The sequence below is a fragment of the Pezoporus occidentalis genome, unplaced genomic scaffold (genome assembly GCF_034315485.1).
Source record: "Pezoporus occidentalis ecotype Australia unplaced genomic scaffold, CSIRO_AGI_Poc_V1 ctg445, whole genome shotgun sequence".
In the NCBI taxonomy this organism is placed as follows: Eukaryota; Metazoa; Chordata; class Aves; order Psittaciformes; family Psittacidae; genus Pezoporus; species Pezoporus occidentalis.
The window spans coordinates 23,775-89,467 of record NW_026915775.1 but is presented as its reverse complement, the minus strand read 5'-3'; the positions used below and the strand labels follow the sequence as shown (position 1 = coordinate 89,467).

The 65,693-nt window shown below is 59.7% G+C and overlaps 5 protein-coding genes across 8 annotated transcripts in view; 4 read left to right on the top strand and 1 right to left on the bottom strand.

Moving 5' to 3' along the window:
• Positions 1-5,164: 5,164 nt before the first annotated feature.
• E2F2 (E2F transcription factor 2) lies at positions 5,165-12,262 on the top strand. 2 transcript variants are annotated; one of them, XM_062635027.1, is made up of 6 exons: positions 5,165-5,648; positions 9,939-10,026; positions 10,250-10,469; positions 10,586-10,744; positions 10,916-11,030; positions 11,746-12,262. In XM_062635027.1, exons 1-6 carry the CDS (start codon positions 5,349-5,351, stop codon positions 12,229-12,231), a joined length of 1,368 nt encoding a protein of 455 aa, XP_062491011.1. In that variant the 5' UTR covers positions 5,165-5,348; the 3' UTR covers positions 12,232-12,262. The 2 variants fall into 2 exon arrangements, with proteins under 2 accessions (XP_062491011.1, XP_062491010.1); XM_062635026.1 differs by lacking the exon at positions 10,586-10,744 and having other exon boundaries at positions 10,901-11,030.
• A 2,554-nt stretch (positions 12,263-14,816) lies between these two features.
• On the top strand, positions 14,817-32,336 carry ASAP3 (ArfGAP with SH3 domain, ankyrin repeat and PH domain 3). Of its 2 annotated transcripts, none has more exons than XM_062635024.1 (26): positions 14,817-14,942; positions 17,908-17,980; positions 18,321-18,466; positions 19,625-19,699; positions 19,950-19,999; positions 20,217-20,343; positions 22,003-22,088; positions 22,745-22,820; positions 23,105-23,191; positions 23,418-23,527; positions 24,028-24,097; positions 24,302-24,389; positions 24,906-24,954; positions 25,044-25,231; positions 25,332-25,465; positions 25,936-26,030; positions 26,311-26,491; positions 27,657-27,742; positions 27,821-27,936; positions 28,014-28,081; positions 28,218-28,325; positions 28,437-28,659; positions 28,740-28,950; positions 30,563-30,692; positions 30,915-31,037; positions 31,502-32,336. In XM_062635024.1, exons 1-26 carry the CDS (start codon positions 14,817-14,819, stop codon positions 31,574-31,576), a joined length of 2,901 nt encoding a protein of 966 aa, XP_062491008.1. In that variant the 3' UTR covers positions 31,577-32,336. The 2 variants fall into 2 exon arrangements, with proteins under 2 accessions (XP_062491008.1, XP_062491007.1); XM_062635023.1 differs by having other exon boundaries at positions 30,560-30,692.
• An 834-nt stretch (positions 32,337-33,170) lies between these two features.
• TCEA3 (transcription elongation factor A3) lies at positions 33,171-39,250 on the top strand. The gene is made up of 14 exons (XM_062635022.1): positions 33,171-33,433; positions 34,620-34,682; positions 34,824-34,929; positions 35,135-35,276; positions 35,410-35,478; positions 35,599-35,667; positions 35,777-35,872; positions 36,063-36,140; positions 36,225-36,376; positions 36,730-36,791; positions 37,381-37,530; positions 38,045-38,191; positions 38,480-38,551; positions 38,669-39,250. Exons 1-14 carry the CDS (start codon positions 33,365-33,367, stop codon positions 38,675-38,677), a joined length of 1,284 nt encoding a protein of 427 aa, XP_062491006.1. The 5' UTR covers positions 33,171-33,364; the 3' UTR covers positions 38,678-39,250.
• Positions 39,251-50,138: 10,888 nt separating this feature from the next.
• OPRD1 (opioid receptor delta 1) lies at positions 50,139-57,622 on the top strand. The gene is made up of 3 exons (XM_062635021.1): positions 50,139-50,479; positions 55,114-55,463; positions 56,099-57,622. The coding sequence occupies exons 1-3, from the start codon at positions 50,280-50,282 to the stop codon at positions 56,629-56,631; spliced, it is 1,083 nt and encodes a 360-aa protein (XP_062491005.1). The 5' UTR covers positions 50,139-50,279; the 3' UTR covers positions 56,632-57,622.
• A 4,829-nt stretch (positions 57,623-62,451) lies between these two features.
• RCC1 (regulator of chromosome condensation 1) overlaps positions 62,452-65,693 on the bottom strand; it is a 3,834-nt gene continuing 592 nt past the window's right edge. For both annotated transcript variants that reach the window (XM_062635019.1, XM_062635020.1), the window contains exons 3-10: positions 65,524-65,693; positions 65,100-65,279; positions 64,917-65,013; positions 64,524-64,646; positions 64,150-64,305; positions 63,699-63,818; positions 63,135-63,287; positions 62,452-62,923 (exon numbers count right to left, since the gene is read on the bottom strand). The exon at positions 65,524-65,693 is cut by the window's right edge and continues 18 nt beyond it. In XM_062635019.1, the coding sequence (XP_062491003.1) occupies positions 62,748-62,923; positions 63,135-63,287; positions 63,699-63,818; positions 64,150-64,305; positions 64,524-64,646; positions 64,917-65,013; positions 65,100-65,279; positions 65,524-65,693 (1,175 nt within the window). In that variant the 3' untranslated portion in view covers positions 62,452-62,747. The remainder of the gene's footprint in view (positions 62,924-63,134; positions 63,288-63,698; positions 63,819-64,149; positions 64,306-64,523; positions 64,647-64,916; positions 65,014-65,099; positions 65,280-65,523) is intronic.

Here is a 65,693-nt window from a genome sequence, read left to right as displayed (position 1 = left end):
ACCTGGGTGGCATCCAGAGCCCTTCCCCTCGGTGTCTAAGGGGGAGCAGCACCCCAGGGAAGGGGTGTTGGGAACAGGAATGCCTTTCCCTCCCCTCGGATTCCTGCTGTGTTTTCCCTTTGGCTCTGGAGCAGATGTGACCAGTGGCCGGCTGGGCTGCAGCACAGCTGGGCCGGATCCTGCTCCGCAGGGAAGGTGCTGGGGTTAAGTTACATTCCCCACACCTGTAGCACCATCTTTATCCTTTCTGCTGAGCTCTGGGTTTGCTGCTCTGGGTCCTCACCCCATGGCATCGGGATGTGCTGGGGCTGCAGGATGGGAGGAGGAAGGAGGCAGGAGGGGTGCTGGGGCAGGGGGTGTTGCAACCCTTCCTCCATGGGCACTGGCTTCAGCCTCCATCCCCATGACAGCCAGCAGCCGCCAAGCACCCTTTGTGGGCATTCCCACGGGGAAAAGCAGTGTGGGGGGCATCTGGAAAGCACCAATGGGACCTTAACCCCCTGAGAACATCCCTGCCTCCCCAAGGGCAGGTTATCCCTTGGCACCCATGGATGGGGTGGGATGGGCTATTCCTGGTGCAGCAGGAGCTGGAAACCACCACTTCTGGGAACTGAGCTCTGTTGCCTAATGGCTGACCCCAAGGTTTTGCCATCTCCATCGGCTTTTAGCTTGCGAGGAGAAGCCGGGGATGGGGGTGAGGGTCTCCCATGCTGACCCCTGTGTCATGGTCCTCAGTGCTGATGGACCAAAGGGATTTAATTGGGATGGGTGGGGAAAGCCCCCCCCGGAATGAGACAGGGGATGGGGTTGGGTCTCAGTAGCTGTAAAATGGGGCTCCCTGCAGTGTGAGCACCCCGAGTCTGGATGGGTCCCCTGATGAGCCCCGTTTGAGGCTGGGGTTACTGGGCGAAGTCGGACAAGCCCCTGGGGCTGCAGAGATGGGGGTCCTGTCCCCATGGGGGTTGTCTCCCAGGAAGCCTCCCGGGTGGATGGATCCCTGCGCCTTGCCGGCAACAGCCGCCAGACCATTCCCAAGCCCTGGGGAGGGCGCAAACCTTGCTTGGCCCCCTGGATAGCTGTGGGGTGGGAGGGGTGCTCAAGCCTTGCCTGGACCCCCAGCCTGCTCCCTGTGACAACACTGATGCTTTCCTTGGGAACCCTTAATTTAAACGAAATAGATCCCAAAAGACATAAAAAGGGGAAAAAAAACCAAACCCCACAACTAAAAGGGGGTGCTGCTGCCCTGCCGGGGCGGGGGGGTTCACTTCGTGGGGCAGATGTAGTGCAAGAAACACCCCCACTTCCCCCCCTATCCGAGCGGTGCTCATCCCAGCTCCATCGCACGGGTGCCAAAGGGAGGATGAGGAGCGCAGTAACTGACCCGGGGGGGGGTGAAGGCCGGTCGTGCCCCAGCCGCGGTGCCGGTGGCCGGGCCGGGCCGGCTTCAATCGCCTCTTGGCAAGAGGCTGAGTCTGATGCAATCGGCCGCGGTTCCCCACCTGTATTTGCCATTGTGTGCCCGGAGCTGTTTGCAGGTGTTTGCTGGCGCCGCGCTGTCTGAGCCGCACTTCCCTCCTCCTCCTCCTCCTCCTCCTGCTCCTGCTCCTGCTCCTGCTCCCGCTGCCTGCCCCGGCCAAGCCCGGCCCCCCCCGATCCCAGCTCCCGGCTCCCCGCCAGCCGCGGCGGATGCGGCGCTCGCACACGCGTGGGACCGGGCGCGCTTGTGTGTGCGGGGTGCGCGGCCACGCGTGACCGTGCTCCTACACGCGTGTTTAGCGTGTGCGTGCATGCTCTGGCAGGCACATGTGCACCCGCAACAAGGCGGCAGCGGCACGTGTGCTCCTGCAGAGCATGGCAACATGCGCATGGGCTGCAGCACATGTGTGCCTTGCAGCAGGAGCACATGCACATAGACATGCATGCATGTGCATGTACACGCACATGCATCCACACGCGCCTGCATGCACACACATGCACGCCCCAGCCCAGCCAACATGGACATGCATGCATGTGCATGCACACATACGTTTATGCACACACACACATGCTTATACACACGTGCACACCCCAACCCAGCCAACAGGGACACGCATCCACATGTATGCACACACATGTGTACACATGCACACACGTACACATGCTTAAACACACACATGTACACCCCAACCCAGCCAACAGGGACACGATTCCACATGTATGCACACACACGTGTACACATGCACACACACATACACACGCTTAAACACATGTGTACACCCCGACCCAGCCAACAGGGACATGCATGCACACACATGTGTACACATGCACACACACGTACACATGCTTACACACACATGCACACTCTGACCCAGCCAACAGGGACATGCATCCCCATGCATGCACACACACGTACACATGCTTACACACATGTGCACACTCTGACCCAGCCAACAGGGACACGCATCCACACGCACACACACGTGTACACATGCACACACACGTACACATGGTTACACACACATGCACACCCCGACCCAGCCAACAGGGGCACACATCCACGTGCATGCACACACAGGTGTACACATGCACACACACATACACATGCACACACACATGTACACATGCTTACACACACATGCACACCCCAACCCAGCCAACAGGGACACGCATCCACATGCATGCACACACGCGTGTACACATGTACACACACGTACACATGCTTACACACACATGCACACCCCGACCCAGCCAACAGGGGCACACATCCACGTGCATGCACACACACGTGTACACATGGACGCACATGGACGCACATGCACACACCAATCCAGCCAACACGAACACGCATCCGCATCCACACTCCGCTCCCCCGTCCTTGTGTCCCCCCATCCCTCTGTCCCTCCTCCATCTCCCTGCCCCCCCCCGTGCCCCTCCATCCCCGCACCCCTGCATCCCCCTCCCCTCCATCCCCCCCATGGACCGCCCTGCGCCGGGCCCGCAGTGCCTGGGCCGGGGCGGGGGGGCGGAGGGGAGCAGGACCCGCAGCCGCGGCTCGCTGCTGCCGCCTGCAGGGCAGAGGAGGAAGAGCCCGGCTCAGGCCGAGCCTCCTCGACGCCGCAAGGCTGCTTCCAGCGCCGCCTAAAATCCCACCTCAGTCTCCCCTCGGGCAGGTTAAAGCCATTCCCCTTGGCCTGTCCCTACAGACCCTTGCCCAAAGCCCCTCTCCAGGTTTCTTGTAGGGGATGGTCCTTTCCCAGCACACTGGTCCATCCCAGCTCAGTGCAGGCTTGGGGATGCTGGAGGAGGGTTTTGAGCACCCAGCACCGATGTTGAGGAGCTTGGCCAGGCCCTGCTCATGCTGTGTACCCCAGTGCTGGGAGTCCGGGGACGCTGAGCATCCTTTGCAGTGTGGGGAAGGCGCCAGCATCCCCTTCTCTGTCTCCATGAAGATCTTGGTGCCAAAACGCATCAATGGGTGAAGTGGAGGAGACTGGAAGTGAAGGTTTTCCAGCAGTTTGAAGCTGGTCATAGCAGAGATCTGCACTTTGAAGGCCAGGATTTCCATCTGCAGCAGGGCTGGACTCTGGGTTTGGCTTCTTTGATGGCAAGGATTGGTCCTTACGTGCAAGCAGTGGATGAGGGGACGCAGCCAACATGGCTGTTAATCCTTTGAGAGAGAGAGAGAGGAGACTGAGATGAGCTCTTAGGCAGAAGCTCTTCCCTGTGAGGGTGCTGAGGCGCTGGCACAGGGTGCCCAGAGAAGCTGTGGCTGCCCCATCCCTGGCAGTGCTCAAGGCCAGGTTGGACACAGGGGCTTGGAGCAAGCTGCTCCAGTGGAAGGGGTCCCTGCCCGTGGCAGGGGTTGGAGCTGGAGGAGCTTTAAGGTCCCTTCCAACCCAAAGCATTGGCACTGATTTAAGCACCCTGCTGGGTACGGCCTTGTCTTTGTCCGCTGCAATGGAGGCAGCAACAGCCTTCTCCCTGTAGGGGGAAGGATGAAGGTCTGGGTGCGTTGGGTTGCCAAGTCCATGTGCTCCTGGCACAGGGATGCGGAGTCCAGCCGCGCGCTGGCTTCACTGCTGCCAGGCTCTTTGTTCCTCCTCAGAGCCCTTGCACGGTGGGAAGCCTGGGTCAGAGGCTCCTGGTGTCCTCCCCCAAGCTGGGGGGGAACGTGGGGGTCTGGTGCCCATCCTCATCCACAACAGAGGCCACGGTGTCCGTCTGTGTTTGCACGGAAGTCCATCTCTGCACCCCAACATCCCCAATCCCAGACCTGGACACGAAGCTGCCTTCTCCAGAGAGGAGAACATTGAAGGGGAAAGAACGGATGGAGGGCAGCCAGGTGATGGGGAGGAATGAGGGACTCCTCAGCAGGAATCAACTGCGGCTCATCCATCAGGGGCTCTGGTGGCCTTCTATTGGTCCCAGTAAGTCTTGGAATTGCCCTCTCCCAGGGATTCACCATTGCCTTGGGTCTTTCTGCCACTGCTGCACCCCAAAACACTCTGTGGACTCAACTGGGGGCCCTTCGCCCCCTTTTCCTCCCTCCCCTTTGCCACTAAGATGCACTCCAAGGGCACGGTGGCTGCGGTGGGCTGGTGGGTTGGAGTCCCCCCTCTGAGGTCCCTGCACCCCCAAACAGGGGGATTGCTGTCAGACGGCTTCACGCTGGCGCACCCCGAAATCGTTCACCTCCTAGATAGATGCATCCCCCCCTGCCTCATTGGGAATGGGGTGGGGGAGATGGGAATGTGTGTGTGGGAGCCCCCTTAGCTTGGGGTGGGGGCTTTAATAGGTAATTAATAATAAATGAATCCCAGTCCCGATCCCAAACCCAGTGACCCCCATTCCAGGCGCCCCCCCCTAGGAGCAGGTGGTCCCCAATAAGCCACGCCCCCCTATTTTGCATACAGCCCCCCCCCTTCCCCCGAAGCGCGGCCCCTTTAAGGCCCCTCCCGGCGCCGCTGCCTACGGCGGGGAAGGGGGGGGAGAGGGAGGCGTGGCGTCACTGCCGCCAGCCAATCAGCGCGCGGCGTTTTCCGCGGGAAATCCGAATTTCGCGGGACGCCGTTTGGCGCTTAAAAAAAAACCAGCCCGAAAAACCGGAAAAAATAGAAAAAAATAAAAAAACCGCCCCCAAACCGGAGCGATCGGAGGGAAGGGGGGGGGGGGGGGCAGCGCCCGAGGCGGGGCCCAGCGCAGGGGGAGGTTCTGGGGCTAAACCCGCTTTTTCCCGCCCGGTTTTGGGCGCTTCTCTGCGGGGTTCTTCCCTCCCCAGAATGAGGTGGTGACCCCCCCCCCAGCCCCCCCGCCGGGGGTGCTCCTGCCCCCTCCTTCCCCCGGGCGGAGGCTGCTCGGGAGGACTTTGAATGCTGCGGCTCCCCAGGGGAGTGTCCCCCGCCGCGGGGAGGGGGGGCCCCATCCTCCTGCCCCCCCCTCCTCCTCCTCCTCCTCCTCAGCACCGGCACCACCCGAAGGAGGTCATGTCTGTGATGGGCTCCTCCGGGCGGGGGGGGCCCAGCCTGCGCACCCCCCCGCTACCCGCCGGCTGCCTCACCCAGCTCTACGCTCATGCCAGCGGCCCCGCTCCTCGGGGGGGGGCTCTTTGTGCCACCCCCCAGAGCCCCCAGCTCAGGACCCTGCGCTCGGCTTCGGCGGGACGGCTGCAGGTAAGGAGTCTGCACCCCATCCCCTCCTCGGGCACGGCTTGGGGGGGCTCCGTGCAGGGCTGGGGGACCGCAGCGCACACAGTGCCATCCCCTTCCTGACCCTGAAGCTTCCATTCGGGTCTGCGCCCCTTGGAGGTGTCGCTTTGGGGATGGGAGGTTTGGAATCGGAAGGGGCAGTGAAATGGTTCATAGGCTTCTCCACTTCCCTTTGCCTCTGTGTGCCTGCGGAGCTGGCTCCCGGCTTCCGCTTTTCACCCTTTGGAGGCCTTTTTCCTCCTCTTTCTGGCTTGGCAAACCTCTTCCCACCTTAGCGAGGGAGGCACCGTTCCTGCTCTATGGGGCTGTGACCCCCAGGGTGGAACACGGGGTTTGGGGCTGGGACCCAGAGACATGGTGGGGACAAGGGGTGGTTCAGCGCCACCGCCCAAGCTCGGTTCCTGCTGCGGTTACAGCAGGGCTTGCAATGCCTTTGTTTTTTTGGGGGGAGGGAGAAGGGGTTTGAAGCAATCCTCATCCTCCACGGGGCACCCCAAGGCTTTGAAGCAGGGGGATGTGGGTTGGCATGGGCAAGGGGCCTGCCTGTGTCCCTGTCACCCAGCCCACTGCCTCCAAACAGGGAAACTGAGGCACAAGTGGGGCACTGGGGCAGTGTCCGGTATTGGGGTGCACGGGTGGCTCTGCCCTTCCCATCCCGTCCCATCCCATCCCTCCTCCTGAAGGGTCCCCGCTGGCAGCTGGCATTTAATTCCCACCCACCGCGTCCAGCCCGGGCGCGCATCCAGCCCTCACTGTGAGCCTCTGTTCTCCCAGGTCCTGGGGGGGAGCCCAGACCCCGCTCCCTCCGGCTGAGGGGGTTTTAAGGCTTCATTGATGGACTGATTCCCCCTTTTCCCTGGGCCATGGCCACGGCTGTAGACAGGGGGTGGCTTTGCTCCCCACTTTGTGCCATGGCTGGGGCTGGTTGGGCTCCTGTAAGTCCTGTCCCGGGGGGGCTCTGGAGCCACCTGCCTCCTCTCCACCCTCTTTGTCCATGCGTCCTCTTTGCCCAGCATCTCACATCTGAGCCATGTGGGATGCTGCATCCTGCGCTGTTGGTTAAGGAGACACCTGCCCCTTCCCCGAAAAGCACCCTAAAACCTCAGGGTCCCGTTTCCATGCATCCCTGTGGAGCTGGTTTTGGGCTAAGGGCCTCTTTCGCATCACCATCATAATCACCATCACATAGCCAGGAGATGCTCAGAGTGTTCTGCCCACAACTGTGCCCTGAATGGGGATCTGTGGGGCTCATGTGACACCTGGAGGGCATCCCCCCCACTGCCTTACAAGTGGTGGCCCCATCCCATTCCCTGATGCTGTTGTCCCATTCCCAGCCCCACACCCCATTTATGACACAACCTTTGTGTGCAGATCCCAGGCAAGCATTATAATAAGCGTTTCCTCCCCATTCCCGAGCAGGGTAATTGCTGCCGCTCCCATCTCCCTGCTGGATTTGTGCTGGATAACTGAGCTGGGCCGGCTGGAGGGAGCCCATCACCCTGTGTCTGGCCATGGGGAACAGGGCTGGCTTGTTCCTCATCTCATGTATATTTCCCCTCTGATTTGAGGGTCCTGGAGCGGGTCAGTGTGTTCACCCCCATGAACAATGAGTGTCCTGCAGAGATTTTAGCATGTGCCAACCCCATCCTCACTATTTTCCATGGCCATATGGGGTCCCTGTAGGGGTTGTGGGGTCTTTATAGGGGTTGCAGGGTCTTGGAGGGCTCAACGCTGTGAAGGACCCAGCAATGTCCCTGCCTCCTCCATGCTGGAATAAAGATGTTCAGAGTCCACTGTGGTTTCGGTTTGAGCTGACAGCGCTGAGCAAAGAGCGCCCTGTGGGTGCTGGGCTGCAGTTCTGCTGCGGTGACCCATGGTGATCCCATGCCCTCCGTGATTCCATCAAGGGTGCTCCTGCCTGGGCAGGAGTGGGGGGCCTGGGGGTGCAGGGTTGGGATGGGTGTGAAGGTGGTGGCTGTTGGGTTGCCCTCAGAGGGGCTTTGACAGCCTCCAGCTCTTCTCTGCCAGGGAATGTCTCCAACCATCCGTGCTGGGATGGGGATGGAGATACCGGATGTGTCTTGGAGCGGAGAGTGGTACCCGTGGTGGGGGTACTGCCTTCCTCCCTGGCTCTGCACCAGAGCTCATCCTCCCTCCCCTGCCCACCATGGGGCTGAAACCCCTCAAATCTGGGGGTTCTGCATCCTCCTATCCCTGCTGGCTCTCATCCATCCCAAAGGCTGCACTGGGGGGATCTGATTCAGGGGCCCCTTGTCATGAGCAGCATCCCTGGCACGGTGGCGTGATCCCAGGGTGCCCATCCCTGGGTGCTGCTGTGTTCCCCCCCAGGGGGTGGCACTGGGGGGGGCTGGCACAAAGGCAGGGCCTGTGCAAGCCTGGAGAAGGCAGCGGGTGCTGTTGGCAGCAGGAGCCCCCAGGAGGGACAGGGCTGCTCTGATGCTGGGGCTGGGTATAGCCCCCGGCACTGAGGGCTGTTGGCAGGCAGAGCTGGCGGGGGGCCCATCTTCACCCCCTCCACCCCATTGCCTTCATCCTCCCCCCCCCCCCGTGTCTGAGCCCCTTTTCTCACCCCCAGCATCTTATTGGGGGTTCCCCCCACCTTGGGAAGCAGCACAAGGAGGGGGGTCCCCCCCATGCCCTGGAGTGGGGGGGTCTTGGTCCTTCCCCCCCATCTGCTCTGGATCATCCTGAGCCCTGGCAGGGTGCTGGGAGCCCCTCGCTGTGCCCCACTCAGCTGTCGTGTGCCTAATCCTGCCCGGGGGGGGGGTCTGGCAGCTGGGACACAGGAGAGACCCCCTTGTCCATTGTCCTTTGCTGTGCGTCCTGTCCCCCCCCCACTGAGCTCACCAGGCTCCCCCTGCCCCAATGCATGTGGGGTCCTCTTCCCCCCCCCTTCCTGTGCAGTAGGGATGGGAAACCACCTTTGGTGGCTGCGGTCCTGGGGGGGGTTGTAGGTGGCTGGGGGACACCAGGATTTGCTGTGGTTGTTTCCGTGCCTCAGTTTCCCCACTGGCAATGGGAACGTGGGTGTGTGGAGAAGGAAGGGTTCGGGTGCCAGGAGAAAGGGGGGGGATGCAGGATGCTGCTCCCCCCATCCCAAATCGCTCTGGCAGATGCACGGGGTCTGGTCGGGGGCAGGTGGTTCCCATGCACTCAGTGTTAACCATTGGGGTGCCGGCAGCCAGGGGGAGGGCACAGGGCTGGCGATGGAGGCGAATTCCCTGGGGAAAACCGGCTCCGGGAGAGGGAGGGAGGGACCAGATTCCCACAGGAGCTTGAGCCCAGCCTGGCTCCCTGGAGGGGGCGGAAAACAGCCCCCGGCGCCTCTGCCCCCCCCCGAGGTGCCCAACCCTTCCCCACGCATTGGGGTGCGCTCCCGAGGGAGCCGCAGTCGGAGCCAGCGCCGGGACCATGCGGGATGTGCTTGGGGGGACCCTGTGGGACAGCCCGGCCTGGGAGCAGGTACTGGGGGGGGGGGGGGCTATGGGATGGGGCTATGGGAGCTGCTTGGTGTTCTGTGTGTGTGCCCCAAACCCCCCTGCTCGTATTTAGGGGTCTGGTGTGGGGGGAATTTCCATGTGATTTGGTGACACCCCCCCCTTTTCCCTGGGTCTCTCTGTCCCAGGTGATGCTTTGGGGGTGCCTTGGGGGTGATTTCCAGTTGCTGCTTAGCCCTGGCAAAGGGACAGTGTGTGTGTGAGATACCCCCCCCCCTTGCCATGCCCCACTTCCCCTCCAGCTGAGTGCACATGTGTGGGGCACCCCATAGCAGCTGGGTGCCCTCAGCTGCCTCCAACCACGGCCAGAAATAAGGGAACAAAGGGGGGGGGGGGTGTGATGAAACCCCGCACCCCATCTGCCAGGGTGGGAGGGCAAGGATCCAGCCTTGGAGCTACCACGTTCCCAGGGCTTGTCCCTAAGGAGCTGTGCCAGGAACTGGGAGCAGGGGGAAATCCCCAGTGGCTGCCATGGGGGGAGCCGGGACCCCCCCATCTCCTCCCTCCCTGCTGGGTGCTGTGGGAACCCTTCCCACAATGGGTTTTGCAGCCGGATGAGCCCCTTGCAAGAAACCTCCCTTGGACTCCACCACCTCCGGAGGTCCCTTCCAGCCCAGTCGATTCCCTTCCGTGCTTTCATCCCAGGCTGCGGCACCCAGGGCTCACCCATGCCCCCGGGGGTGGCCGGGGGGGTGCCTGGCTCCATCCCAGTGTGGGCTTTTCTCTCCTGCTCCAGGCCAAGAGGAAGCTAGACCTGGAGGGCCCTGGATTCCGCACGCCCAAAGGGAAGGGCAGGACCTTGGCACAGGTCCCCAGCCCCAGGAGTAAGTGGTGCTGGGGGAGATGGGGCAGGGGGGAGCCTGGAGGGGGACAGAGCTGCTGCCGCATCCCCTTTAGCACCAGCCAAGGGGCTCTTTGGGCCTCTCCAGCTCACTGCCCCTGCACAGTGCTCCCCTGGGGGGGGCTGTGGCTGGGTTATTTCTCTCCCAGGGTTGGGTTGTGCCCCGCTCCCTGTCCCAAATGGGATTTCCCCTCCTTTCCCTGCAGCTCCCAAGTCTCCCGGGGAGAAAACGCGCTACGACACCTCCCTGGGGCTGCTCACCAAGAAGTTCATCCGCCTCCTGCACGAGTCCCCCGACGGCGTCGTGGACCTCAACCGAGCGGCCGAGGTGCTGGGGGTGCAGAAGCGCCGCATCTACGACATCACCAACGTGCTGGAGGGCATCCAGCTCATCCGCAAGAAGTCGAAGAACCACATCCAGTGGATGTAGGCGATGCCGTGGAGGCGGGCGCGGGATGGGATGGGATGGGATGGGATGGGATAAAGGGCGCAGGGGAGGTGGTTTGGGATGCGCCGCCACTCGGTGCTGTCTCTGTCTGCAGGGGGACGGGGATCTTCGAGGACACGGCGGTGATGCTGAAGCAGCAGGCGCTGCGGGGGGAGCTGGCCGAGCTGGCCAGGATGGAAAGGAGCCTGGACCAGGTCCTGCAGGACTGCAACCTGCAGCTCCGGGAGCTGACTGACAACGAAGCCAACCAGAGATATCCTTGCTGGATAGGGGCACAGGGCAGGGGGGACAGCAGGAGGAGCTCCTTGTCCCCCGGGTGGCTTTCCCTGGGCTGGTGGGGGGGTGTTTGGAGGATGCTGCTGGGAGAGGGGATGAGCCATCCTGCTTGCAGCCGGTCCTTTTCCTATAGCCCATCCCTGTCCACGCTGGCCTATGTCACCTACCAGGACCTCCGTGCCATCAGCAGCTTCCAGGAGCAGACGGTGATTGCCGTGAAGGCTCCTCCGGAGACGCAACTGGAGGTGCCGGACTTCAGTGAGGTGTGTGTGGGGCTGGGAGCTGTTCCCCCCGTTGCAGCAGGGTCAGGGCCAGGCTGTGGGTGCATCTGCACCATAGAACCAAAGAACCATGGAATGGTTCAGGTTGGAAGGGGTCTTAAAGCTCATCCAGTGCCATGGGTAGGGACGCCTTCCACTAGAGCAGGTTGCTCCAAGCTCCATCCAACCTGGCCTTGAACACTGCCAGGGATGGGGCATTTACAGCTTCCTTAGGCAACCCATTCCAGTGACTCAGCACCCTCACAGTAAGGAACTTCTTATCTCCAACCTGAAGTGCCCCTGTTTCAGTCTGAACCCATCACCCCTTGTCCTATCACTCTAGACCCTGATGAAGAGCCCCTTTCCAGCATCCTTGTAGCCCCTTCAGACACTGGAAGCTGCTCTGAGGTCTCCACGCAGCTTCTCTTCTTCAGGCTGAACAGCCCCAGTGTTCTCAGCCTGGCTCCTATGGGAGCTGCTCCAGCCCCTGAGCATCCTCGTGGCCTCCTCTGGACTTGCTCCAACAGCTCCATGTATCTGGGGCATCCCAAGGGTGCAGCCCAGCATGGGCCTGGGTGGTTTTGGGGTGTCTCCATGGGGCTGTGTGACCCTGGGCTGGTCATTCAGGGGTTGCAGCGCTCTGCCTGGACCCCCTGCATAGGTTGGGGCAGTGGGGTGGGATATGGGTGCCCTTCTGAGCCTTGCTCTGCCCCTCCAGGGTAACTTCCAGCTCCACCTGAAGAGCACCACCAGCCCCATTGAGGTGTACCTCTGCCCAGAGGAGATCCAGGAGGAGAGCCCCACCAAGGACCGCAGCATCCCCTCCACTGCCGCCTCCCCATGGCACCACAGCAACCCCCTTTCCCTGCCAAACAGCCCTGGGCCAGCCCCACCACCCCCCACCTCCATTCCTCCGAGCTGGGGGGGGGCAGGAACCCCCTCCTCACCCCCATCTCTGCCTCTCTGTGTGCCGGGGGGGCCCAGCTCGCTGCTGGAGGTGGAAGCTGGGCTCCTGGGCTCACCCCATCACCTCCTGCAGCAGACTGAGGACCAGCTGCCCTGCGCCTCCTCCACCTTGGACTCGGGACCCTTTGTCACCTTCTCGCCCCCCCTGGGGCAGGACGATTACCTCTGGGGGCTGGAGGGCGAGGGCGTCAGTGACCTCTTCGAGGCGTATGACCTGGGGGAGCTGCTGAAGCACTGAGCATGGGGGACATCCCTGCTGCCTCGCTCGTGCACTGAGCGCGCAGGGTCTCTGCGGGGCGGCTGGGCAGCGTGGGGTGGGTTGGGGCCATGAGGGTGGTGATGGGGCGCTCACGGTGGCCACCCTGGGTGGGTTCGCCCCGTGTTGGTCACCTCAGGGCTGTGGTTGTCACCTCCAGGGATGTGGGAAGGACGCAGTCAGGTCCCATGGGGTGCTGGTGTTGATGCTCCCCACTATAAGCTCCCACCGCTGTGGGTGCATGGGGTGGGTTAGGGTGGTAGAGAAACCCCTGTCCAGAATGAGCTGCCTGGGGGGGGGTGGTGGGGTGTTCATGGTCTGGGGCCACTCCCCACTTAGCCTGGTTCTTTGGAATCATCATGGCTCATTCTGAGCTGTTTCCCACTCCATGGCTGGAAAACCCCTACTAAACCCCATGGAGAGGGGCTTGGGAAGCAGCGCGGGATGAGCCCCTGGACGTGGAGCAGGATATGACTTGGAGTTGTGCTGTTGTAAGATAGATGTACTTATTGCACTGTATTTATATGCCCCCCCCTTGGCACGGCACTGGTGGGGTTGGTTTGCAAGTGAGTGTACTGAAGTTTTCCTTCCTTTGGGTTGGTTCTGCTGTGGGTTGGCTCTCGGGTGCTGTGGGTGAGTGTGTTTTTGGCATGGGAAAATCTGTGGCATTTGATGTTTTCTGCCCGGGAGGGGATGAAATGAAATAAAAGAGACCTTTGGAGTTAGAAGGGGCTGTTTTAAGCAGCAAAATGCTGGAGGAGGGAGGTGTTGGGCTGGTTTTGCTCCTGGTTTTGGTGTAAAAAAAGCCTGTTTGGGGGGCTTTTTAACTGGCCAGCCTGCTCTGGAGGAGCTGGTGGAGATGAGGTTGAGGTGAAGCTGTGGCTGGAGTGAGGGAAACGCGTCTGACCTGCTGTGGGTCAGTGATTTCCAGCCCAAATCTGGTTGGGATGAGCCTTTGCCTGAGCTTGAGCCCCTTGAACCAGGAGCGTGGGAAAGGCCCCAGGGTTTGGGATGGGATGGGATGGGCTTGTACACCGGGTTTGAGGGCTGGTTGGGTGGCTGCGTTGCAACCCAATCTCGGTGTGGCTGTGCCTATGGAGGGTCCTTCCCCATGGGGCTGCACTGGGTTGCCAGCTCCTGCCCAGTCACGTTGTGACCGGGTGATGCCGGTGGTACCCAGCACTGGCTGGGGATGCAGTGTTGGTCAGGGTACCCAGTGATGTCCGAGGTACCTGGTGACGGCCAGTGGTACCCAGTGATGATCAGGGTATCCAGTGGTGCCTGACAGTACCCAGTGACATCTGGTGATAGCCGGTGGTACTTGGGGTCATCAGGTGGGGCAGAGGAAGACAAGGAGGAGGAGGGAGAAGAGGCGCAGGAGAGCCCCGAGCCAGGTAAGCCGGGTGATGGGCACAAAACGCTCTATCCACGGCACACATCTCCGTGTCCCTGCGCGGGGGGGGGGGGATGTCCCATGGCCATGTCGCTCCCCCCCCGCAGTCCCCAGGCTGGCCAGGAGGTGGCAGGGCCACCCCAGCAAAGGGGGTGTCCCCGGCCCCGCGGCACCCCCGTGTCCCCCAGGGGAGGCTCTGGGGGTCCCTGTCTTTTGGGGGGGCGTCTTACCCATGGGACCAAACCTGACCCCCGTAGCGCAGGTGTGGCCTGACCAGTGCTGGCTCTATAGGACAGTGACATCTCTGTCTGCTGGTGATGGCCTCGGTGAAGTCCTCAGCATCCTGTTGCCTTTCTTTGCCGCAGTTCCTACTCAGCTTGCGCCCACCAGGACCCGCAGGTCCCCCTGCACAGAGCTGGTGCCAGCCTGTGCTGTGCTCTTGGCTTGCATTTTCCGGCGTGCAAGACCTGACACTTGTGCTTGTTGAACTCACAGACTCACAGAATGGTTTGGGTTGGAAGGGACCTTAAAGCTCCTCCAGCCCCAACCCCTGCCACGGGCAGGGACCCCTTCCTCTAGAGCAGCTTGCTCCAAGCCCCTGTGTCCAACCTGGCCTTGAACACTGCCAGGGATGGGGCAGCCACAGCTTCTCTGGGCACCCTGTGCCAGCGCCTCAGCACCCTCACAGGGAAGCGCTTCTGCCTAAGAGCTCAGCTCAGTCTCCCCTCGGGCAGGTTAAAGCCATTTCCTTTGGCCTGTCCCTGCATCCCTTGTCCCAAGCCCCTCTCCAGGTTTCCTGCAGCCCCTTCAGGCACTGGAGCTGCTCTGAGGTCTCCCCTTCAGGAGCCTTCTCTTCTCCAGGCTGAACCCCTCAGCCCATCCCCCCCCTCCCCCCTCTCCATCCCTCCCCCCCAGCCCTCCCCCCCCAGCCCTCCCCCCCCCTCCCCGAAGTTTTGCGGGATGCGATCCCCGCCGGGTCCCTTCCCCTTTAACGGCCGGGCGGGGCTCCCGCATGACGCGGGGTGGGGGGGGCGGGCGCAGCTCCCGGGGCCGGGCACGGGGCGCTGAGCGGGGCCTCGCCGGCACCCCCGGGGCGCTCCGCACGGAGCCCCCCCAGCCCCGCTCCGTCCCGTCCCGTCCCGTCCCGCACCGCCCCGCACCGCCCCGCACCGCAATGCCCGAGCAGCTCAGCGTGGCCGAGTTCCTGGCGGTGACCGGCGAGGACCTGAGCTCCCCGGCCGCGGCCGCCTTCGCCCCCAAGATGCACAAGTGCCGGGGGGCGGTGGGGGCTCTGGAAGAGGTGAGTGGGGTTATGGGGGGGTCCCCACCTCAGCACAGCCCCGCAGCACCGGTCCCGCACCCGCGGGGCTCCTTCATTCCTTGGGCTTGGGTTTATCAGGGTCCCTTCAGCCCGAGACCCCCCCTGTTCGACTGGTGGGAACCCTGAAGGGGGTGTTTTGGGCACCCTGAAGTCGGTGTTTAGGGCACCCTAAAGTGTGTGACTTGGGTACCCTAAAATGGGTGTTTGGGGCACACTAATGTGTGTGTTTTGGGTACCCTAAAGTGTGTGTTTTGGGCACCCTAAAGTCGGTGTTTTGGGCACACTAATGTGTGTGTTTTGGGTACCCTAAAATGAGTGTTTTGGGCACGCTAAAATCGGTGTTTTGGCCACCCTAAAGTAAGTGTTTGGGACCCTCGGGCTGGTTGCATCCCCCCAGCAGCCCCAGCGGGTGCTTTTCTGAGTCCAAAGGCTGCAGAAACGGGTAAAACTCTTCTTTCAACCTCCTGTAAAGGGTTAATTTCCAGCTCTGGGTCCCCCTCTGCACCCCCAGAGCATCCCCTGCCCAGTTCAGGGCATCCCCTCCTGGGGCCAGGGCTTCTCCCTGGGGCTGGGCAGAGCATCAGCCCCATGGCTCTCATCCACTCTGGAGGTCCTGGAGCCAGCCCTGATGCGCTGCTGTGTCCATGGGGTCCCCCCCCCATGCTATTAAAGCCATTTTCAATCCCCCCTGCCCCATAACGCCCGGCTGCATTTGCAGGCAGGGAGGAGGTGGTGGGGTTGCCTTCGTCCCCCTTCTCCTGCCTGGAATAAAGGCAGTTTCCAGCTGGTCCCGTGGCTTTTGCCAACTCCTCTTAGCGCAGGAATGGCTTTGAAGGGGAGCCAGGGCTGGTGGGGAGTGTGGGGCCCCAGGTGCCGGGATCCCCGGGGGCAGCGGGATGGGCGTCCCAAGGCCTGGAAGACTGGGGATGCACCATGGAGCATCCTGGTCCCTGCCAGCATGTGTTGGATCTTCCTCTCAGCCAGGAATGGGGAAGGCAGCTCTAGCCAGGAGGAAGCAGCAGGGATTTCACTTGGTTGCTCCAGAGGTGAAGGGGGTATAGGGATGGGGGCAGGAGCAGAGGCGTCCCCCTGGAATGGCAGGGATCTCTGTGGGGTTTGCTCAGCAGAGCCCCCCTCCCACTGGAGGTTGTGGGAACTCTTGTGGGGGCCAAAGCTCTGCCAGGCCTTTGGTGTCCTGATGCTCCAGCAGGAGGGGAAGTGGGAAATCCAAGCAAAGGAATCCCGGCCCCATGCCATCATCTGCTGCGTCCTGCTCCCAGCCCCATAGAGCTGTCAGCCTGGTCCCTGGCACCCACAGTGCCTCCTTCACCAGGCAGCACCAGCCGGCAGCGAGGGGGGGAGGAAGGCAAAAGAATGGCCCCATTGAGCATCCCAGTGGGGCTGTGTTGCAAGTGTGGATCCGTCCCTTCCTCCATCCCCGCTGGGAATCCCTCATGCTTCCATCCTGCCATGCTGATGTCCTCAGCTTCTCCAGAGCAGGAGCCCTCATCCCTGGCTGGGTCTGGGGGTGACGGGTGCTGTGGGAGGGTTGTCCTGGTCCTGCTGAAGCCCGTATCCTCAGCATCCATCTCAGCACATCAGGGATGCCAGCGATGCCCAGAGCAGTGCAGTGATTTCCTCTGTATTTCCCACCCCAGTGCCGGGCTCTGCCTGCCCTGTCCCCACTGCTTGACTCATGGACCCCTTCCTGAAAGCCACTATGTCCTTCCCCAGAGCGTCCTTAATCCCTGCTCTGCACCGGCCCCATTCAGCCTCCTGCTACACTGTCCTGGACACTCGGAGCAGCTTCTTCCCCCCACTTGCACAGTGATGCATCCAGAACTGCCTCAGTTTCCCCTTCCTGAGGCTACGCCAGGTTTCCAAACCTAGCCCTGGCTTCCCTCCCAAGTCACGGGATGCTCCAGAGAGCCTGGTCTGCCTGGATTTGGGAGGCGTTGGGGCACTCCAGTATCCTCCCCATTGCAGATGCATCGCGTTGTAGATGATCCTGCCTCAGCTCCAGTCCCCTCCCAGCCGGCTCATCCCGGCCAAAGCTCCTCTTGCAGCATCCCATCCAACCAGGAGGGCCTTGGAGAGCGGCTCCAGGGCCAGGCTGACCCCGCTGTCAGGAAATCGGCCTTGACATCAGCCACAAAGCCTTCAGCCTTGAGAGCAGGAGCAAGAGAAATCTCTTTATTGCAGCTCCTCCGTGGTTTCATCCCTGCCCTTCTTCATGTTCACGCCCTCTAAATATTTCCAGCCTGTTATCATGCCTCTGGTACCTGCAGCCAAGACGCCCTTAACCCTTTCCTATGGCTGAGGCTGGCGTTCCTTAACCCTTGCTGGATGCTCTGCAGGCAGCAATAGAGGCTGGGCTGGCATTGGGCTGGCATTGGGGTTCAGTTTGCCCTGGTGGGGGCAAAGAGGGCTCGGGAGGGATGGAGTGAGGAAGAGGGGGTGTGGAAGCCCCCCAGGTTGTGGGGTTTATGTGCTTTAGGTCCCTGTTGGGCACCAGTAGGTCCTGGTTTTGGCTCTCCCATGGACCTCTGTGGGGAGCTAGCCACCTCCCAGGGCTCTCACTGGCCATAGGGACACAGAGCCACAGGCTGGTTTAGTCATGCTGTGTGATGCTTCATCCCTTCCTTGGTTGGAACAGCCCTTGCGAGAGCCAGGGAGGCATTTCCCATGGGCACTGGGATCCAAAGGGGTGCTGGGCGTGCTGGCCAAGCCTCTCACCCCTTACATCTTGCTCCAGCCCACCTCTCTGGGGGCAGCCAGAGCCATGGGCATCCCGGGTGTTCCTGGAATGCCTCCGGCTCCTCTTGCAGCACCAGGAGCTTGGCTGCTGCCCCACACATCTGCATGGCAGAGCAGCAGCGGTGGGGCTGAGCGCTGGCTGTGCTTGGCAGGGCTCCTGAGCTCCACTTGTTTTCCTTCTCCGCAGAGCCTGGATGGGGACCAAGCCGTGCTCCAGAGGATCAGGAAATATGTGAAAGCCATTCATGTCTCCGGGCTCAGTGAGTTGTGCTTCAAGAGGGGATGGGCATCACTGGACCACCAGACTCTGTGATGGGTCTCATCCTGCATCCAACACTGTATCATGGGGTGATGCAGGAGGGAGGCCATAGGTGGGATGTGGGTGCTTGTAGCCTCTCAGTGTCATAAGGTGCCAAAAACTGTCTCAAAAAGATGTAAAAAGGGGAAATGGAGGCCTCAAAGGGAGGTTGTTTAGGGCAGAGCACTGCTGTCCTGCTGTGGAGGGATGGGGAGATGGATGCTGGTGGGACATGGTTCCGTGACGCTCCCCATGTGATGCCTCAGGGTCACCGTGTCCCTCTCTGGTGTCTCCCCATGCAGCCCACGTGGAGAATGAGGAGCAGTACAGCGAGGCCCTGGAGAGCTTTGGGAACAACCACCTCTCCCAGAACAACCACGAGCTCTCCACCGGCTTCCTCAACCTGGCCGTGTTCACCCGCGAGGTCACCGCGCTCTTCAAGAACCTGGTGAGCTCCCCCCGCCCTCCGGCTGCGCTCTGCATCCAGCCGTCGCCAGCACATCCAGGTGGATCTGGGAGCGTGGCCCCAGTGCTCCCAGTTCAGCTGCCCTCGAGCCAGCAATCCCCATCCCGGCCCCGGGAACACGCTCCTCCTGCTTCCAACCCATCCAATGCGCCTCTTGCTGCATTGACAGCTCATTCCCAGCTCCGCTGGGATTCGCCGGCTGCTTGGAGTTGCTCTTTTCTCTCCTTTCCCCCCCTTTTCTTCCTGGTTTTTCCCCCCTCACATCAATTGCATCTCTTGATCTCGCTTGCCAAGAAGTAAATCAAAGCCAGGCTGAGCTTGCAGAGCCGAGCTGGCAGCGCATTCCCCACCTCAGGAATGGCTCTGCTGGAGAAGTTGGTTCCGGGTCTATGCAAAGCCCTGGGGGGTGTTTCCGTGGCCTGGTCCCCTCTCTGGTCCCTTTTATGTCTGCTTTCCAATGGGTGCTTTTGGCTCTGCAGAAGGAGTTTTATCTCTGCTGCCCTTCTCCTTCAGATCCTTGCATCTTCCCCTGTTACCCATTCGGGGCCTCCCCGCTCCTCCCCTTCCCCATCCCAGGCTATCCCAGCCTGGCTGGATCCCCGCGCTCCATAGGGATCTGTGGGATCCATCCTGATGGAGGAGCCAGACCAGTTCCCGGCCCCCCACCGCTGCTGCTGTGCTCCCCCCCGGAGCAGGGTTATGTCTGTGGATCCAAGAGCTGGGTTTCCCCCCTGGAGCTGTCGGAAGTGGCTGCATTGCTGTCCCCAAACCCCAGGAAAGGGGGGATGCTTCCTTGGCATCGGGGGGGCCATGGAGGGGCCGGTGGCATCACCGGGTGCCGCGCTGTGAGGAAGGGGACGGGGACGGGGTGCGGATGGAAGGGAAGAGCTTTGCTTTTGGCAGCCGTGGCGCTGATGTGGTTTGTGGGAAGGGCCCCACGTCAGACATCTTGCAGCCAGCTCCAACAAGCCCCAGCCTGCCCGGTGCCTGCATCCCGGCTCCAACCCTGCTTCCAGCCTCTTTAACCCTTCACAGGGCAGCCATGGAGGTCCCAGCACCAGGAGGGATGCGGGGCTCTGGCTCCTTCACCTGCCCTGAGGTGGGGACCCTGTGGGGTGACCCCATCTCTACTCCGCACAGGTACAGAACCTGAACAACATCGTCTCCTTCCCCCTGGACAGCCTGCTGAAGGGGCAGCTGAAGGACGGGCGCCTGGTGAGTCCCCTCCAGTGCTGTCCCCGTATTGCGGCGAGAGCCCTGTGGCAGGCTTGGATCACATCCCTGGCCAGAAGAAGGGACCTGTGCCCAGGGAATGGTGGAATGAGGTTGGGAATGACAAGAGCAAGGGGTGGGGACAAGGAGCAGGGCAGGGCGCAGTGATGGAGAGCAGAGCCTTCGGCTGCTTCAGTGCCACCAGCCTTCACCTTCCCTGACGCCTGCCATCCCCTCTTCCCTTTTCCCGCAGGACTCCAAGAAGCAGATTGAGAAAGCCTGGAAGGATTACGAGACCAAAGTGTAAGGAACCCACTGCCTCAGGCACAATCCTCCTAATCCTGCTCTGCACAAAGGTGTTTTGTCCCGGGGGCTGCACTGATTGGTGCCAGTTTGCCGTCAGGACGGCTCTGATCCAGCCTTTCCCAACTTAGAGGGGCTGGAGGTGTTTGTCCTGATCCCATTCCCGTCGCAGCCACAGCCCTTGAGATGACCCTGACCTGCTCTGTGCTGTCCACAGGGGGAAGATGGAGAAGGAGAAGGAACGAGCCCGCGTGGCCGGGCTCATCCAGGCGGAGCCGTCCGCAGCCGAGGTGGCCGAGGATATGCAGAAGGAGCGGCGGCTCTTCCAGCTCCACATGTGCGAGGTAGGGGCAGTGCCGGGATGGGGACCTCAGGGCCTCATTGTGTCCCCACCAAAGCAGCCCCACAGGGTGCTGTGTGGGACCCTCCGCTGTTCCCGTCCCATCCCTGCATGGTCCCAGGGTCCCCATCCCCAAGTTGGGGTCTCTGGGATGTGGCTGTGAATGGTACCCATGGGTTCCGCTGCAGCAAGGTACCCGGGGTTCCACCTGCATCCTCCCACAGGCTGGCATTTGGGGCAAAAAGTGAGCTTTTTGGGTCACACCCAGAGGTTGGCTTTGTGGTTTGACCCTATTCTCAAAACTGCTTCAAGAAGCTCTTGGGTTTGGGTTAGGGGGGCTCCTGAGTGGCCCCACATCCCCCATGATACCAGGGGTCCATTCTCAGGTGAGATGGGAATAGGTGAAGGCTGGAGACCCAGTGTCAGCCCCACCAGGGAAGAGGGACCCCAGCAGCCCCATAAGCACCTTGAGAGTAGGGGACAAGTCCCCAGTGGCTTGTCCCAAGGGGTCTGCCACATCCCTGAGGACCAGGCAGCAGCATCAGAGCCTGCAGCCCCGTGTCGGTCATCCTGGCAAGGGGGTGCAGGGAGGATGCTGCACCCGCCACAGCGGGACCAGGGAGCTGGGACCCGGCCAGATGAGTCACTGCCTTGAATAGCACCACTGTGAAACACACAACAGTGCTTGGGAACAACGGGAGCTGCATCCCGGGTGGGGAGGGACCGCTGCCGGCAACGCTGGCACGGGGGTGTGTGTGCCAGTGTGCACGGGAGCTGCTGCTTGCCTGGCAATGGGGGGTATGATGCCATTCCCATCACAGGAATGGTTGGTTGCATCTCCTCATCATGGGGCATCTTGCACCCCCAGGGCATGGGGATGGATGCGTGTAGTTGGATCCAGATCCAGGCAGTGCTGGGAGCATCCCTTTCTGGGGCTCAGCCAGCTGGAAGCCCCATGATGGGCTTTGCATCTCCAGCTTGTGTGGAGCCATGCAACCACGCTTTCAGACTGGGGTACCAGGAGGCTCCATCCCCAAGGCTTTATCCCACTGCAGTACTTCCCCACCATGGAAAGCCCCTGGAGCTGCCTTCCCCTCCCCTTGCTTCCCACTGGAAAGCATCCTCCAGCAGCTGTGCCGGCTGGATCAGAGCTCCAAGGGGAAAATCTCTTCCCCTCCCTTACTTTGCTGTGGGGGAGCAAGGCTCTGGGTCTTTCTTGCCTGCAGCTGATGGATGGGTTGAATGCATGAAGCTGAAATTCCCCATCCCATGGGACAGCTCCGTGTGGATCACAGAGCTCCAGGGCTGATGTGCTGCAGGTGCTGGGTTTGTTTGGAGCCAAGGGGTCATGTCTTCAAAACCAGTTAGTTTTCCCTTCATGAGCTGCCTCGGGTCTGGGTTATTTATTAACTCCAGAAGCATGGAATGATGGGACAGGAATGCTTGGCTGGGAGCCCCGGGCGCCTGCTTTTGGTCCTTGAACTGCTCTGGTCTTGGAGGACTTCCAGAGCCAGGTTTTACTGAGGGTGGTCCCCAGCCAGTGTCTTAACGCTCCTCCCTGCACCGGGAAGGGGAGGCAGGGGCTGGGGTGAGCATCCTCTTTCCTCTGGGGTGCTTCCAGCCTTGTCTCCATCACCTCACCCAGCGTCCCCTCCTCCTGCAGTACCTGCTGAAAGCCAGCGAGTCCCAGATGAAGCAGGGACCAGATTTCCTGCAGAGCCTCATCAAGTTTTTCCACGCTCAACACAAGTAGGTGCTGCTCGGGTCACCCCATGAGGGTCTGGGACCTTCTCCCATCCCAGCTCCATCAAGCTGCTGGTGAAGAGCCCATCGCTCTCCGCTTGCACCCAATGATGGGGAGCTGAAACATGCTTTGTTGGCTTGAGGAGCTGTAAACGTGGCCATGGGGGACGTGGGAAAGGGGTTGGCTCGGGATACATCTGATGATTTGGTTTCTGGATGGATTTCCAGGGATGAGTTCAGCTGAGTGGCTCTGCTGTTAGCCAGGGGGCTCATAGCGAGGGTGTTTGGAATGCGGATTAACATCCACTTGTCTTTTCCCTTTGCTCCATGAGTCTGGAATAGCAGCATGTGGGTGCCATGTCGTCACCTCCTACTCTGGAGTGGGGAAACTGAGGCAAGGGAGGGGACAGTCCCATTGGCCAAGTGTGGGGCTGTGACCCAGAGATTGCATTGCCCTAGAGGCCAATCCTGCATGCCAAACACCCCGAATACTTGGGGTATCTAGACCCCATGGGCTGAGATTGGGGTCCCAATGGGATAAAGCTTCCCTCAGGGGGGTGTGTGTGTTGCTATGGTCTCGGGCCACGGCGTCTCTCAAAGATCCTCTTTCTTCCCCTCCATCCTCCCCATCTGCATCTCAATCCCATGGGACAAATGCCCAGTTTCTTCCAAGACGGCTGGAAAGCTGCCCAGAACCTCTACCCCTTCATTGAGAAGCTGGCTGTGTCCCTCCATGCGGTACGTCCCCACGTGTCACCCCACAAGCCTCGGAGGCCGCCCGCACTCAGGGCAGCAGGGAGGGCAGTGGCTGAGGTCTCCTGCACTCAGTGCAGCAGTGAGGGCAGTGGCTGAGGTCTCCTGCACTCAGGGCAGCAGTGAGGGCAGTGGCTGAGGTCTCCTGCACTCAGTGCAGCAGTGAGGGCAGTGGCTGAGGTCTCCTGCACTCAGGGCAGCAGTGAGGGCAGTGGCTGAGGTCTCCTGCACTCAGTGCAGCAGTGAGCATCAGCCGCCTCCCTTCCCAGCTCCACCAAGCACAGGAGGAGGAGGTGAAGCAGCTCACGCAGACCCGCGATTCCCTCCGCAGCATCCTGCAGCTGGACAGCAAGGAGGTGAGGTCCCAGGATGGGCAGTGGGGAGCTGGGATGGTGCCCGGTGGATGGGAAGCAGCAAGGGAAGGAGAGGACCAATGGGGACATCTGAGGGAGCAGCAGGGCAGGAGATGTGGGAGATGCTCCAAGGCTGGGAGGGGATGGAGACCACTGCATCCACGTAATGATGAGGTGCCAGCAGCCACCTCTGCACTTCTCACTTTGCTTTTTAAATGCCTTTTCCCAGGAAAACCTGAGCAGGAAGAACTCTGGCAGTGGCTACAGCATCCACCAGCACCAAGGGAACAAGCAGTATGGGACGGAGAAGTCGGGGTTTCTCTACAAGAAGAGTGATGGGTGAGGATGGTGCCCGGAGAGCTCCTGGCTCTATCCTGGTCTTGCTGTGGGAGGCCCCCGAGGTGGAACTGTTGGGATGAGGTTTTTGGTTGCTGTTGGATGGGTCTTCGGGTGCAATTGGTCCCATCTGGTCTTAAGCATCCATCAATGCTTGGTGAATGGGATGTCTGCCCCGGCTGGGGGAGAATCCAGGGGATGGAAAGGAGAAGGTTTGGAGGTGGTGCCAGGGAGCCTTCCCCTGCAGTGGTTTGGTGTCATCAGCCCATTTCTTATCTGAAGACCCCCAGGAGGCTCTGGTGCTTTTCCTGTGATGCTCTCCTGGGTAGCTGGTGCTGTGGGTTCAGTGTCCTTGGCTATGGGTCTCCAGCCCAATAGCACAACCCCGTGTACAGAAAGCCATTGGGTTCCTCATGAGAGCTTCCATAGGTGACCTGGGAGGCAGATGGATGTGGGTGATCGGTGCCATGTAGTGCATCCTCACTCCTCTTCCTCCTCCTCAGGATCCGCAAAGTGTGGCAGAAGAGGAAGTGTGGGGTGAAGTACGGCTGTCTGACCATCTCCCACAGCACGGTGAGGGCCACGGGGGGGCTGCAGCCCTGACCCTCACTTCTCCAAGCCCTGTTCTCCTGCAAAGGGTTGGAGAGGGTCCGAGCCTCCTAATCCCAAGAGGGGTTAGCATCCCTCAGAGGTGCCATGGGAAGGATGCGCTCCGTGCTGCACGTCCCAGCCCTTCCCAATCCCTTCCTAACCTGCCTCCATCCTCACACCCCGCAGATCAACCGTCCCCCCGTCAAGCTGAACCTCCTGACCTGCCAAGTGCGGCCCCACGCCGAGGAGAAGAAATGCTTCGACCTGGTGACACGTGAGTGTTTGTGCCCCTGCTGATGGGGATCGCCCATGGGAAGTCCCTGGGTTTTCCCAGCACTTGCTGGTCCTCTGCCACCCTTTGTCCTTTTCACCTGGTTCTGGGCATCTCCCCGGAAGGACCAACTTCTGCAAGGAGATGGAGCAAGCGCAAGGCAAAAAGATGTCGCTAGAGGGCTTAGGTGATGGAAGAGTGATGTGCAATGAGTCACAGCATCCCACTCTGGTTTGGGTTGGAAAGGACCTTAAAGTTCATCGAGCTCCAACCCCCTGCCACGGGCAGGGACACCTTCCACTAGAGCAGCTTGCTCCAAGCCCTGGCCAGTGTCAGGGTGCCAGTGTCCCCCCACCCTCACAGGGAAGAACTTTCTTACATCCAACCTAAATGTCCCTTAAGTTTGATTTAGTTTTACATTAAAGCAGCCCCTTTTGGAGTAGTTTCAGCCCCTTCCTGCTGTCCTGGGCACCCCCAAATCCCTCTCCTCACTTTCTTCCCCTCTCCCCACCCCTGCAGACAACAGGACATACCACTTCCAAGCGGAGGACGAGCAGGAGTGCATTGTGTAAGTGCCACAGCCCATCCCTGCGCCTTACAACGCCTGATCCCGCTCTTCCTTCCCCATGCCCATCCTTACGGCTCCCTCTTGCCCAGGTGGGTCTCGGTGCTGCAGAACAGCAAAGATGAAGCCTTGAGCAATGCCTTCAAGGGGGACCCTAGCAGTGGTGGGGCGGCAGCGGGCAGTGGGGCGGATGGTGGCCTGCAGGAGCTCACCAAGGTGGTCATCAGCGAGGTGAAGAACATGCCTGGAAACAAGCAGTGTTGTGACTGCGGGGCCCCGGGTAGGTTGGGCCTTGGGGCGTCCCCCATCTCCCTGGCTGTGGGTTGGTTTGCAGCATCCCATGGGGCTGGGTGGTGATGCTGAGCACCTCAACACCCCAGACCCTACGTGGCTCTCCACCAACCTGGGCATCCTGACGTGCATCGAGTGCTCCGGCATCCATCGGGAGCTGGGCGTGCATTACTCCCGCATCCAGTCTCTCACCCTGGATGTACTCAGCACCTCCGAGCTGCTGGTAAGCTGCTCCCTGAGCCACTGGGATCATAGAGCCAGAGGATGGGTTTGGGTTGGAAAGGACCTCAAGATGATGTAGTGTCAGCCCACTGCCATCACCCTCTGTGGCTCCCAAACCTAATGGGATGCAGAGTTCATCCCTGCTCCTCCATCCCATCTGTGCCCAGTTTGCTCCAGTGCTCCTAAACTTGCCTCAGTCTCCCCAGCAGCAGTGTCCAGCCCCCGCTGTGGTGCTTTGGGCAAGGGGGGGTGTCCCTGCTTGTTAAGGGGGGGGATGTGGTCAGCCCCTTGGGTAGACTTCCCCTACCATGGAAGAGCATCATCCCTGGGGGGACGCTGCTCCGGGAAGGTCCTGTGTGGGTGCAGTGGGCTCCTTCCCTCTGTCCCCAGGATGGAGATGGGGATCTGGCTGGGGGGGGCAGGTGAGTGTGGCCAGGAGGGCTCATCTCCCCCATCCCTGTCTGCCCACAGCTGGCTGTGAACATCGGGAATACCCGCTTCAATGAGATCATGGAGGCCACGCTGCCCAGCCAGGACTGCCCCAAGCCCTCGGCCAGCAGCGATATGTGAGTCGGTCACTGGCCAGGGGGCTCGGGGTGTGCTGGGAGGAAGAGGAGGAGGAGGAAGAGGAGCACACGGTGCTCAGTCCTTATCCCCACGCTGCTGCCCATTGGCTCTGAGACAGCTTGGGATGGGAAAAGGGGGAGACCGTGGCGTCCTCACTGGTGCGGACTGCACCGTCCTTGGAGCACGAGGGTTCAGGCGGAGGCAGGAGCCCAGCGGTGCCGATGAGGAGGGTCTCTCCCTGTGTCCATCCAAGCCCACTCCACAGCACCATTCCCACAGGGCTGCCCGCAAGGAGTACATCGTGGCCAAGTACATGGAGCGCCGCTACGTGCACAAGAGCGGGCACGAGGACCCCCATCGCCTCTGGGAAGCCATTCGTGGCCGGGACCTCCTGGCCCTGCTCCAGGCCTTTGCCGAGGGGCAGGATCTGGCCAAGCCTCTGGCCAGCCCTGAGGGCCAGGTGAGTGCTCTGCTCCCCCTGCCTGGCAGCAGACATGGGGCTGCCCACTTTGGGTGCCCGTGCTCTGCGTTTGCCTTTGGGTGCAGGGGTGGCCTTGGGAAGATGAGCATCCTTGGGTCCAGCTCTCCTCCATCTCATGGGAAATGAGCATCCTTGGGTCCAGCTCTCCTCTATCTCATGGGAAATGAGCATCCTTGGGTCCAGCTCTCCTCTATCTCATGGGAAATGAGCATCCTTGGGTCCAGCTCTCCTCTATCTCATGGGAAATGAGCATCCTTGGGTCCAGCTCTCCTCTATCTCATGGAGATGAGCATCCTTGGGTCCAGCTCTCCTCTAACTCATGGAGATGAGCATCCTTGGGTCCAGCTCTCCTCTATCTCATGGGAAATGAGCATCCTTGGGTCCAGCTCTCCTCTGTCTCATGGGAAATGAGCATCCTTGGGTCCAGCTCTCCTCTATCTCATGGGAAATGAGCATCCTTGGGTCCAGCTCTCCTCTATCTCATGGGAAATGAGCATCCTTGGGTCCAGCTCTCCTATATCTCATGGGAAATGAGCATCCTTGGGTCCAGCTCTCCTCTATCTCATGGGAAATGAGCATCCTTGGGTCCAGCTCTCCTCTATCTCATGGGAAATGAGCATCCTTGGGTCCAGCTCTCCTATATCTCATGGGAAATGAGCATCCTTGGGTCCAGCTCTCCTCTATCTCATGGGAAATGAGCATCCTTGGGTCCAGCTCTCCTCTTATCTCATGGGAGATGAGCATTCTTGGGTCCAGCTCTCCTCCCTCTCATGGGAAATGAGCATCCTTGGGTCCAGCTCTCCTCTATCTCATGGGAAATGAGCATCCTTGGGTCCAGCTCTCCTCTACCTCATGGAGATGAGCGTCCTTGGGTCCAGCTCTCCTCTATCGCATGGGAAATGAGCATCCTTGGGTCCAGCTCTCCTCTATCTCATGGAGATGAGCATTCTTGGGTCCAGCTCTCCTCTATCTCATGGGAGATGAGCATCCTTGGGTCCAGCTCTCCTCCATCTCATGGGAAATGAGCATCCTTGGGTCCAGCTCTCCTCCATCTCATGGGAATGAGCATCCTTGGGTCCAGCTCTCCTCTCCCTCATGGAGATGAGCATCCTCAGGTTCACCCCTCCCCTCCATCTCTTGGCAGGACCTGGGCGAGCTGGCACTGCACATGGCCGTGCGCCACGCTGACAGATCATCTCTTCCTCTGGTGGACTTCATCATCCAGAACGGGTACGTCCCCTGCCCGCTTCCCAGGCAGGACCACAGGGGCTGATGCTTGCGTGCCCTCAAGCCTTGAGTTCCTTGCAGGGGGACGCTGGACCGGGTGACGCAGGACGGGAACACGGCTCTGCACTACGGCGCGCTTTACAACCAGCCCAACTGCCTCAAGCTGCTCCTCAAGGGCAAAGCCACCTTCACCACGGGTATGAGGCTGGGATGGGGAGAGGGGGGTTTGGGGTTCCCCAGTGACTGGGACCCATCCCCTTTGTCCCTCGGGCAGTAAACGCAGCGGGCGAGACGGCGCTGGATGTGGCGAGGAGGCTGAAGCACTCGGAGTGCGAGGAGCTGGTAGGTGGGAGGAAGATGAGGAGGGAGATGCTCAGGCTGAGCAGAGGGGGCTGAAGCACCGGCGTGGTGGCAGGGGGCTGCTGGGACCTGCCCCCCCCCCCATCCTGACACCCTCCTGCCCTTCCCTATCCGGCAGCTGGAGCAGGCACAGGCAGAGAAGCTCTCCCTACAGATCCATGTGGATTACGACTGGGAGCCTGCCCAGGAGTTCCCCTATGACAGCGAGGACGAGCTGGAGGAGAAGGTACCCATGTGGGGTTATGGGCGGGACGGGGACACCCCACATCCCCAGCGAGGGCTCCGGGGGTGCAGACCCCGGTGTGGGGCAGCCCTAGAGCCGGGTGCCTGTCCCCAGGTCAGCCCCCTGCAGCGCTCCTTCAAGGGCACATCGCCACCGGCCCCCAGCCCCCAGGCCCGCTGGAGCTGCACGGGGATGGACATCACCAACCGGACCTACGAGAGCATCCTGGTGCCCTCGCGCCCCGCGCCCCGCCGGGCCCACAGCGAGGAGATCCCCCCCCCGCTGCCCCTCAAAAACCCCACACGGGGCAGCGCCCGCCCCAAACCCAGCCCCACCGGTGAGTGGGGGGTTCCCCCGTCACCCAGACACCCGATGGGTTTCTGTGGTTACTGCCCCTCCATCTGTGTTGTCCCATAGAGCGCCCTGAGCTGCCCTGGCAGGCGTCGGAGCCCCACTTCTCCAGCAGTGGGGGTGCCCTGGACGGCACCGTGGGCCCCCCTGGCACCCGCAGCCCTACTGAGAGCCGGAGGGCAGCGTACTGGGAGACCCGCTCTGAGACAGAGACCAGCACCCGGCGGGGGCCAGAGCTGAGCCCCACAGCCCCCGACATCCCCCCTGTCAAGTTTGGGTATGGACATTCCCCCTTGTCCCAGTGTTGGGGCTGGGGGGGGCTCATTGCATTGGTTGGCTTCATCCTGTGCCAGCCACCCCCCTGTAGGCATGGGGGGACATGGAGCAAAGGGGACATGGAGTCCCCAGGGGAATTGATGCTCTGGGATGCAGGAGGGGACAAGGGAATTGATGCTCTGGGATGCAGGAGGGGACAAGGGTACTGATGCTCTGGGATGCAGGAGGGGGCAAGGGAATTGATGCTCTGGGATGCAGGAGGGGACAAGGGAATTGATGCTCTGGGATGCAGGAGGGGACAAGGGAATTGATGCTCTGGGATGCAGGAGGGGACAAGGGTACTGATGCTCTGGGATGCAGGAGGGGGCAAGGGAATTGATGCTCTGGGATGCAGGAGGGGACAAGGGAATTGATGCTCTGGGATGCAGGAGGGGACAAGGGAATTCATACTCTGGGATGCAGGAGGGGACAAGGGAATTGATGCTCTGGGATGCAGGAGGGGACAAGGGTACTGATGCTCTGGGATGCAGGAGGGGGCAAGGGAATTGATGCTCTGGGATGCAGGAGGGGGCAAGGGAATTGATGCTCTGGGATGCAGGAGGGGACAAGGGTATTGATGCTCTGGGATGCAGGAGGGGACAAGGGAATTGATGCTCTGGGATGCAGAAGGGGACAAGGGAATTGATGCTCTGGGATGCAGGAGGGGACAAGGGAATTGATGCTCTGGGATGCAGGAGGGGACAAGGGAATTGATGCTCTGGGATGCAGGAGGGGACAAGGGAAGGGAATTGATGCTCTGGGATGCAGGAGGGGACAAGGGTATTGATGCTCTGGGATGCAGGAGGGGACAAGGGAATTGATGCTCTGGGATGCAGGAGGGGACAAGGGAATTGATGCTCTGGGATGCAGAAGGGGACAAGGGAATTGATGCTCTGGGATGCAGGAGGGGACAAGGGAATTGATACCCTGGGATGCAGGAGGGGACAAGGGAATTGATGCTCTGGGATGCAGGAGGGGACAAGGCAATTGATACCCTGGGATGCAGGAGGGGACAAGGGAATTGATGCTCTGGGATGCAGGAGGGGACAAGGGAATTGATGCTCTGGGATGCAGAAGGGGACAAGGGAATTGATGCTCTAGGATGCAGCAGGGGACAAGGGAATTGGTGCTCTGGGATGCAGGAGGGGACAAGGGAATTGATACCCTGGGATGCAGGAGGGGACAAGGGAATTGATGCTCTGGGATGCAGAAGGGGACAAGGGAATTGATGCTCTAGGATGCAGCAGGGGACAAGGGAATTGGTGCTCTGGGATGCAGGAGGGGACAAGGGAATTGATACCCTGGGATGCAGGAGGGGACTAGGTTCTGGGCTGTCCCTAGGGAAGGTGATGTGGGATATTTGGGGTGACACCAAGTTCCCCTGTGAGTTATCAGTTTCCCTTTTGGGAAGTTGGGTGGGAATGGGCTTGTTGTAGGGAGGATGGAGCCCACCCCCATCAGCAGCCAGGGAGCTGTGGGGTGGGATCTGGGCCCCATGAGGGGGCTCTGCCCCCATTGAGCCCCCACAGGAAGGGCTTGGTGCATCATTGAGGGGGTGACGCTGTCCCCAGCAGCTCCGAGAGCACCCGCTCCTACCGGCGCATCAGTGGTGTGGGGGGCAAGGCCGTGTCCCCCCAGAGCCCTGCTGAGGACCCCAGCGGCAGCAAGGTGCCCCCTGTGCCCATGCCCAGGAGGTTCGCCCCGGTAGGTGCCAACAGGGGGTGTCTCAGAGGGGCTGTGATGGTGGTTGGGGGGTCACCCTCTGCATGCCCAGACTTCCCTTTCCCCCTTTCCCCCTTTCCCCCTTTCCCCCTTTCCCCCTTATCCCAGGGTGGAAGATGGACGCATCGGGGGTATCACATCCCTGCACCCCCATTGGGAGGTGGCTTTGGGGGGTGTCCATGACCCCTTCTCCCCCCTTTGCAGGCGAAGGGGCGGCAGAAGCGGGTGAAGGCGGTGGCTGACTGCAGGGGGGACAAGGCGCGGGAGCTGACCTTCTCCAAGGGCGAGGTGATCGTGGTGACGCGGGAGGAGGACGAGCAGAGCTGGGTGAGGGTCACCGGGGTGCTGGGGCCCGATCCTGGTCTATTCCCCCCCCTTCCCTTCCCTTCCAGCTGGAGGAGGTTCTGTGTTCACGGGGGGTGCGGATGGGTGATGGCCCCATCTGTGATGCAGGAGGGCGCTCACGGATGGGTCACTGCAGCTTTGCCTCTCTAAATCCCTCTGGGAATGGGGATATCGGCCCCAGAGCCTCTCCCCTACCCAAGGTCCTCTCATGGAATGGGTTGGGAGGGGCCTTAAAGCTCAGCCTCCCCTCTGGCAGGAGGTTAAAGCCCATTCCCCTTTATCCTATCCCTTGTCCCAAGCCCCTCTCCAGGTTTCCTGCAGCCCCTTTAGGCCCTGAAGCTGCTCTGAGGTCTCCCCTTAAGGAGCCTTCACTTCTCCAGGTTTAGTTCTCAGCCCTATCTCAGAGCTGGGGCTCCCATAGCCTGACCCCCCCCTGCACCCCCCAGGTTGGCTTCATCGAGGGCGATGGATCCCGCACCGGAGTGTTCCCAGCCAGTTTCGTGCACCTCCTGCAGGACTGATGGGTGCCCGCGGCCCCTTCACCCTCGCTGTCCTCAGCAGAGCCGGGACCCATCCGGTCCCCTTCCATTGGGACCAGCATCCATGGATGGCGGCTGCGGGGAGCTCAAGGGCTGCTGCCTGCCCCGTGCGTAGGGCAGAGACCAGGCACGCTCACGGCACTCACGGCCTGAGAGGGTCCCTTGGTGTCCCCCTGCTCATCCCCGGCGCTTCCTCCTCTCCTGCCCGCATGGGTTTGGGGATGGAGGAGCTGCACTGGGTGCCCCTCGCCCTCCTCTGCTGGGGAGCCATGGACCCCCCTTCCCAGCTTGGGGGCTTCTGGGGTTGGGGGTACAGGGCTGGGAAGCAGCTGCCTCCCCCCATCCTTCTTCCCTACCCCAACTGTGAAGCCTGTGGGATGAGTAGGGAATAGCAAAGGGCTTTTATTGGCCTCTCCTTGGGGGGCCGGTGGGCTCTGAGGATGCAGGACAATGCCCGTTCCCTGCTCTTGGGGGGGGGGTCAGTGGCACCATGGAGCTCCTGCCCCATATCCTGTGCCTGGGTGGGTGCTGGATCACCGCCCCAGCCCTGGGGGGGTCTTCAAAGGGATTTTACAGCTGTTTTGGGACCAATGTTCCCCCCCCCCCCCATCCTGGTGCCCTTTGGGAACCACCTACCCCCCTCCCCCCCCGAGTCACCCCATTCCCATTTTGGGGTCAAATGTGTCATCTCAAACAGTTTTGTTCATGTTTTCTGTCTCTAATAAAACCATGGGTTTTGTAAGGGCCTGGCTGCTCGATGAGGGGCACAGCTCCTGCCATGGGGCTGGCAGCCCCCACCCTGCCCGATGCTGATGCCACCTCCCAGGTGGGTACCAGAGGCTCTGTGCCCTCCCAGTGCCCATCAGTGATGGGAGCCTGGGATTTAGGGTGCTGAGCATGGGGGGAGCACTGCTTTGTGTGGGAATGGGTGCACCAGGTGGGGTTTGGGCTCTCATGGGTGTCCTCCCTGCATGGGAGCCAGCCTGGGGTGCCCCCCCTATGGTTGTGTTGTCCCTATGGGTGCTCCTGGGGGATTTCTGCAGAGCAAAGCCTGGTGCAGGCTTAGCCTCCTCCTTACCAACACCATAGAGAACCACGGAATGGGTTGGGGTGGAAGGGACCTTAAAGTTTAACCACTTCCAAGCCGCATCCATCCTGCCCTTGAGCACTGCCAAGGATGAGGCATCCAAACCTTCTCTGTTCAACCCATTCCCATGTCCCTCTACCCCCACAGGGGAGAACTTCTTCCCTATACCTAATCTAAATAGACCTATAGATCACAAGCTGTGTGTCATGACTAGAGCTAGCTATTACACTTCCAAAGGGCTTTGGAAGTCTCCTGCCACATTCCCACTCTCTGGAGTGCCAAGTTAGAATAGACCCACTAAACTGATAGGACCAGATCACCGACTGCCTCTGAAGAAAGAGCTCAAGCGCCAGGCTCCAACCCTATTCTGCACCCCGGGGTCCTCCGCAGCACCCCTGGGTGCCCCCCCAGCCCGCGCCTCCCGCCCTCATGTCCCTGCCTGTCATTCCCAGCTATATTTAGCCCTTCCCCGTGTTATTCCGCCTGCCTGGCAGGGTTGATGACTGGCCGGGACAGCCCCACCTCCTTTCTGCTTTCTCTCCCTTCTCCTTCCTCTCTTTTTCCCCTTTCTCCCTGCTCCTTCCCACCCCGCTTCCCTCTCCCTTCCCTGCCTGTGTCCCCCCCATCGCTGGCCGTGCCCGGCTCTGCTTTGGGATTGCCCCCCGGAGCCGGGAGCCGGGAGCATGGGCCCTGCTGAGGAGCTGGTCCGCATTGCCAAGAAGCTGGATAAGATGGTGGCCAGGAAGAGCACGGTAAGGGTGGCCAAGCCCTTGGCACACACACGTGTGTATTTACATGCGTGTGTACATTTGCATGCGTGTACAGGCATGTTTGCGTGTTACAGCGTGCTGCGGGACAGGGGAGGAAGGGAAAGGGTAAAGGGGATGGGGTGTTCTTCACCCCCCCACTATTGCTTGTGCTGAGTGGGTCCAAGGGGTGCTGAGCACCCACCAGCACCCCGGGGTGCTGCTTGTGCCGCCCCAGCTTCACCACAGCCGGGTTTAGTGTGCCTCCAATCTGTGCTTCTCTCTCCTGCACCCCACTGCCCATTGGTATGTGGGGACATGGGGGTATAGCGGGGGACATGTGGCACCTTGGGGAACATGTGGGCATATATGGGGGCATGTAGGCACATTGGGGGCCATGGGACACGTATGGGGCCATGTGGGCACATTTGGGGCCATGCAGGCACAGTGGGGGCCATGCAGGCACATGTGGGCACATATGGGGCCATGGGGGCCCTCCGCGGTGCCAGGGGACCGTGGGTGACAGGTGCTTGGCCACCAGCCCGGCCACCACCACCCAATGGGGGCCGGTGCTGCACCGTGCCCCCCCCAGCCCCACACACACGCACCCGGTTCCTATTGCACGAGCGTGCGGACCGTGCGCAGGCAGGGCACAAGAGCTGGCTCCCGGCTCTGCTGCGGTGCTGCTGTGCCAGGATGCGGCCCTTTGGGAGCCAGTGGGGGAGCGGAGCCGAGCCCAGCCCTTACAGTTAATATTTGACTGCTCCGTTGGCCTTTACCCCGAGCCGGTGCGAGCTCCGGAGCGGAGCCGGTGCCTCGCTGGGATGCCAGCACTTAGAACCCAATGGGTTCTGCTTCTGCTTCCCCCTGGGAACTGCCCTGGCTTGGTCGCTATCTTCAGCCCTGCAGCCGCTCTGTGCGTGTCCCTCCAGGGGCAACCTCGGGGTTCCCCCGGCTCTTTCCTTATGGAAGGGTTTCCCCAAGCTTTAAGGGGAGCTCCCGCTTCCCAGCTGGGAGGAGTGACCCCATGCGGCAGGAATTGGGATTGGGGTTTTAACAGGGGTGCATTGGAGGGGACAGGGAGCAGCCCTGGGATGCTGGTGAGAGGAAAGGGGGACACGGGCTGCCTCGATGCAGCCCCCTCTTCCTCTCCTGCCCCTCAAGGAGCTCCCGTGGCTTCTCCCCACTCTAGGAAGGGGCTCTGGATCTGCTCAAGTCCCTCACCAACTACACCATGACCATCCAGCTGCTCCAGGTGAGGGGGGCTGGCCTGGGGGGCAGCGGTTGCTGGAAGGGGCACACCCCATGGAGGGGGGTTTGTCCCATCCCTCCCATGCTGGGCAGCGCATCCCTAAGGACACATCCCTAAGGACACATCCCTGTTGCGCGTCCCCAGACCACGCGGATCGGGGTGGCTGTTAACTCGGTGCGGAAGCACTGCTCGGATGGAGAGGTGGTGGCCTCGGCCAAGATCCTCATCAAGAACTGGAAGCGGCTGCTGGGTGAGCCCCCGAGCCCCAGCCCCTTCCCCACATCCATGTATATCCTTGGAGGGATATTCCAAGGGCTCATTTCTGCTCCCTTGGAGCAGTGTAAATCAGTGCCTGCCTTCCCAAGGGCTGAGCATCCTCCCAGCCTGGGATGCAGCTCCCCAGGTGCCCAGTGCTGCTTTGGGCCCTGCTTGTGACACCCAAACCCTGCTTCCAGAGCCCTCCACCACCCCGAAGAAGGAGAAGGACATGGATGGGGAGAAGAAGGAGAAGGGGCTGGATTTCCCCGGCTGCCCCAGTGAAGGGGTGAAGCACCCCAAGAACCCAGCAGAGAAGCACAAGGAGAAGCACAGGGAGAGGTGAGGATGGGGGGCACCAGGGCTGATACAAACCCCTCTGCTTGCTCCTTGGGCTTGGTTTATCCATCTCTAGAGCTATTTATTCCCTGGGCAAGGGGCTCCTCTGACCCTGCCTTGCTCTCTGTGCCCATAGGAAGCCCAGCAAGTCCAGCTCTTGCGCCGTCACCTCTCAGGGCCATTCTGCTGATGCCAGCCTGGACAGGTACATGCCGATGCTGCCAGCCCGGGGGAGGCTGTGCCAGGGAATGGTGGCACTGGGATGCGGTGTGCGATGTGCAATGGGCTCACCAGAGCATCTCTCCCTTCCTTTGGGCTTCTGAAGAAAGGCCAATGATGGCCGGAGCCCCACTGCGTCCTCCAAGAAGTCACCTCTGGACAGCAAGAAGGAGAGGTGGGTGCTTGGGATGGATGAGGATGGGGTCTGGTCCCCTCACTGGGCTGTGGATGGGGTCAGGTCCCCCTCACCTGGTCCCTGTCTGAGATGGGGCTTGTCCTGCCAGGAGGGACTCTGCTGACTCAAGGTCCTCCACGTCGGCCTCCTCCTCCTCTTCCTCCTCCTCCTCTTCCTCCTCACAGAAGAGGCTGTCAGGGGAGAGGTAAGGAGAGGGCATTCCTGGGATGCTTTGACCATGGATGGGTAGGGATGGTTGGGAGAGCTGACCTGATGGGCACTGGGGCCTTCCCATGGGGAACAAATCCTCGCTTGGGGAGACTCACGTTGGTTTCTGAGCGCTCGTAGTCACTGTGTGCCCCTCTCTGGTGCCATCACCTCCTGTGCCCCCCCAGGAGAGCCTCTGTGGGCAGCAGCCCTTCCCCAGCTCCCACTGCCTCCCGGAGCAGCTCCAGCGACAGCAAGGAGGAAAGGTAGGAGAGGCCCCATCCCGGTGCCATGGTGCAGGTCCTGGGGGCTGCACCAGGACCCTGGGGTCTGCTTGTCCTCCCCTGCAGAGCCAACAGCAGCAAGGCCAAAGCAGAGACCCCACGGACCCCCAGCAGCCCCTTCTCGCCCAGCCCCTGCCTCCTGGCCCCCTGTTACCTCACAGGGGACTCGGTGCGGGACAAGTGCATCGAGATGCTGACGGCCGCGCTCCGCATGGATGGTGAGTGGGGCTTGGGGGGCTCCAGTCCGACCCTGGCTGTTTCTCCTATGGGGCAGCCCTAAGAGGAGCAACCCTGCAGTAACAAGCGAGGCTCTGCACCCTGGGGGCCAAACTGCATCAGTGCTCAGCCCCAAAAGGCAAGCAAAGGAGGCTGGGGGGTGTCCGGTAAAGGGCTGGATGTGGGGATGGGCTCTTTGTGAGGTGTGAGATGGGTTAAAATAGGCTGCTTAGAGATGGGTGCCTGTGACAAATTGAGAGGGAGAAGTGAGATCTTTCAGGGGGGTTCTCAGTGCATGGGGAGATGGGGCTGGTTTCACATCTCGAAGTCACCCCTTGGCCTCTCTGCCCTTTAGATGACTACAAGGAGTTTGGTGTCAACTGCGAGAAGATGGCATCGGAGATCGAAGACCATATCCTTTAGAGGGGCTGGGGCCACACACTGCGCTCAAGAGTGGTGCTGGGGGCAGGACAGAGGGTGACGGGGACAAGGTGATGGGCTCTGCTGGCCCCGTTGCCTGCAGAGGGAGCCCGGAGCCCTGTTAGAGGATGATGCTGAGCACAGCATCCCCTAGGCACCCGCGCTGCTCCGGTGCATTCCCCCAAACCCCTCTGCTCAGGGATCTGCCTTCATCCCTGGGGGAATCCCCCCCCCCCCCAGCCAAGGCTTCTTCTGTGACCCTGCTGTGGGTACCCATGTTTCTTGCCAGCCCCGGTTCAGGTTCATCACGGTGACACCCCCATTCACCCCCAGCTCAAGGCTTGGGGGTCTCCTGGCAGCCCCCTAAGACCAGAACCAACCCCAAGGTGCTTTCCCCTCCTCTGCTCTTTGGTGCAACCCCAGCTGTGGCTGTCAAATGGTGCAAGGCAATGTCTGTTTTCCTCCCCACATCCCAAACCGTGCTTCACCCTCCAAAGCCCAAGGAGGGGAAGACCCGGCCATGTGGTACCCCAGGGAGCATCCCTCCACCTCACCCCCTTCAGTTCCTTGACGCACCCCACATATCTTCCAGGAGCTGAAGGGCACGGACATGAAGTACCGCAACCGAGTGCGGAGCAGGATCAGCAACCTGAAGGACCCCAAGAACCCCAGCCTGCGGAGGAACGTGCTGTGCGGGGCCATCCTGCCCAGCCTCATCGCCCGCATGACGGCCGAGGTGGGACACGGGGCTGGATCTCATGGACCACATCCGTGCTGCCTCCCCAGCCTCTGCTCTTGGAGGCTGTGCTGGTGCCCAAGGGCTGGCAGGGTTTTGGCTTGGTGGTGCTTGTCCCAGCATCTCCCTGTCCCACCTTGGTGCTGGTTGTGGAGCATCAGGCACAGGGAGGAAGCAGGAGGCACTGCAGTCCCCAGCCCATCGCAGTGTGGAATGTCACCAGTCACATTTGAGGGTCTCCATTCCTGTCTCCATTCCTTATGGAAGGATGTTCCCCACATCCAGCTTGTGGGAGCTCAGCTCCCTCCATGGGGAGCCATGGGAACATGCAGGCAGCGGTTCCAGGTTGAGGATGGGGTGATCTGGATGGGCATGAGCCCTCCAGCAAAGCACAGAGCAGGACCAGCGCTGACCTGGAGAGGATGGGGAGGGTGCTGGACCACGACGGCTTGCGCCCTGCGCTGGCTGAGCTGCAAGGCCCCGGGCAGCAGCACTGACCCGATGCCGGTGGCAGGAGATGGCCAGCGATGAGCTGAAGGAGCTGCGGAATGCCATGACCCAGGAGGCCATCCGGGAGCACCAGATGGCCAAGACGGGCGGCACCGTCACCGACCTCTTCCAGTGCGGCAAGTGCAAGAAGAAGAACTGCACGTACAACCAGGTGAGCCCTGCGATGCCCCCGGGGTCCCCGCTGTTCCCTGGGGACCCAGTTTATAGAATCACAGCACCCTGGGACGGTTTGGGACGGAAGGGAGCGTAAAGCTCATCCAGTTCCAACCCCCTGCCATGGGCAGGGACCCCTTCCACTAGAGCTGCAGAGCTGCTCCAGCCCTCGCAGCATCCCCATGGCTTCAACAGCTCCGTGTCCCTGTTGTGCTGTTGCCCCAGCGCTGGATCAGGGCTGCAGGGGGGGCTCTCCTCTGACCACCTCCTGCTCCATCCATCCTAGGTACAGACACGCAGCGCCGACGAGCCCATGACCACGTTTGTGCTGTGCAACGAGTGTGGGAACCGCTGGAAGGTCTGTGCACAGCCCCATGTGCTCCAACCCATCCCCATCCCTGGGGGGCGGGTGTCAGAGCCCCCCCCGAGCGGTGCTGGGGGCTGGGTGAGGGCTCACCCTCTGCTTCTCCTGCAGTTCTGCTGATGGTACCCGGCGATGGGGCTGGAGGGATGCAGTGTGAGACAAGGATGCTGTGACAGCCACATCGGGGTGCGGAGGAAGGTGATGCGGTGGCTCCGGTCCCTAAGCCCCAGCTCCCTGTTTCCTTGCAGCCCAGGAAGCTGGGCTCTGGTGACAGATGGGTTTGCTTGGGAAGACCCTGGTGAATCCAAGTGGTCCATCTGTTTGCTTGGGGTGCGCAGGGAGACCGCTGCCAACAGGCACATCCTCAGTAAGGAAGACTGGTCTGTTTATAGACAGGAAGGACATTCCCTATGGATGTGGGGGTGTGCCACTGGCCTGGGAAACCAGGAGTGGGAAATGGCCAGGTTTTAACCCAAATACCTTCTTCCTCCACAGTGGGAGGACACAGAGGGAGATGGGGTGGTCGTAGGGTGCCTGGATGCTGGTGGGATGTCACCATGTCCCTGCACTCTGTGACGCATGGACCATCCGTCCTGGTTTAAGGGCACTAAAAGGAGGAAGAAAGAAGGGATGTGGGGGGCAAGAGGAGTGGGGCAAAACCCTCCAGCTAAAGCAATAAAGGTGTGAACTGCCTCTGCAGCACTGACTGCTTCCTGAAGGGTGTTGGGACCTGTGTCTCCATTCAGTCATGGTCCTCCAAGAGCCCCCAGCCAGCTCCATAACATGGCTTGGATCCACCAGCCTCCAGCTTGATGCTCATCCACCACCTGCCTGGTGATGAAAGACCTTTACTTAAGGCTGGAGCTGTGCCCTGTATCCCATGGCAGGGCAGGAACTCCACCAGTGGGAGGGTTTTCCAGGGAAAGGGGGTGGGAGACACAACCTTTGGCCGCAAGAGGTGCAGGATGGAGCTTCGTGGTACCCAGCTCGTCCCTCACCACCACCAGGATCAACCAGCAGCAGCGAGATGTGATGGAGACATAGGGGAGCTCACGGTGACCATGGGTGGGGGATAAGGGTGCTGATGATGGGCAGAGAGGAGGAGGATGGAAGAGCTGTTGGATTAAGCGATCTTTCATGTTTTACTCTTGGTCTTCACACCCTATGGCTCCCCTAAGAAATCCCAAAGGAGGAAAGGGACCAGAGAAAGCAAAGTGGAGGGCTGGGTGCTCCTGGAGGCTCCTCTGCCATTGATGTAAAGGTCCCCCTGGGGAGGATGCTCCAGGTGGGGATGCAGGATCCATCCCTGGGGCACAGCAAGGGGAATACAGCAGTTCCCAGGGGTTGAAACGGGATGACCTGCTCTATGGGGAGGACACAGACTGGGACGGTTGGTGATGGCATTTTGGGTCTGGCTGAGATCCTGCTGTCCCCTCCCCAGCCACCAGCCCCATAGGTGCCATGGCTTCAAACAGCAAATGCTGGATCCCTCCGTGCCTGCACTGCCTCTGCGGAGCAATGGAGCAAGGGCCAGGCCACCCTGTCCCGCGGGGGCAGAACCCAGCACCCAGGCACGGGAGCATCCCTGGTTTCCATTCCAATCCCAGGGTTCTCCCCCTGTTTTCCAGCCTCCCACCGCCGCTGCCCTTCTCCCCCGCATTTTTCCAGCCTTAACAAAGAAAAACCCATCACTTTGGCTGCTTTGTTTCCTTGGCAACCCCATTTCCCCATCCTCTTGCTCAATGCCTCGCTAAACCCCCTGGTCCCCAAAGCACGGTGGCAAGGACGGAGTGGGGCGTTGTGAGTCCTGAGCCCCATCCCAAGGGGGCTCTGGACCCTTGGCCAGGGATCTCCAAGCACTTGGAAAGGGGATGGTGGGAATTGTGTTGGAACCCAACTGAATCTGGAGCTGATCTTTACACATCCTGTGGTCCCCAACACAGTGGGAACCCCTCAGCACCAAGGAGCTGTTGGACCCCTCTGAACCCTCCCTGGGGTGATTCTGTGGCTGGCAGCCCCCCCAGGAGGCTGGCAGTGTCTTTGAGGCTACTTCTGGCCCATGGGAGCATCTCCCATTGGGCATTAAACCCAACCTTGAGCTGTGGCATCACAGTCTGGTGTGTGTCAGGATGGGTGAGTGCAGGTATCGGGGAGCAGGGCTGTGTCTGGGGTGAGGAACTGGGGGCAGCAGGGGATGGTGGGGTGCAGCATGCACGCCACCATCATGGGAGCCATCCGTGCACCCAGCTTTTAGCCTTGGATGGTCCTGCATCATCTCCCTTCATTTCAGGGCTGCTAAAATGTGCACTGGGGGTAAAAACTGCATGAAATGCTTTAAAGCTAGGGGATGCACGAGGTGTAGAACAGACCGCAGGGTGTACAACAGCCCATCCTGGAGACCTGAGCTCCTGTTTGCAGCTCTTCCCAAGGGAATGTCACCACTTCTGCAACCCGAAGGGCTCAGAGATGTTATCTCCAGTTCCCTGCTCAGTGTTAATGTCCCTTTGCCAGGGCTGGGGCAGATCCCACCCTGCCTGTCTCCATGGGGAGGTCCGTCCTTTGCAAGCTGAGCAAACAATAGAATGGGATGGAATGGAACGGAATGGAATAGCATGGAATGGGATGGAGTGGAATGGAATGGTTAGAGTTGGAAAGGCCCTTAAGAACACAGGTAGTTATCCACCAAGCACAAGCACTTGCTGCCTTCTCCAGACCTCAAACCCCACATCCATCTGCTCAGCCTTGCCATTGTCATCACCCCTAGTTTTCTCCTGGGAAAACCACCATGGGGCTGCTCCCGTGGGTCACATCCCTGAGGTGATGCTCAGCATTCCCAGCGTGGGGAACACGGGAAGGGGCCAGCCCCACTGAGGGGTTCATTTGCTTTTACAAGCAGGACAATGCAGCCCTGTGGTTGTTGGGGGGGGCAGGAATGACGCTGAGGGTGCTGAGGGGAGGCCAGGAAACACCCACCATGCCCCCAGTACAGGGATGCACCAGAGCACTGCTGAGCTCAGGGACACCAGCAGCCACTCCCCAAATCCCAAAGGGATTTTGGGGTCGAAACCCCCAAAAGCTGAACAGACCCGGCTCCAGCTGGGGATTTGATGCTAGATGGAAGCCAGAGCTATAGACAGCCTGTGTCTTTTAGGGGCATCACATCTGCTGCATCAGAGCCTTTCAAGCACTCAGCTGCTCTGCTGCCGGCCTTTTGAGTTGCCTTTTTGTTTGAGTTCCACCCCAAAACTCTGGTTTCCCTGAGCACAAGGTGCTGCCTCTGCTTGGAGCTGTATCCCACGGGTACCAGTCCTTGAAGGATGCGGAGGTGCGGTGGTGGGTCCCTAAATACCTGGAAGAGCTGGGTAATCCCAGCAGGACACCCCAGGGCCTGAAACCCACACAGACATCACTAAAATAGGGGCAGAAAAAACCTGCTGAGCCTCTGAGTGCTGGCTCCAGCTCCAGGCTGGGATGCAAAGGGAGCAATTTCCTTTCTCATTCATTGTTCTGCGCTGATGGGAGTGAATCAGCTGCTTCGGAGCAGCTCTGAACACAATACAGTGATTGCCCAAGCCAGCCCCACCTCCCCGCAGGGCTCTTCCCCAGCCAAGCTGGAATACTCAGAGCAAAGCCACGGATTTGAGCTGATGGGATGTTTGTTGGCAAAATAAGGGGGAAAAGTCATTGATCACCTGCAAGGTTTGCAAGATACCCGTTGAGTTGCAGGGGTGCAATTCAATGCCATAAAGCATCACCCAACCTCCCCTCCCTGGGCTTTCTGGTGCTTAAATGCATCAGATGAGCCTAAAGTGGACCCAAACCTTTGCTTCTAAAGCATGGGAAAGGACAGGATATACTTTTCCTAAAGAAAAAGCTTTGTGCCCTTTGGTTCCTGGCCAAAGAGGTTTGCTGAGTCTGCAGAGCACTTTGATCTCAGCTTTCCTAAAGCCACAGCACTCAGCAGGCTTTGAATAGACAGAGGAGGAAGAACTGAGCAAAGATCCCCATTAAAAGCATAACCCCCCCCATGAAAACCAGTGTTTCTTGACATTTGGCTGGATCCATCGTGCTCTTCCCTTGCTGGGTCAAGAATGGAGGAGATGCCAGGGAAAACACCCCATGGAACGCTATCGGATCACTCCCTGTTGCATCCAGACCACACGGATTCCCATCCGCATCAGGAAGGTGACCTGAATACCATGGAGATGATAAGAAATGCCACATTGGCTTTTCCCCTGACATTTCTTGTTCTTCCTGCCCAGGAGCACTCGGCAATTAAGAGCAGCAGCTTAATCTGGAGTGATAAAATGAAGTGCCACGTGCCTGAGGAAAGGGCTGGTGAGCAGGAGCCCTTTGCTGTCTGGATTAGCATGGTTTAGGCCAGGTTTGGGTGCAGGCAGAGCAGCCAGGGTGGGCTGCATCCCGCATGGGAATGCTCTTTGTTCATCTGCAGCATCCCCACAGGGTTTTTCCATCCCCTTCCCACCACCCCAACGTTTCCCAGCCCCACGCGGACCCTGTTTGATGAGCTCCTTAGGCAAAACATGCCCAGGATGGGAGGTTGGGTTGTGCCCTGGCTCTGCCTCACCTCCTTTCTCCGAGGTCCCTGTGTCCTGGGCTCAGGAAGCAGCTGGCACCAAAGGCCATGTCCTCCCAAGAAGCCGCCTTGGCTTTCCAAAGGGAAAGTATAAATAGCTTGTCCTGGAAGGAAGGGGTGACCCAGGAGCGGTGCCACCGCACTGCACACAGTCTGGCAGGGACAGACACCGTCAGGGAAGCAAATCCTCACTGCACCCTGCAGTGCAGGCAGTGAGTGTTCAACCACAATGGCTCCGGGCTGGGATTGCAGCTAAAGGGGTGACCAAGCTGCTTGGGTCACCCTGAGGAGGGACCTGCTTCAGCTGAGCAAGAACTCAGGGAGAGAGCAAGGACTTGGTGTTGGGGATGTGAATGTGACGCTGCTGCGGTGCTCGGCATCCCTTCGGTCCCTGCATCTCCACGCTGGTCCAGCACCCGTCTCCATCAGGTTGTCCTGCCCACCAAGGGGCTGTGCCCCACTGTTTTGCAGGTAAAAAGGTGGTATTTCCTTCAATGGAATAGGAGAAGCTGCTGGTGACAGGAGATGCAGAGCCCTGGGAGGAATCATGTGCTAATGCCCTTCCATTGCAGCCGTGGTGAGTCATCCAGGCCCTCTGAGGATCCCAGCTGCGCTTGGATACAGAGGAAGGTAGAAGCACAAAGGGAGAGAGAAAATTGCTTCACTCCTAAGACATCTTGGCTACAGCAAGGCAGAATGAATGCATCCCTTTGCCATCCACCCACAGCTTCATCCCACAGCCTTGGGGATGGAGGTTTGCTGTTGAGTGGACAAGAAGAGGTGCTCATTTCGGAGTGAAATGGGAACACTTAGCCTAGGAACATCTCAAGTCATTAACAGAGCATAATTATTAATTAGTTTTCTTCCCCCTTGTCGCTGGTGTCTCTTTGTGGGCAGGAAGAGGATGGGGAAAAGCCATTCTGGGATTGGGAAGTGAGTTGGAGCAATGCCACGAGGGTGGTTGTGGGCATATGTTGCCTCCCTTCACCCTTTGCGATGCTGCTCCCAGTCAGCCATCCATACGGACATGGGCGTTTTGCTGCCTTGATGGGGACAGGAGGGTCCACAGGGACTCCTGACCAAGCTTTGTGCCCGTCTGTGCTGTGGGAGAGGCACAACCATGTTTGAACAGGACCCAAACAGGGCCGCTTCCAGAACCAGGGAGCGAGAAGGGATTTACACATCAAACACATCCTTCCCCCCACACTGCTGCAGCCAAAACTTGGGAAGAGGGACCTCCACCTCCGTTTCCAGCCTGTTTTCCTCTCCTCTGTAAATCAGCTCCTATCAGCAGAGCTCTTCCTTCAGCCCAAAGACTTCCATAGACGTTGGTCATTCAATATTGCTTCTAAATCCTTGTGTTTGGCTCCCAGCCGCTTCGCCGGGCTTGGAGCAGGGATGCTGGCATCTTGTGTTTAGCAAACACGTCTCCATATTTAGGCAGGCAGGCAGGCATGGAAGAGCTCTTCCAGTCATTAAACCACTGCTCTCAATTCAGCCTCCATCATTCCTCCTTTAGCCACCTCCTGCGCTGCGCTGCGCTGGGCTGGGCAGCAGCTCCCCAGGGCCAGGCCAGCTGAGACCTGCAGGTCTGCAGCCATGAACGGGTTCTCCAGGAGGAAATCCAGGCCCAACCTGATGCTGCCAGGGCGCCCTCAGGATGGCCAAAGCACCCATTCAGGGTGCCTGGGTGTCTCCTCTTTGCTAGTAAAGCCAGAATCACCGCTCCGAAGCCTCCCCAGCCCAGCCCTCACTGGTATTCCCACTCCTCTCCCCAGTGCTGCTTCCTTTTCCCTGGATAACACCATGGCCACAGAAGAGCTGTGCTCTCCCCATGGTCTCTGGATGCTCCCAGTGCTGGCCAATGGACCGGGAAGGTGGCAGCAGCTCTGCCCCATAGCTCAGCCCCCCACACCTCCATCCCTCAGCCCAAACTCAAGCCTGTGCTTTCCCACCCAGAGGAGGTTTCCTCTCCTCTCCCATCCCAAAGGAGGAGCATGAACAAGTAGAGGGGAGACCTGAGCTCTGTGCCTGGAGCAAAAGGCACCAAAGGGGAGAAGAGCCGGGCTGCGCAACAGGACTGGGCGCAGAGAGCAGCAGGGATTGCAGCTGGGTCAGCACTGACCTGGATTCACAGCATCAAAGGCACCAGCTTCCTGCCCGGCAGCCCTGGAGCCCTCGGAGGAGATGAATCCACGTGTCCATCCCTTCCTGGCACTGGCTCCATGGTGGATGTGCCCGTGATGGGACATCCGTGGCTGTGGGGACTGTGGGGCATGGCAGGAGCATCCCCCCCTGCTCCATAAGCATGGCCTGGGTCTAACTGACCTCTGTCCTGCTGGTACAGCAACAGGCACTGGCAAATGGATGGGGCTTGGAGCAACCTGCTCTAGCGGAAGGTGTCCTTGCCCGTAGCAGGAGTTTGGAATTGGAGGAGGTTTAAAGTCCCTTCCAACCGAAATCAGGTTGGGATCCTATGAAACCCCCTGTCACTCATGGGAGATGGACAAACGAACCTTATTCCCTTAGGAAACCCAGCCATAAACCTCCTCTCTGCCCCTTGGTGGGGACATGTGTGTTTGTACACACACACATATGGATGGGGACCTTGTCCCTCCAGCACATCACAACCAGCCCCAGGCACCAGGACACACGGTCCTCATGTCCCAGCCTGAAGGAGCCTTCTCCCTGCCTGGGAAAACCCATCCCCAGCCCCTTTGGGGAGCCCAGGGCTCGTATTCACATCAATTCCCTCTACCAGCAGCTCAAAGCTTTCCTTTTCCAGCCCAGCTCCAGCTCGGAGCAGCAGCATCCAGCTTTGATGCTCCCCCCTCTCCAAGATGGTTCATTTACAGGATGACTCACGGGTTGTTAATGCTCCTGATGGAAAGCAGTGATGCCACCTTTGAGAGCCAGCTGGGAAAGGGAGGGGGGACACATCCAGGCTCACAGCTCCCTGAAATCCAGGGGGATGCTGCCAGCTCCCAGTCAGTGCTCCATTGCCAGCCAAAGACCAGGAGGCGGCGGGGAAAATACCGAAATAAACAAGCATCAAGACAAAAGAAAGCTCCCTTGGGACCGAGTCCCTCAGGGACGGGGCATGGTGAGATGTTTGCTGTTGTGGCCAGGAACAAAGGAAAACGGTTTTGGAACCCCTCAAATAGGATAATTAGGGATGAAAAGGCAACAGCATGAACCAGCTGATGCTCCCACCCTGTATCTGTAAGGAGCTCAGTCCTGGGTGGGAGCAGGGGGCTCGGGGCACCATCACCAGCTTAAGCCCAGTGAGGGGACGGTCTCCCCTGTGCCCTGGGGACATGGCAAACATCCTGGGGGCATCATTCCTGCAGGGAAGGGATGGCTGTAAAGTGCGCAGCAGAGATTTCCCACCCCAGCTCCCAGCCCGGCCATCTCCCAGGTACCCTGCACACAACAGCAAAGAACCGATGCTGCAAACAGCCCCCTCATCCCCCCTTCTCGCCATTCAATCATGCATAATGGGGAGGCAGAGAAGAGCCTCATCTAATTTGAGCTCCCCTGAGGGATGGGCTTTGTTCTTTCCCACAAGGTATGAAAACACGGGGATGTGTTGACGTGGGGAAAGCACAAACCGCACACATCAGCCCTTTTCCTCTTCAAGGCTGATTTACCTGGAGCTGTCAGTGGAGGGAAGGGAAGAGATGGGCCCCAGGGAGCCCGGGGGTGGGGAGCAGCCTGGACCCGCAGCTTGGTGGGTACCGGTGTGGTTGGGCTGCTGCTTGCAGAGCATCTGGTCCATTCTCTCTCTTTCTTGCCATCCCCAAAGCATCTCAGACCTACAGAGAGCAAAGCAAGGAGAAACCCAAGCGGTCAGAAAGCCTCTGAGCACAACCATGAGGTTAGGACAGGGTGAAGCCCACGAGCCCTCCTGCAGCACCCATAGGTGCAAACACAGCCCTGCTCTTTTTGCATGTGGTTTTCTGCATATCCATCCTAGATCCCATCTCCTACTTCCTATCTTCCACCAGGAAAATCCCCGCTCCTTTTATGCATCCTGCTCTTTTTAGGCTTTTCCTAAAGCCTGAAAAATACTTTTTAGGAGTTACTTTGGCTTCTCTTGAGCATCTGGGGATGTGGTGCTCCATTGACATTGCTTTTGGGGAGAACGTGGAAAAGCAGGCAAAAGGATGGAGATAAAAGGTGCCTGCACGTGTGATGTGTCCCTGCCTGCAGGGACCATCCAGGGTGTTAGGAAGGGTCATGGACAGCAATGGGACCAGGATGCAGCACCCACGGTGACATTTCAGTCAGTGCCCATCCCTGCAGGACTGATCACGGGTGCTCAGCTCCAGGTCCGAGCAGAATTGGCTTTAAAAGCAAAACCCTGTGCAAGTGAAATACCTGCTTGTGTAGTATGGGGAGGAAAGAGAGCAAGCAGCACCCGAAGCCATGGAGCCAATGCTGGGGCCATTATAATGATCCGTTCCAGAGGGGAAGAGGGTCTTCCCATGGTGAGATATGCCCTGTGGAGTCTGCAGCCTCTGAGTACATCACAGCACTGCCATGAGCAGCTCCAGCTCTATATCCCCCTGGATGGACCCCATGTCAAGGATGAAGTTTCCTCTTTGACAGCCTCAGCATCACCCTCATCACCTCAGTTTGTTTTAACTCCTTTCCTCCTGTTTGGATGCAGTGGGAGAATCAGCACCCCACTGCTATCCAGGGGGTGGAGGAGAAAATAAGAGCTACAGTGATGCCAGAGAGAGCTTCCCAAGAGGAGGAGGAAAGCAGAACTTGACCCACAATAAAGGGGCATGGGTAAAACTCAGGGTACAAAGAGAATTCCCTTGTTCTTGAGCAGTGTCAGAGATGGGGCTCAGGACTCGCAGGAGCCATCACTTCACCTCCTGCATGCACGGTCCTGGGGCATGGGTGATGCTCTCCCGTCCAACGTGCCCTCCTTGCCTCAGTTTGCCCAAGTTTGGCACCTCCATCCATGGAACAGCAACAGCTGGATGGGCAGCAAAGCCCTTGAAAGGCTTCCCATGTATCTGATGCACCCACCGGGTGTATTTTTAGCATTCCAGCTGGAATGAGGGAACTCAAACGCCGGAGCTGAGCCGAGCGGATGCGTTTGCTGGAACCTGCCAGGACGATGAGACACCAGCGGATAACCCTTTGTTAAAGGGGCACGGGGGGGTCTCTGGCTGTGCCTGGAGCCAAGCGGAGGGATGAACCCTCCTCATAACTACTCAAAAGCTGTTTTGCACTTCCCGACCTGACGTTTGCCTCCCGCTGGGAGCGCTGGGCAGCAGGACTGCGTCAGAGATGTGCACAGCAGAGACTCAGCGCCTTGCTCCGGGCCTGGGGGGCTGCTGTCACCCTGGGAAGGTGCTTAAAGCCCATGTCCTGGCTGTCACACACGTGCCTCTGCCCTGCTTGGCCTTGGGGAACCATCGCATGGATGGATGGAAACGCCGTCCGGGCAGAGGCTGATGCATCCCATGAGGAACAAAGCGCAGGACGTCGAGCTGTCATAGCACATCAAAGCCATCTCCGTGCTCCCAATCCCTGTCTGTCCCCATCCCATGAGCCCTCCTGGAGCATTGCCACCAAAGCCAAACGGCACAAACCATCGCACGTCACCGCTGCCTCCTTCGGCAGCGGCCCAGGAGCTGTTTAGCATCTGAACCAGCTGATGAATGAGAAGCTGCTAATTCCCTCTCGGGCCTTCTGACGAGGCTCTTGATGAACGGTTTGGATGCTTTGACACTGCAGGAGCTGCGCAGACTGCAAAGCCCAGCTCCAGGCTTGACCCAGCTTCATGGTCCCTGTCCCTTGCTCCATCCCTCCCCAGCCCAAAGCACCTCAGACTGCAGCAAACTGCCCTCCCCAGCCAAGCCCGGCACACAAGGCAAGGAATGAACCAGCCCCAAAGCAAAGAGGTGATGGAGACACCCCAAACATGGCCCCCACATGCGTTGGGTCCCCGAGGATGGGGAGCATCCCCATCATCCCTCTTTACCCCCCCAGCCCCCCTCCATACCCCCCAGAATTTTTCCTCCACTCAGGAGGAACAGTGCATCCCCCCAAACCCCTCAGCATCCCCCCAAACCCCTCACCCCACAGCAAACCCCCACGTCCCCCCCGATCTCCCCCCATCCCTCCAAAGCCCCCCACCAACTGCATCCCTTCAGTTCCCTCCCCCAATCCCTCAATCCTTTGAAACCCTCTCAAATTCCCCAACCTCCCTCAACATCCCCCCAACCCATCCACCCCCCACCCCCCCCCCAGTATATGGGGGGAGAGAAGGAGGCAGAGGAGAGGCGGTTGGAGAATGGGGGTCAGGGAGAGCCCAGCTTTGCGTTGCGGACAAGAGGGGGGTTCTTTGTGCTCCCCCCTTCTTCCAGACAAAGAAATCCCGATCCAGCCACGGCGCCGAGATCCATCGCACCCCCCCTCGCCCCCCGAATCCACTCCATCAAGCCCGGAGCCCCCCGGGATGCTCCGGGCTGCAGGGCACAGGGACAGGGAATGGGAGGGGGGAAGACAGGCAGGGGTCCAAGAGAGGGACAGGGACCGGGTACACAGCCAGGGAATGGGGAGAGGAAGACAGGCAGGAACAGTGGGATGAGGAGGATAAAGCAGGGATGGCGAGGAACGCAGGCAGGAATGGGGGGGAGGCAAGGATGGGGGGGGGGGTGTGTGTGTGAGAGGTGCAGGTAGGGACCTGTGGGGAAAAAGGCAGGCAGGAAGAGCGGGATGAAGGGGATAAAGCAGAGATGTGGGGAACACAGGGATTAGGGCGGAGGAGGCAGGCAGGGATGGGGGAAATAGAGACCAGGGAGGGAGACAAGGACCTGTCGCTGGCACGGAGGGAGAAGGGAGGAAGGCGTCAGGCAGGGACGGGGGGGGACAGGTAAGGAGCGGGGTGGGGAGAGCCGGCAGGAAGCGGGGAGAGCAGGCAGGGGGTGCAGGCAGGGGGGAGGAGGAGGAGGAAGAGGCAGGCAGGGGTGGGGGCAGCGCCGGGCACGTGGCTCGGGGGACTCGGCGGGTGTATAAAGAGCCCCCGTCCGCCGCGCCGGGCGAGAGGCGGCGGCTGCGGCCGGGAGCGGGACTCGAACCCGCGGCGCTCGGCTGCGGGCCATGGAGCTGCCCACGGCTGCCGGCACCGCCTGGGGCAACGGCACCGCCTGGGGCCCCCTGCCCGGAGCCAACGGCACGGAGGCAGCGCAAGCCAAGAACGCCACCTCCATCCTCATCGCCATCGTCATCACCGCGCTCTACTCCGTGGTGTGCGTGGTGGGGCTGCTGGGCAACGTCCTGGTCATGTACGGCATCGTGAGGTGAGAGCCCCGGGGGGCACGGGCAGCGCGCACGGGGGTGAGCGGTGCCGCTTGGGTGAGACGGGGGTGAGCGTGCGCCACGTGCGGGAGACAAGGCAGAAGTGAGCGTGTCCCGGGACTGGGTGCGCGCCGTGTGCGAGGCAGCAGCAGAAGCGAGCGTGCACTGAGTGTGCGAGCGATGGCAGCAAGGGTGCGCCGGGACCCAGCGTCCCCCAGGGGTGAACCAGCAGCAGGAGCGAGGGTGCACCGGGACCGAGTGTGTGCTGTCATTGAGCCAGCAGCAGAAGCGACCGTGCGCTGGGAGCAGGGAGCACACGAATGGCACCACCAAGAGCTGCCCCGCTCACAGGGAGCCTCCCAAGCCCCACAGCCAGGCAGAGGCTCCGCTGGTGCCTGCCCACTCCATCGCTGGCACCTGGGATGCGCACAGCATGAATTAACCACCCAGCCCATTCCCGGCTCCGCTGGGAGCTCCTGTTCCTGCTGCTGCAGCCGCTGACTCTGGCGTTTCTCTAACAAAGAGCCGGAGCCCGCATCGCCCAACCCAGCTCGCACCACGGCCAAGCTGCCCCCCAACACCCACTACCGCCTCCAGCAGCAGGTCCTGGGGGACCCTGAACCCCACTTTGGCCCCATCCAGCTTTGCAGTGGCTAAACCAGGCGCCAGTGCAGGACCTCGGCTTGCAGAGGCGCCTCTGCCGAGGCTTTCCCTGTGCAGGGAGCTGGGTCTTCTGGGTCTCTGCGCCCCAAAACAGGCAACAGGACCCCTCAATGCCCCCCTTCTCAGGAGGGAGATGCTGCTGTACCCAGCCTAACGCTTGTGCTGGGGTGCAACATTTCCTGCCTGTACGAACAGCCCCTTTGTCCAGGACAGTGATGACCCTGTCTGGGTGAGAAGGGTTGACCCGGCTGGGGCTGTGGTTAATACATGATGATAAAGCCAAACATTGCAGAGCACAGAACCTCCGTGGCCCCAGCAGCAGCAGGGGCAGGAGCCGTGCTCCCCATCACACCACTGTCGGCAATGGGCTTCACAGCACCCACACCAGAGGGGGCCCCGGATCCATGGGGTTAATCCCAGTTCCCATCACCCCAGGGCTTGCTGTAGCCCCAGCGAGGGCCGAATCCCCCTGGTGCTTGTGGCTGGATTCAGGCACCCCCCCCCCCCAAATGCCCGTTTAGAGCCATTCCCCCCCAGCACTTTCAGAGCAGAGCGATGCTGGCAGGAGGTCAGCGCAGCCTGGCACTGCGTGCGCATGAGATGGATGTGGTGAGTCACCGGGGAGAAGGAAACCAGCCTCAAACATTCCCATGGGGCAATGTTCCCATGCCCAGCAGTCTGTCTGTAACCATCCAAGGGAGTGGGCAATGGGCATGGCATGGCATGCGATGGGATGGGACGGGACGGGACGGGATGGGATGGGATGGGACGGGACGGGATGGGATGGGATGGGATGGGATGGGGGTCTCACTCACTGCCCCTCCCTGACACCAAATGGGATTTCTCATGCACTCCAAGCAGCTTTCAAAGCCAGTCCTGGTCTGGAAAAACAAATGAAGGTGATTCTTGCAGAGACATCCACCAGGTCTGTTGTCACTGTGAAGGATGAGAGTCCTTAGCCCCCTCCAGCTGGCTCTGTTCTCTGAGGGGGGGGGGGGCATTTTAACAGAGAAAGCTTCCATGTGCAAACAACATCTCCCTGATTGAACTCACTGAGTAACCTAATGGTACCCACGCTTTAGAGAGCCTGGCTCTAGAGCATCCACAGATCCCATCGTCAGGGCTTCTAGCTGCCCCCATTTCCCGCCCACCAACTGATACTGGGATGAAACACGTTTCCCAAGGAGTGAATAAATGCCCCTGGGACAGGAGGGGCTGCAGACGCACAGAGCCCCACACGTGCCTTTGACCCTTACGTGGTTCCGCAGGGCTTTGCTGGCAAGGTTTAGGACAGGAAAGCCGTGTCCATGCAGGGTAAGGCTGTGAAACGGGACCAGCTCGGGTTCAGACCTTGCTGCCAGGGGTGGCCCTGGGTGCCTGGGGATGCAGCACTGAGTTTCCCACATCGGCACTGCTGCACCCAGCGCTGCCCCAGGGGTTTTCCAGGTGGTTTCTGTCACTTCTGTATTTGACAAGAGGTTTGGAGAGTTAAGAGCTCCCTACCTGGGAGCCCAGCTGGAATCTGAGCTGCCCTGAGCTGGCCCCATCCCCTCAGGCTCATCTCTCCATCAGCGCCTTTCAGATTGTTTCCTTCAAGTGTGTCAGCTCCCAATCAAGGCACTTGTTTAATTGCGATGGGTTTGGCAGCCTGGGGAGCTCCATCAGCTCTGCTGCGGGTGAGAAACCTCTTCTCTGGAGAGGCAGCTTTGTTTGCAGCGCTGGGGGGTCAACAGGACGGACCCCCCCACCCTGTGCAGTGGGTTTGACCTGAAGCCTAATCCTGGAAGGGGCTGGATCCTGCCCTGAAACCGCAACTCCTGGGGCTCAGTTGTCATCCCCATCACCCCCTCATCCCCATCAGCCCAGCCATCCCTATCACTCCAGTCATCTTTACCATCCCCATCACCCCAGTTATCCCCATCATCCCCATCACTCCAGTTATCCCCATCATCCCCATCAGCCCAGCCATCCCTATTACTCCAGTCATCTTTACCATCCCCATCACCCCAGTTATCCCCCTCATCCCCATCACCCCCTCATCCCCATCAGCCCAGCCATCCCTATTACTCCAGTCATCTTTACCATCCCCATCACCCCAGTTATCCCCATCACTCCAGTTATCCCCATTATCCCCATCACCCCATCATCCCCATCACCCCATCATCCCAGTCATCCCTATTACTCCAGTCATCTTTACCATCTCCATCACCCAAGTTATCCCTATCATTCCCATCACCCCCATCATCCCCATCACCCCAGTCATCCCCATTCATGCTTTCCCCCCACCAGCACAGCCTGGGGAGGGGGATCCAGCCCTGTCCCCCCACTGCTGGCACATCTGGCTGGGGTTGGAGAAGCCAAACATGCCTGGCAGAGCACAGTGTGTATAACTGATGTTTTCCCCACTGTACTCACAAAGCAGAGATCAAAGAAGTGTGAATCTACCCAAAATGACTAGCTTTTCATCTAGGTGAGGCAAAACCTGGCAATAAGACCAAAGAGAAGTGAAAATAACACAAAAGAGAAATGAAAATGACACCAGAGAGGACTTTCCAAGGAAAAGACATTCTCAATTCTTTTTTTAATGCCATATTTCAAAATAAAATCAAGTTGAACTCTAATATTTCCACCCTTGGGCAAGGGGCTGCCATTTGCAGCCAGGGCAAATGAAAAGGGACCTGAGTGCTGCTCTTCCAGTGAGGAATAGGTTTTGCAGCCCCTGGTGCTTCCATCAGTGTAACCCAAAGAGTCTCCATCCTCTGATGGAGGAAAGGCTAAAAGGAAGGGGTGGATGGTACCACCAAGCCTAGGAACATCTTTCCTACATCAACCTGCTCTCCTGGTCTCTGGCCAGGGCAGCAGAGCAGCAACCATCCGAGATAGGAGCTCCTCACCCCAGTTTCCTCCATGCACCCCATCACACGGTAGGGTTTTTCCATGAGCTGTGTCGAGCATCCTCTCATTCAGCAACCAAGGGGTTGTCTCCTTTCTGCCTCCGGGCTGGGGATGCTCCAGGCAGGTTTATCCGTGCATGGAGATGCCTGTGTTCAAACTGACACTTTCGTTGCTTAATTAGGGTGCATCTAAATGAGCTTGGGGCTGTGGAGGCTGCTCTGAACAACAACAACTTGCTGGAAGGGAGCACAAGGGAAGGGTTTGAGCTGCCCCAACCCCAACCCACTGCCCTTTGGGGACCCCCAAACCCCCCCTCAGCAGCAGGGATCCACTTCCAACCAGTCACGACGTTCAAAGCATCACCTAGAACAGGGCTGGGGGCTCTGAGGACACGGACCCATGCCCACCAGCCCTGGTCCTCACCAAAACTGCCTCATCCCTACAGGAAGGGTTTTGGCACTCAGGACTGGGTGCTCCTCTCACCGTGATGTGACAGGGAGCAGAACCAGTGTGCTCCATGCCATGGCCAAGGCAGACTGGCCTCTCCAAAGGCTCTGGAGCAATAGCCTGGCTAATTGGGCTGCTTCCAGATGGCTTCTTTCCGGGTGTAATCCATCCAATTTCTGCAAGTCAACTCGACAGGGAAGCAAGGGAGAGAATCAGGATTTACTGCCTGGAAAATCAGATAAAGGATATTTTGGGAGGTAAAGGACATTGCACAACTCCCGCACGGAAATGGGGTGAATTGATGTCATTGGAGAAGTGACTTCTCTGAAATGAATTCAGATTGCCTTTGTATAAAGGCAATGATGGGGCTTGGAGCAAGCTGCTCTAGTGGAAGGTGTCCCTGCCCTTGGCAGGGGTTGGAACTGGATGAGCTTTAAGGTCCCTTCCAACCCAAACCATCCATGAGCATATCGGTGCTGCAGGAGGGCACATCACCACCTCACTAAGGGTGATGGCACCTTGAAAGCAGCCAGCAAAGCCAGGCTGTGCCTGCTGCTCATCACACTGAGTGTGCACACACATCCTTGGGCACGGTGATCCCGCCCTGACCACCCTGCTCTGCCACCCCCAGGTACACCAAGATGAAGACAGCCACCAACATCTACATCTTCAACCTGGCCCTGGCGGACGCGCTGGCCACCAGCACCCTGCCCTTCCAGAGTGCCAAGTACCTGATGGAGACCTGGCCCTTTGGGAAGCTGCTCTGCAAAGTTGTGCTCTCCATTGACTACTACAACATGTTCACCAGCATCTTCACCCTCACCATGATGAGTGTGGACCGCTACGTCGCCGTGTGCCACCCGGTCAAGGCCTTGGATTTCCGCACGCCAGCCAAGGCCAAGATCATCAACGTCTGCATCTGGGTGCTCTCCTCCCTCATCGGGGTGCCCATCATGGCCATGGCTGTCACCAAGTCAAAAGGCAAGTGGCTGCTGGGGTAAGGTCCCCTCTTGTCCCATCTGTCCATCCCAGGCGTGACCTATCCAACCCAAGCAACCTGGTCTTGTAGCAGGTTCGAGCTTAGCAATGGACACCCCTTCGTGGGACCATAAGCCGTGGAAAACGGGCATGGTTTTATTGTCCATCTTAGCTGCAGAGGTTGGAAACTGTCCCAGAAATTGTCCTACCCCTTCCGCATTTCCAGTGGAACCAATGCCCCTCCGCAGCTCCTGCGGTGCAAGTCAGGTGCCTAAGCCCACCCCCGGTGTTATTGCCAAGTCCCCAGCCTGGCCCACACTGAGATCCTGTGTGAGGACACCAGGGGCTAGGAGAGAGGCCCTTGGCTCCAGGAAAGCTCTGGGCAGACCCGTTTCAGTGGAAGGTACAATGGGGACACGTCCACCACGGGGGCTGGGAGAAGCCAGTTTGGGGATGGCCCAGGAAACCCTGCAGGGAACAAGTCCCTGGGTCACTGCACCCACTGCATCCCCTTGGCACCAAGGTCCTGGGTATCTCTGCAGGTGTCTGACAGGCATGGGCAATGCCCAGCCGTGACTGAGCAGAAAGCAAACCAGACACTGCCCTGGCTCCTCCTTTGATCGCTCTCTCCTCCACAGACGGAATGGTGCTGTGCACGCTCCAGTTTCCCGACCCTCCCATCTACTGGGACACCGTGACCAAGATCTGCGTCTTCATCTTTGCCTTCCTGGTCCCCATCTTGGTCATCACCATCTGCTACGGGCTGATGATCCTCCGCCTGAAGAGCGTCCGCCTCCTTTCGGGCTCCAAGGAGAAGGACCGCAACCTGCGGCGCATCACGCGCATGGTGCTGGTGGTGGTGGCAGCCTTCATCATCTGCTGGACGCCCATCCACATCTTCGTCATTGTCTGGACGCTGGTGGACATCGACAAGAAGAACCCCTACGTGGTGGCCAGCCTGCACTTCTGCATCGCCCTGGGTTACACCAACAGCAGCCTCAACCCCGTCCTTTACGCCTTCCTGGATGAGAACTTCAAGAGGTGCTTCCGAGAGTTCTGCCTGCCTTTCCGAGCCCGCCTGGACCACAGCAGCTTCTCCCGGGCCAGGAGCACCACGCGGGAGCGCGTCTCCACCTGCACCCCTTCGGAAGCCCGCTCCAAGCCGGCATGACTAGGCATGGGCAGGCTGCAGCGGGGCTGCCGGGGCCACGGGGGGGATGACCTGCGCTCAGAAGTGACCCAGGTCACCACCACGGAGCTGTAGCAGAGCGGTGGCCCCGGCCCTGCCACTGGCTTTGTGCTCCCACGGAGGGAGAGTGACTGGAAAGGAGTTTTCCATCCCGGAGAAGCAGGGACGAGGGAGTCAGGACTCAGCGAGCGATGGAGAGGGCCAACAGGAGGCACAGCCCAGGCAGAGCTGCTCCCACCACTGAGGGACAATGTGCCAGCCCCATACACACAGCAAGGGTCCAAGGCACGGCCCAAGCACTGGGACACCACGAATGAATGCCTATGAGTTTCTTCTCCTGCACGGCCCACGATGGCATCACAGCCCATGGCAAGAGGGGAAACGCTCCCGTGGCCGAAGGGGACTGTGCCGGGGGTGTTGCCACATCATGAGGCCTCGCTCCATCCCCCTGGGTCCAAAAACCAGCCAGAGACAGGAGGAGAAAATGATGCCACTTCAGAGACCCTTGTCAAAGAGCTCCACATCCATAGGAAAACCGTTACTGGAGTTCTCCACGTTGGGACTGTCCCCAGAGGACAGCTTTGTGCTGTTCATGTCATCACTGTATCATTTAGAGACCTCCAACTGCAGCCAGGGCAGCCCTAGATACAGATGTGATGCTGGGAACACGGATAAAGGCAGGGCATAAAGCAGGGCACATCTTGGCTGATGCCAGGTTCTCCATGCCCAGCATCCATCGGGATGACAGGGAACTGCTCCTCAGCCATCTGCCTCCAAAGCTGCTAAGGCTGAGAAAGATCCCATGAAGGGAGCAAGCTGGGGGACGTGAGGAGTGCTAAAGGAATGAGTCCAACAGGACTTCCCTGCCTGCTGGCTGAGGGATGGACAACAGCACTGCCCGGGTCCCCTTTAGCAGGGCCCGAAAGGACAGGATGGAGAAGATGGGGGGAAACAACATCACCCTCATTCCATCACCCCCAAGCACTGAGGGAGGACCCACAGCCCACAAGAGGCAGAGGTTTAGGGGGTTTACGCTCAGCACTTCCCTGGATGGAAGAGACAAGGCAGGAGCGGCTCCAGGGCAGGAACTGGGGGAAAACCCCCTAGAAGAGAGCTGAAGGTGTCGGAAGGATGTGGAGTCCTCCCTTCAGCTCTCCACTTCCACCCGGAGGCAAACCCCTCAGCAGCGCCCAGCTGCACCGCAGCTGGAGAGCTCCATTTAAACCCCTAATTCCTGTGATTCTAACTCTTGATGTGATGGCCCCAGATCATTGATGTAACCCCCCTCAGTGTCCCCTGGGGATACCGACCCCAGATCAAGGCCGGGAAAGCAATGTCTGCAAGCACAGCAACAGAGGTGCCGAGAGACACTGGGGGGGCCAGGGAGAGGTGACCCCCATCACCCATGGATAGGGCACCTCGCTCCGTGCTGCAGCTTGGAGGGCACCCTGTATGCCTCTGTGTATATACCTGTATATCTGCCTGTAGCTGTCCGAGTTGAAGTGATGCCAGGTCACCCCCTGTGTGTGATGGAGCTTGGGATCCGCCAGGTCCCCAGCACAGCTGGGACCTCACCAAGTGCTTCAGCCGATATTTCCAGCTCCAGCCCTTGTGATTTTGGGTTTTCGGTGTCATTTCTGCCCAGGAACTCTGCTTTCTACAGCAAGAAATCAATAAAACCAGAGCTAGCGAGCACCTTCCAGCTCTCCTTTGACCCTGGGGCACTGGGAATGAGCCGGGCCCCCCGCAGGGTGGTGTTTTGGGGGTGATGGGAAAGGAGCTACCTCTCGATTCATGCTTTGGATTGGGAAAACCCAGCCCCAGGACAGCCGGAGCCCCTCAAGCCGAGGTTATTTTGCAAGCCCCGGGATCCAGGAGCCCTTGCACCACCCCACGGGCACTGGAGGGGCGATGCAGTTCTATTCTCATGGCCCAGCAGCTCCAGCTGCGGCTCCGATGACGTTTGTAACGAGGGGTTAGTGCGGATGCAGCCGGAGCGGTGCTGGGGCCGGTAACGCTGCTCCTCAGTCATTGGGAGTTTAAGGTATTTGTTCTGTACCAGGCTACACGCAGGGACCGTCTCCACAGCCCAACATCACGTTTGCTCTTACAGCAAGGGTCCTTTCCCAATGAATCCACCCGAGCACAAGGCTCCATCCCTACACGTGTGATGGACTCGGAAGCTGCGTGCTCCTTTGTCTGCTCGGCAGGTTTAGGCTGACTTTGTCCCTGCATTGTTATGCACATGGAAATGAAGGCAGGCGGCTTTCCTGGTGGGAGCTCCCAGCAGCCGGGGCTGGGTTCAGGCTCTCAGCACTGAAGAGCCGCTGCTTGGCTCGGAACTGCTCATGGAAAAGGGAAAACCCAACACCAGGAATCATTTCTAGGCCTAAATTCTGCCACATGGGACCGGGGGGAGCATGCGGAGGGGGGGTGTTGGTGTCCCCAGGATCCTGCTCCCCAAGGGATGGCCTGAGAAGTTTTCCCTATTTTTGGCCTTTTGTAAGATACTGGCCCAGATTCCCAGCCTAATGACAGGAATCTGGATGGGGCTTGGAGCAAGCTGCTCCAGTGGAAGGGGTCCCTGCCCGTGGCAGGGGTTGGAGCTGGAGGAGCTTTAAGGTCCCTTCCAACCCAAACTGGGCTGGGATTTTACAGCTATCAACTCAGCATCCCCAGACCCTCTGGAAGATGCAATTCCCTCCCAGCAGATCCCACAGGAGCAGGGCAGAGGTAGATTTCCTTTGCATCCCCACTCCCACCACACAAAACGCTTTCATTCCAGAGACAACAGAGCCTCCCAACACCAGGGCTCATCCTCTGTAGATGCTAAAACCCCAAATCCCACATTCCCGTCTTTTGTCTCTAAAGTAAAAGCCTTTTAGGCACTTCCAATAGCAACAGATGGGGAACAGGAATGCAGGATTGGAGCCGCTGATCAAAGACCCCCCTGGCAATGACAAAGGGTCTGGTGATGGAGAACCTCAGCTGTGCACCACGGTCCGCCCCCAACCCCACCACAGGACCCCAATCCCTCCTCCTCAGCCCCAAAACACCCCCACCTCGCTCTGCTGGTGCAAAACCTCATTAATGAGACGCTTCCCTTTCCTCAATTAAGCTGTTTTCCTTCAGCCACCCTCTCCCCCCCGTGCGGGGGCTCATCCTTCCCCCAATTCCCAGCGACTTCCCATTGAAGTGTCACTCCAGCTCCAAGACAATGACAGCTGATTCATCAGCTCTCAAGAGTTTCAACCTTATTGTTCTCCCCAGCCCCTTTTTTTCCTCTTCTTTCCTGAAAATACCGACTCCCAAGGGAACGTTTTCCCCTTCCCAGGAGCAGCCCCTCACGGATGGGTGAATGGGAACGATCCCTGCAGGGGATGGAGGAGGGACCCGCATCAGCTCCTGGTAGGATCCAGCACTGGGGTGACCACGCAGGATGGTACCACCAGCTCCATCCATCCTTACCTGGGGGATGGATGCAAAGGGATGAGGAGCAGTGGGAGCGCTGGGATGGGGGCTCCTGGCTCACAGCAGCTCATCAGCGTTGCCCCAGTGCCGGAGGAGTCCCACATCCCCCTTGATCAAGTCTCTCTCTGCGTTTCTTAGCTATAAATAGGTTGGTGAGGTTCAAAGACACATGAAAAGCAGCAGAACTCTGCAAAGCCAACTGCATTGCAGTGACATTGATGGGAAAAGGGTGGCAAAGCAACCCAGGGTGGGGTTTTTCCCCTGGAAGGGATAGGAAAACACCAGTGCTGGTTTTGGAAACAAGACATTCCCAGCTTGTTGCTGGGTATCAGGCCCAGGACAACAAGCAACTTCCCCATCAGGTAGCCAGCACCAGCAGGTCACTTCTGGTAGCAGAGCATCAAACAGAGGGTGATGGTCCCTGGAGAGCAGCATTAGCCGTGAGATTAAGTGACGGCAAATTCCAGGCTCCATCCTTGGCATTAAAACACTTCCCATGGGCCCACACCCCAACTTCATCCTTACATGGGAAAAGAAGAGAGCCCTTTGGAGGCCAGCACTGCAGCCACCAAACACAAACCCGGCTTTTTGTGGTGGGAGAGGTGGTGCTGGAAGCCCAGAGACACCGGGGATGGCCCTCAAACAGGGAGGGTGGTGGGGACAAGCACAGAACTACACAATCAACCAGGCTGGATTAAGCTCATCCAGTCCAACCCTTACCCCAGCACTGCCCAGGCCACCCCTGCCCCATGGCACTGAGGCCTCGTCTCCATGGGGTGTGAACCCTTGCAGGGACGGCGACTGCAGCCCTGCCCTGGGCAGCCTGTTCCAGTGCCCGAGCACCCTCTGGGGCAGGAATTGTTCCTCAGCTCCATCTAAACCTGCCCTGGTGCAGCTTGAGGCCGTCTCCTCTTGTCCCATCCCTTGTTCCTTGGGAGCAGAGCCCAGCCCCTCCTGGCTCCATCCTCCTCTCAGGCACTTGTAGGGAGCCATCAGGTACCCTGTGAGCCTTCTCTTCTCCACACTGAACCCCCCTGGGTCCCTCAGCCCTTCCCCATCACACTTGTGCTCCAGGCCCTGCACCAGCCCCATTGCCCTTCTCTGGCCCCGCTCCAGCTCCTCAGTGTCTCCCCAGAGCTGAACACAGGTTCAAGGTGCAGCCTCACCAGTGCCCAGCGCAGGGGGACAATCCCTGCCCTGGTCCCGCAGGCAGGGACCATCCCCTCTCCCTGCCCCTTCTCCCAGGGCAGCGATCCGGATCCCCATCACCTTCTCCTGCTGCCATCCCGCGGCCGTGTCCCACAACTGCACACCCGTGCTCAGCACTGGCTCAGGATGCGACCACCGCAGCACCCACAGGGTGGCCCTAGCACCCCTCCAAGGCACAGGGAGCCCCAGGTTTATCAAAACTGTTTATTCCAAACGTTAAAAGTTTACATTTTCTTTTCCCCTCTCTTCCTCAATCAACCAAAATACATTTGCTTTAGAAAACCCAACTTATTCTGAAGCACTGGACAAGCCCCAGCTGCACACCCCACACGCCCCCCCCAGCTTCCTCCTATTGCTATAACTTAACACATAAAACCGAAACTCTGCAGAGCCCTCTTCTCAGTCCAGGTACCTGGAATGCAGCGTGGAAAGAGAAGATGGGGCAGGCCAGGCACAGGCAGCGAGACCAGCTGGATGGAGACTGGAGCCCCGCTGTTTCAAGCGACTCCATGCATAGCTGTGCTTTGGCTGTCTTCTCAGCAAGGCCCTAACAGCAAATCCAGCTCCTTCCTCAGCAGAGGACAGAGGAAAACAAGTTAAAACTAACCAAATCCCCACCCGTAGGATGGATTTTGTTGGGTTTCCAAAGGGAATGGGAAAGGGTGGGACTGCAAACAGCAGCGCTGGGGGCGGCTGCTCCAGGCAGCAGGGAGAAGGGGAACGTGCTCCCAGCCTCGCTGCCTGGGGTTGGCTCAGCTGTGTCAGTGGCGATGGGTGGGAGGCAGGAGTCCCCCCTCCCTTCTCCAGCAGGCACGGTGCACAGCGTGGATCCGGCAGCATTCCCCCCACAGGCTCCCAGACACCCGGCAGCAAGTCCCCACCAAGCACTGGTGTGAGATGAGAGCTCCCCTGGGCAAGGAGCTCCCCCCAGACTGAGCCCAGAGGGGTTCAGCGGGTGCCAACAGACAAATCCGTGCTGGAGAGGTAAAAGATGTTTAGGTTATGGGGCTGGAACATGGGGGCCTTCGAAAGCCTGATGCTCAAATCCTGCTGTGTAGTGGAGAACAAGGCCCTCAGCTTTGCCAGGCCAGGAAATAACTTCAAACACCAGAGAACAACAACTTGGGAAACCCATCCAGCCACAGCACTGAGATTGATTTAGGACCAAGCCAACCTGGGGGAGCTGACAGAGCACCGGGCACCGTGGGAAGACAAGACACACGCAGGGAGAAACCACGAGCACCCCTGAAGAGCCCTGCTCCAGCCACGGGGTCTGCTCCCAGCTCCGGGAGCCTCCTGCCCTCCCCCTGCCAGTGATGGGACACCAGAGCTGGAAACCAGTCACCCGCCCCAGGTGGAAGGCGGGGGGGGTGTGCAGGTCCTGTCATCCCACTGGGCTCAGCTGAGCTGTCGCTTCATCAACTCTGCTCCTTGTCCTTGACCAGCAGCACAGTGTGCTGCCCGCCACTGGACACGGCCAGCACCGTGCGGTTCTCCAGCTGCTTGCCCACCATCTCCACAGGGCTCCAGGCGTCCTCCTCCTCCCCTGTGCCCAGCTGGTAGTTGGTGCCCATGCCCCAGGCGAACGCTCGGCCTGCAAGGGAGGTGATGCAAGTTTTGACTGATGGGAAGGGACCAAGCAGCCAAACCCAAGGGGACTCCAGACCCTGAGCTCAGTGATGGGTGCCAGAGATACAGCAGGGAGAAGAGAAGCAGCACCTGCAACTCGGAGGTGTTTGATCACACCCAGCCAAGGCAAGGGGGGCAGGAAGGGTGGATGAAGGGCAGCGCTCCCAAGCACTCACCGTCACTGCTGACAGCGTAGCCAACCGAAGCTCCGCAGGCCACAGAGGAGATGCTGGGCAGCTCAGGGATGACTGTGGGTGTGCTCTTCTCCTCTGCCCCAGCCCCGAGGCCCAGGCGGCCGTACTCTGCCCTGCCCAGGCTGTAGGCTTTCCCTGGAGGACAACACACGCAGAGGAGGTGAGAAAGCAGCACGCAGCAGGACACAGCCCCTCAGTGTGAGTCATGGAGGAGCATCACTGCTCCCAACCACAACCTAGCTCCCAACCAGGAGGTGCAGGGTGGCACAGAGACCCTTGAGCCTCCCAGAATCAAGGGGGTGAACACACGCCTGGACACACTATTGAGCCTGGGAGAGCAGAGCTCACAAGAGACTCCCGGTTTCTTTCACCCTGCCCTTTGCTGCACGTTCACTGCCCTGCTGCTGCCCTGAACACAGGACCTGGGAGGGCTCCAGCACGTCACTGTCACCCCAACACCTTCTCAGCAGGGACGAGGGGCACCTCGATGGGTTCCCCCCATCCTGCTCTGCACGACCCCAGCCTGCCCCTCCCGCCAGCACTCACCCTCTGAGTCCACACACACTGTGTGGTGCTGCCCTCCAGAGAACCCGACCCAGGACTTGGTGGAGTTCTTGAAGCACGTCAGGTTCTGTGGGGAGAAGCAGGGCTCGGTGCCCTGGGTGCCTGCAGGGTGGGACACACGAACCCAGGCACATCAGATCCACAGGCATGGGCAGCTCAGGCCAGGCACCAGCACTGAGCCATCCACCCCACCAGAGACGAACACAGCCCCCACATCAATGCTCAACCCCACTGGCTGCAGGGACTGGGATCTAAACCCAAAGCTCTGCAGGGTGACCCCCCAACCACAATTTCCCAGCTCTGGTGTGCTCAGTGGGTACTTGGTGTTCAGGACCCAGCAGTGTCCCCCCGCCCCAGCCCAGGGCGTCAAGGACTGGGAAGACCACATCCAGACCAAAGCAGGCAGATCTGGAGGGTTGGAAGCAAAGCTCACCAAGCTGATGGTAGTTAGAGAGGCCGAATCCATAGATGTGTCCCTCCTCTGTGATGGCAAAAGTGAAGTAAGCCCCACAAAAGGCATCCTGGAAACGCAATTTGCCTCTGTTGCCTTTGCCTCTGACAGGGACGCGCTCGGGGATCAGCAACCGCTCTGAGGGCAGAAGACACAGTGTCACAGGAGGACTAATGATTTACACCTTCTTCCTCCCACTCAAATCCAGCTCACTGAACTCAATCCACACAGGAGCCCTTGAGTGAGAAGGTTTTTCTTTAAGGGGAAGGGACTGGGGCTCTTTGCTCCTCTGCAAAGTGCAGAGCTGGGACCAAAGGATGCAGCACTGGGTGCCACCAAGCACCAAAGTAACTCACGTAGACCTCTCCTTCCTCCTCGGTTGGCAAAGAGCTCTGGCACTCTCCCCAGCTGGCCCTGCTCGCCACAGCCACACGTGAAGAGGTCACCATCCACCGTCAGCATCACTAGGTGGTCATTCCCTGGGAAGAGACAAGGGTGAGTGCTTTGACCCTGCAGGGCCACAAGTCAGGGCACTCTTGTAAGGCACCTTACATCAGATTGGGTCAAATATTAACAACACGCTCAGGGGTGGAGGAGACACAATGTCCATTCTCTCTCAAGAGCCAGAGAAGACAAACAGCCAAGAGGGTGGAAAAGGACATGGAACTTCTGTATCTTCACCTTCTCCTAAGGGTTGGCAAGGCCTCGTGCACCAGCCTGACCCACACACACACCAGGACCTTGCTCACCTGAGACAATTTTAATGACGGGTGCATTGAGCTGGAGCAGCACAGGGATGGAGCTGGCCTTCATGGGCTCCAGCAAGCCGATCACCCCGTTGTTATCCTGGGTGGAGACACAGATTGCAGGGACGTGAGTCACGGAAGCAGCGACCATGGGCAGAGCTTGCAGCGTGCAAGGCATCAACGTACCCGGAAGGAGCCCCAGACAAAAACCCTGCCGTCCTCCGTCAGCGCAGCCGTGTGACTGTCCCCTGCAGACACCTGCACCACCTTCTCCTGCAGCTCCACCAGCCCCGGCGTGGTCTCGGACCCTTCTGCCGAGGTGTCTCGCCCGAGGGCACCCTCATCATTGCAGCCGAAGGTGTAGATCTGCAGATAGAGAGCGAGCTGCTCAGGACAGCTCCCAGAGGGGCAGGAGGGGACAGAGACCGACCAGGCTGAGTTATCCTTTGGAGCCCCACAAACGCTGTGATCCGCAGCGTGAAGACCACGTTCATCCCCAGAGCTGGAGTGAGCAACGCATCCGGGCAGAGCAGGATGCGTCCTGCTCCCGAACACAGCCCAGAGCTCGCAGGGAAGCGCGGCTCAGCCCCCGAGCCCACGCTGCACTCACCTTCCCTGTCTGGCTGAGGCACACCGTGTGCATGCCCCCAGCTTCCGCCTGCAGGATCATCTCCGGCAGGGACACCAGGGCTGGTTTCTTCCTCTCCATCACATCCTCTCCCAGGCCCAGCTGGCCAACATCGCCCTGCCCCAGCGTCAGCACCAGCCCGGGCTGCGTGC

What these genes read in the sequence shown, in the direction of transcription:
- E2F2 (XM_062635027.1), top strand. Translation starts at nt 5,349, where the DNA reads ATGCTGCGGCTCCCCAGGGGAGTGTCCCCCGCCGCGGGGAGGGGGGGC. An exon ending in ACAGGTCCCCAGCCCCAGGA is followed by an intron (nt 10,027 to 10,249) that starts GTAAGTGGTGCT and finishes CTTTCCCTGCAG; the next exon opens with CTCCCAAGTCTCCCGGGGAG. An exon ending in AGGTGCCGGACTTCAGTGAG is followed by an intron (nt 11,031 to 11,745) that starts GTGTGTGTGGGG and finishes CTGCCCCTCCAG; the next exon opens with GGTAACTTCCAGCTCCACCT.
- TCEA3 (XM_062635022.1), top strand. Translation starts at nt 33,365, where the DNA reads ATGGGCCCTGCTGAGGAGCTGGTCCGCATTGCCAAGAAGCTGGATAAG. An exon ending in AGCGACAGCAAGGAGGAAAG is followed by an intron (nt 36,141 to 36,224) that starts GTAGGAGAGGCC and finishes CCTCCCCTGCAG; the next exon opens with AGCCAACAGCAGCAAGGCCA. An exon ending in GGCCGCGCTCCGCATGGATG is followed by an intron (nt 36,377 to 36,729) that starts GTGAGTGGGGCT and finishes TCTGCCCTTTAG; the next exon opens with ATGACTACAAGGAGTTTGGT.
- OPRD1 (XM_062635021.1), top strand. Translation starts at nt 50,280, where the DNA reads ATGGAGCTGCCCACGGCTGCCGGCACCGCCTGGGGCAACGGCACCGCC. An exon ending in GTCATGTACGGCATCGTGAG is followed by an intron (nt 50,480 to 55,113) that starts GTGAGAGCCCCG and finishes TGCCACCCCCAG; the next exon opens with GTACACCAAGATGAAGACAG. An exon ending in GGCTGTCACCAAGTCAAAAG is followed by an intron (nt 55,464 to 56,098) that starts GCAAGTGGCTGC and finishes TCTCCTCCACAG; the next exon opens with ACGGAATGGTGCTGTGCACG.
- ASAP3 (XM_062635023.1), top strand. Translation starts at nt 14,817, where the DNA reads ATGCCCGAGCAGCTCAGCGTGGCCGAGTTCCTGGCGGTGACCGGCGAG. An exon ending in TGGCTGTGTCCCTCCATGCG is followed by an intron (nt 22,821 to 23,104) that starts GTACGTCCCCAC and finishes CTCCCTTCCCAG; the next exon opens with CTCCACCAAGCACAGGAGGA. An exon ending in TGACCATCTCCCACAGCACG is followed by an intron (nt 24,098 to 24,301) that starts GTGAGGGCCACG and finishes CACACCCCGCAG; the next exon opens with ATCAACCGTCCCCCCGTCAA.